We start from the raw sequence: 72,089 nt of genomic DNA on the forward strand, positions 1-72,089 counted from the left end.
GAAATACAATCATAATTAATGGACCCTCTACATGATCATTGGGCCGCCCATAAAACTCACTTAAACCCAGTTTAGTATTTTGACCAGAACTTACTCGTTATAACTCAGAATTGGGCTTATAATATATTGTTGGAAAGCTCTTTTCAAGCCCCATCCAACTACATAATTATTGACCCATATTATGGACCAAACTAAACCGGATCGGACGTTTTTTATAAATTGTATATGAAATGAATGATTCTCGAAATAAGAAATGGATTATTTTTATTAAAAAAATTTAGAAAACAGAAGAATTCACAAGACTCTTTAACATTTCACCTCGTTTGATATTCAATGAAGTAAAAGGTACTTTTCACTGGGTTTGGTTTTTGGGGAGACACAATCAGGTGTCTATAATGAGTCTCATGCTTAGGCAATGGAAGGGGATTAGTAAGCGGATTAGCGATGTTCTCATCCGTATGAACTTTGCACATCTTGACATCTCCTCTGCCAACGATCTCTCGAATGAGGTGATATTTCCTCTCAACATGTTTAGATTTGAAGTGTGACCTTGGCTCCTTTGATTGAGTAGTGGTGCCATTGTTGTCACAATACAACACAATTCCTTCTTGAGCACCTGGTACAATGTCCAGCTCTGTGAGGAATTATTTATCCAAATTGCTTCTTTAGCTGCATCAATGGCAGCCAAATACTCCAATTCTGTCGTAGAGTCTGTGACAATGCTTTGCTTCAAACTCTTCCAGCTCACTGCTCCTCCATTCAGGCAGAAAATGTACCCTAACTGGGATATGAAGTCATCTTTTTCTATTTGGAAACTCGCATCCGTATAGCCCTTGAAAACTAACTCATCCTTGCCGCCACATACTAGAAACATTCCTTTAGTCCTTCTCAAGTACTTAAGGATGTTCTTGGCAGCTGTCCAGTGTGCTTCACTTGGATTTGCCAGGAATCTGCTACACATGTTAAGAGCATATGAAACATCCGACCTTGTACATATTATGATATAATAGACCCTATTACAGAAGCATAAGGTATACTAGCCATATATCTCATCTCTTCTAGCTTTTGAGGGAACTAAGATTTACTGAGCGTAATGCCATGGGACATGGGGAGGAATCCTCTCTTGGAGTTATTCATCTCAAATCTGTCAAGAACCTTATCAATATAAGTCTCTTGACTTAGTCTGATAATCCTTCGAGATCTGTCTCGATGGATTTTTTTTCCAAAATGTACTCGGCTTAACCCAAGTCTTTCATGGAGAAACAACCCTTCACCCATTCCTTGACTGACTCTAGCATTGGTATGTCATTCCCTATGAGTAGTATGTCATATACATACAAGATTAAGAAAACTAAAATGCTCCCACTAAACTTCTTGTATACACAAGGTTCCTCTTCGCTTTTGAGAAAATCAAACTGTTTGATTGCCTCATCAAAACAAAGGTTCCAACTCCTTGATGCTTACTTCAATTCATAGATGGATTTTTGAAGTTTGCATACCCTTCCAAGATTTTCTACATCTTAAAAACCCTCAGGTTGTGTCATATACACTTCCTCCGTCAAGAACCCATTCAAGAAGGCAATTTTGACATCCATCTGCCAAATTTCATAATCGAAAAATGCAGCAATATCTAGAAGAATCGGAATGGACTTAAGCATAGCTAATAGGGAAAAGGTTTCATCATAGTTAATATCATGAATTTGTCTGTATCCTTTTGCAACTAGTCTTGCTTTATAGATGTAGGCATTTTCTTCTTTGTCTGTCTTAATCTTGTAAACCCACTTGCAACCAATAGGTTTTGTCCCATTAAGCAAGTCTACTAGGGCCCACACAGCATTTTCAGACATCGATTCCATTTGGGACTTCATGGCCTCAAGCCATTTCTCTAAGTTGGGGCTCACCAAAGCTTGCTTATAGGGGGTAGGTTCTTCATTTTCCAATAGGAAGATTTCAAAATCCTCAGTTAACACAACATCATTAAACTGTTTGTTTCTGATTCTGGCAGACCTACGTGGGGTAGGAGCAACAATAGAAATTTTCTCTTCAATTGTTTTGAAGATTTTCGCAATAATTAGATTCAAGTGAGATGATAATAGTCTCGCTAATTGAATTAGCTTGCTCTAGCACGTGATTTGTCAAATTAGCTGACTCATGCACCCTCGCCTCTGATGTGGTGTTATCCACATCCATTTATTGCTCGTCTTAAATTTCTTCGAGAACCATTTTACTCCCACTTGGCTTTTTAGAAAGAAATTCCTTTTCTAGAAGGACACCATCGCGAGCAACAAACACTTTGTTATCTGCGCGATTGTAGAAGTAATACCCTCTTGTCTCCTTGGGATAACGAATGAAGACACATTTGTGTAATTTAGGGCCTAGTTTGTCGCCTTTTAAACGTTTACATAGGCTTCACATCCCCAAATCTTGAGAAAAGACAACTTTAGAGCTCTTCCATTCCACATCTCATATGGAGTCTTTTCAACCGCTTTGGACGGGCTTCTATTTAGTACTTTTTTAGCTGCTTCCAATGCATATCCCTCGAATGATATGTGAAGATCAGTAAAGCTCATCATGGATCAAACTATGTCTAGCAAGGTTCGATTCCTCCTTTCTGACACGCCATTTAACTGTGGTGTTCTTGGAGGAGTTAATTGTGAAAGTATTCCACATTCCCTCAGATGATCATCAAATTCTTGGGTTAAATATTCACCACCATGATCAGATTGTAGTGCTTTAATTGTTTTCCCAAGTTGATTTTGTACTTCATTCGCGAATTCTTTGAACTTTTCAAAGGCTTTCGACTTATGCTTCATTAAGTAAATATAACCAAATGTACTTAAATCATCTGTGAAAGTAATGAAGTAACTAAACCCACCCTTAGATTTTGAACTCATTGGTCCACACACATCTATATGTATGAGTCCCAAAAGGTCACTAGCTCTTTCACCTATTCCCGTAAAGGGTGACTTGGTCATTTTACTGAGCAAGCATGACCAACAGTTTCCAAATGATTCATAATCAAATGATGAAAGGAGTTCATCCTTATGTAATTTCTTGATGCGCGTTTGGTTAATATGGCCAAGCCTACAATGCCATAGCTATGTTGGATTTGAACCATTTGTTCTTTGCCTTTTGTGATCTATGTTGTAGATATGGGTCATATAATCCAATACATATAAATCATCAACCAATTTAGCACTAGCATTGCATATAACATATTTTCCCTTGAAATAAAACAACACTTGTCTTTAATTTCAAAAGAAAAACCTTCAACATCTAAAACATACAGGAACTGAAATAATGTTTTTAGTAATCGCGGGAACATAATAACATTTATTAATTTAAGCACCAAAACGAGTCTAGATGGGAGCTTGAGTTCATAGCTTCCAATAGCAAGTGTAGCAACAGTTGCTCCATTTCCTACTCGAAGCATCATTTCCCCTTTTGCTAGCCTTCTACTCACTCTTAAGCTCAACATTTGATTGACAATGTGAGCACCACAACCGGTATCGAATACCCATGTGGAAGAGGAAATAAGGTTAATTTCTACAACAAAAACATTGGGTAACTCCTTACCTTCTGTTTTCTCTGGTGTGTTGTGGGTAAAACCTGGTAAGTAGCAAGACCACCTACGGCAATAGAAGCATTAACTTCCCTCCTTCTTCAAGTACTCCTCTGTATGGTTGATCAATAGATCGACAAGTGTCACTATCGAGCCGTCATCATTATGAATAAGCTTGACAAGATCAAATCCATCATGAAGTGAAAACAGAATAGTGTCATGCGTAGAGTCATCATCAAATGGCCTCCCTAAGATGTCCATCCGATTGAATAATTCAATCAGTTCCTTGATATGGGTCTTAACTGATTGACAGGAGTGAGTTTCTTAGCCATTATCTTATAATGAATATTGTAAGTCTAAAACCTTCACTGTCAATCCAGGAGTAATATATTTGAGGAATCGAGTTAACGACATCCTTGACATTTTGGTCATTGATGCCTCCACTTCTTAATGCTCCAATGCCACCTCTATAGATGGCACGTAGACATTCTCGTAGGTGAGTCAATTCATAATCCTTGAACCTTCTTTCCAACAAGTTGGAATAGATTTTAATATGAGATTCCTGATTTTATCTGCATCCGAAACATCTTTTGCATGCCTATCAAGAGTGCGACCCAGTATGAATCTGCTTTCAATGGGAATATATAATCGAGCTACGAGCTTTTGGCTCTTAAGAACATTTCTTAGCTCGTCTTTCCATTCCTTGAAGTTTTTGAGGTTGAGCCTTGTTTTTAGTTTGGTTGGCACATTAGTGTTGTCATTAAAACTATTCATCTACAAACAAAAATCAAAATGAGGCAAAGTTCAATAATTATGTTTAATAAATTTAAATTACCATAAGCGTATTAAATAGGTAACTTTAAAACATTTTATTCAATATTAATTGATCTCAATTGAATTAAATGATTCCAAGATCCTTTATTTGTGTAATAGTTGACCGGACAATGGCACCATCAAGTATTACATTTTCAAGGTGAGTAAACTCTTTACTGATTACAACTCTTGTAACTCTTGGTTGAATAATGAACCATCACATGTTAAATTATTACCCTTTTCTTCAAGATTCTAAACTCTTTAGGTAACCTTGTTGAGTATAACCAATTAAATTTGTAGAACGCGATCTATCCCAAATTACCTAAGATAACAAGTGACACTCTGCTGAGGCCAACCCATCACTCACGATCGAAGGATTGTTGGGTATCTAATTGGAAAAGTAACCTCAGTATTACCGGACCTAGATTTATTATGCTGTGATTATTTAGTGAACTCTAGCACATCATCACAAGCATCAATAAAATCTAACATGCATAAATAAAATGACATAGTATGACCCCTTAATCCTACAAAAACTAATAATATAAACAAAACTCCCACTTGAACCTTCATGGATCTCATCCATCTAGCTCCTTTGGGCCTTCACTCTATTGACTTCTTGGATTAACTGCAACTAGTAAAATATTCTATTCTATCTACTACTTAAATAAAATAAAATAAATTACAAAAATACTTAACAGTACATAGAACATATTTAGATTACAAAAATATGTCATGATGCGCAGATCGTATTTAGAATCTACGGGCCATACTAGTCTATATATAGCAATAAATAACATCATATATTATAAAATGCTATATAATAAATCATTCATCATGCTTTCCTAAACTTCAACATCGAATGTTCATAATTAAGGAAATATGGCATTTAAATATCTCATATTAAATTAAATTACTGCAATTAGATAATATCATATATTATTCATTACCAATCATAAAATATCATATATTCTATTTTAGGTGTGAGATAGAATCAAATCATATTTTAATTATGGAAGATAAGTCATATTCATTTTTCATGATTATCCTATCTAATTTAGGATATTCTATCCTAATTTCCTAGCCAATCACAATATTTTAAATCAATTATATCCTTAAATAATTATGGGATCATCTAATTATTTAATCAATTATTATCCACACGGAATCTTTTGCTTAAAATCCAAGCTTAACAAAATTAACAACTTTAATTTTTACCATTATCTTTTCAAAAATTAAATCTTATCTTCTAACATATGATTTTATGAAAATAAAATAATTAATTTTTTTTTAAAAGTTGCGGCAACCACCGTGGTGTGGCCAGCTGAAGCCAGTTATGGTGGTCGTACACCTTGTGGTGTACGTTGCCGCAAGAAGCGACACATAGCAGCAGTAGTGCCGCGCAACTGTTGCATGGTGCCGCAAGAAGAGGGAATAGTTTGGGCTTGGTTTGGAATCTAATTATACATATGATGTATAAATAGAGGCCTTGTCTAGGGTTTTGACACACAACACAATTAGCAGTCAATTGAGAATAGACTTGCTAGCAACCAAACCCTAAAGCCTCACGCAGTCTCTCTCCTTACTCCCTTCCTCCTGTCCGTACAATCGTATTGCCCCCCTAGTGAAGATGGCGCACGGTGGTGGTGTGGTGGTGTTTGTGGTCGGTTTCCTCCTCCCTTCTCCGTAGAAGGTGATTCGAAGTGTTCGTGCCCAACTACCTAGCAGTAGTGGAGGTTCAATCCTATCCCGTGGACTAAGTAGAGGAGCAACGCTTGGGGCTCTATTATCTCCCTAATTGACAGTCAATCGCTTGTGAAAATCACGCGTCAAAGGTATGTATTATGTGATTCCTTATGTGTTATGCTTGCAAATCCTGTTTAGGTGCAAACGAATATGATTCGTTAAATTCCGCATTATAGTACCTACATCCCAACAGTGGTTTCAGTTAGCCTCTTGCATTTACACATATTGATCATAATTCTTTGATGTCCACAAATTTTAATTCAATTAAAAGGGAGGATAATTTAATTATGGTTCAATCTTTATATTAAATGGAGATTTAATTTTTGGAATTTGATTAAATGTGATTTAATTCTGCTCAAAATAGCCTAGAGTGGACCAAATTTTTCCCTATTATGCTCGAAAATTTCGAAACCCCTAGCCCTAGATTCGAATTTTTCAAAACCCTAAACCCTAAAATATTGATTTTGTGTTTTGGTTTTTGAATAATTTCGATTGTTTTATGCTTCATGATTTTAATCTAGCTGATTTCGTATAAATTGTGATCTTTACATGGTCAATGATTTAATTTAAAAGTTAAATTGACTTGGGGATTATTTTTTATGAAGAACCCTAGATTTTAAAATTAGATTGTGAATTTAATTTTAATTTGATGAATTAGCATAAAAGTTATGTTTTAATTTATCATGAATCACATTAATTTTATTTAACAAAAGTTGTTGATTAAAATTGTAATAAAAAAAAAATTAATGGAAGATTTCGAGCGGCACCCGCGGCTGGGTGGCGCAGCCATGGTGGCTGCCGCCGGTGGTGGTCCAAGAGGGAGGATAGGGGCGGGGCAGCAGAGGACTGGGAGCAACAGAGCAGTAGCACTGTGCAAAGTGTTGCGCGGCACTGCTGCCGCTGCTGCTGCACCGCTGCTTCGGCAGCGTACACCGTCAAGTGTACGGCCACCATGGCCGGCTTAGGCTGGCACACCACGGTTATCCAATTTTTCCTACGGGACAGACCTGAAATACGACGTTAAAACGTCTATGCAGATGAAAAAATGCCAATTTAATCACATCAATATTTTCAAGAATCTTTCAAGTCTCATCCACTCATCTTAATTAAATACCGATCACTCAAATCGATAAATAACCAAGAATCCTCCCCAGTGGAGTCGCCAAATTGTAGACGTCGTTTGAAGTGCGCCTACGTTAAGCATGTTGTGAATATGCTTGGCACTCATAGGAAGTGGGAATTGACATAATACGATTAGGGACAAGGAAAGTAGGGAGCCGCCAACAAGTTTTTAAGGAACTTGTAAACCGTTCACGGATCATAAAAGGCAACCACGATTAAGGGACAACCAAAGGCAACAACGATTGACCCGTGAAGGTTACACCCCATTCATAATCCATGAGATTACTAACTCCATATGGTTCGGAACCACGAAAGGAGGATCGGGGATGATGGTACGAAGTGAGTCATGGAGTCACATTCGCCCATATTGGACTCTACTCGATTCTTATTGTGAAAAGTGATTCCTGCGATCTCAAAGGCATGCAAACAAAATATTCAATTTGCTCCAAACTATTATTATGCTAAATTGCTTGAATGTTAATGCAGCATATAATTCTAAAATATCGTGATCACTTGAATTAATAACAAGATTAAAAAGGAACCTAAAACGGTCGTCCAAATTATCTTATTAGGCGTGATTTTCAATTACATATTCCCTTTAAACATGCAATATGGTGATCAATAAATAATATTAGAATAAACATTAATATTGGAAGCAATTTAACAATAAATTATTAGTCAAATCAAATAATAACAAGCCCTAATCATGATACTAGAAATATAAAAATAAGTAATTAAATTAATTAATTACTCACATTATGCGCGTTCCTTAAAATTGCTACATCATGAATAAATTGTTAGTAACTTCAATAAAAATATTAATCAAATGGAAATTAAATTAAATTAAATAAATGTAGAGTTGATTTGATCCAAACCCTCAGTTAATTATACCTTTCATGCCTTGATTTAAGGACGGAACCTCGGGTTAAGTACGGACTCCTTGGAGTGCTTAGGGAAGGAATAATGTAATTAGAAATACAAGTTTAAGGTTTAGAATATGAGAGAAGGAAGTGAATGATTTTTGGTGTAGAAGAGAGGAATAGAGAATGATTTTGTGCCCCGAACTGTAGAAAGGAGAGGAGTATTTATAGAGAAAATGAGCTGAGGGAACATACGGAACTCTAAAAAGATAAAAACCCTAAAAAGGTTGTCGCGACACGGCAGCAGTATGCCGCGACACAGAAAAACATACCGTGACACGGCACACTTTAGTGTGACACGGTGAAATCTGGTGTGACGCAGGATGGAATTGACCTAAAAGATAAAACGCGTGAAGGTACAGACGCAGGAAAAACACAGAAGCATGTCGTGACGTGGCAGCATCCACCGTGGCACGGTAAATGCCACCGTGTCATGGTTAAAAATTTACCTAAAATCGCGTCCAAACACATATATGTGAGGAAAATGCGGAAAAAACACGGGAAAATGTCGTGACACGGCAAAGTCCACTGTAGCGCAACACGTGGCGCCGTGTCACGGTGTACTTTATTTATTCGAAATGCGTCAGGAAAGGAGAAAAAAACACGAAAAAGGCACCGTGACTCGGTGGAGAGTACCGTGTCACGGCAATAAGCACCGTGCCACGTCACCCTTTGCCGTGTCGCGGCATTTTAGCTGCTGCGCGATAATTCCAGTTTTTTACGCGTTTTTAAAACTACTATAACTTTTGATCCGTAACTCGAAATAAGGCATATAATATATCATTGGAAATCTTATCAAGTCTTATTTCCAACCATATTGGAATCAGGTCAAAATAATTTTTAGATTTTAAGATATGGCCATTTTAGTGAAAGGGTGTCGGTTTTGGGCCGAGTTTAGTATTTTGCTCATATCTTCTTCGTTTTAAATCGGAATTGGGCTTATGATATATTTTTGGAAAGATTATTTCAAGGCCTATCCAACCAAATAATAATTAGATCAAAATAATAGGGTCAAAAAAACAGTTTCTCTCGGTTTTGTTATGTGGACACGAAAAAAGGAAAACAAGTTATGGTTTAGGGAAATGAGCTATGAATTGAGTTGTTTTATGAAATGTATTGAATGAAAACATGGATTTAAGCACTCAAAAGATTAAATACTGAACCCGACCAATAATGGCGGTGAAAGGTTGTTCATCATCGGGTTTGGTTTTGGGGAGACATTTTTAGGTGTCTACACGCATCGATGCATGTAGGAACATAGTTGGCAATAGAAGGAGCATGAGTAGAGAAGGCTTGTTGTTGGGGTCTTGGGCCGAGAATACCCTGCTGGCATGGCCCAAATTGGCGAGACCAACCAGAAGTAGGGTATGGGCAAGGCGACACCGTCCATGGTTGTTGGGCCCAAGGTGGGTATTGCTATCATGGTGCCCATGGAGCCCAAGATTGCCACTACTAATTGTGGTTGGCTTAGTGTTGCTGGTGGTTGTATTGCCCACTGTCGCAGTTGTTACCATTGTTGTGTTGGCCTTTGCCACGGCCACCACCACCACCGTTTCGACCACCGCGACCATTACCTCTATTGCTACAGTGGTGAGAGTGGTTGGTATCATGAACATGGGAGGTATCCTCATGGTAAGAGGCAGAGTCGTTACTGGTAACCATGAGGGTTGCACCGGCGGTAGTGGCCTCACTTGCGGCCTGGGTTACGATGCAGGATTCGTCCAAAGTCAGCATTGACCTAGCTTTGTAAAAAGAGGGCAGAGGGTCCGTTTGTTGAAGAACGTCGTCAACTCCATCCAACGATTTTGGGAGGCCGCGAATAAGAGTAAGAACAAGCCTTTGATTGTTGACCAGAGCATCGACATTGCGAGTTGGTGAGCCAGCATTTTCACATGTTGACAATAGGCAGAGATGTTGGGAAAGTTTTTCATCTCAATGGTGGAAAATTGGCCTTCCAATTGAACGGCACGAGAATTCTTGTTGTCTTGGAAGATGTCCTGCAAGCGCTCCCAAGCTTGCTGGGCTGTAGAGTTAGATTCAAGAATAGTGGTGAGAAGATCATGAGAGATAATGCCGTAGATCCATTGAAGGACAATGGCATTGAGGCGAGAAAAAAGAATGGGGTATGTAGGTTTCTCTTTCTTAGCTGGAGGAATTATGTGATCAAGAAGTTCGTATGCTCGTGCATGGATTTTGAAAAGCTTTGCCCAAGAGGATTATAGGACCTTTTCCATTTCCAAGGTAATGGGGATAAGAATTTTGATATTGGTAATAGCAATTGCTGGGTGAAAAGCAGGAGTTTTAGGTGGGTCAGAGGCCATGGCAGTCGTTTTTGAGAAGAAGACAAGAAGGGAGATGAAAAGACAGAGAGAAGATAGAAGACCTAACCTAGGCTAATACCATGTAGCAGGAATGTAATTCATGACTATTCTCATTGGTTCTCATTGTATATATACAAGTAACCCACGTAATACACAAAGCGTAGGGAATGATTACACAATTATTATAGCAGCCTAATATAGACATAGTGTAATAAACACTCAAGCACACAATACAAGCATTATTAACTAAAAGGACTGCAAAATAAGCTAAAAATGAGAAAACAAAAACCAAGCAAAAAACCTAGTATACGAGCCACTTGTCAAAAAATAACGAGTAGAGTCTAAAGCATCAAAGTAAGTACGCATTTCCACACTTGTTAAGTTTTTTTTAGCTCGTGTGAGGAGGATTATAATAAAAAATTGGACTTGATGAATAATAGTTGCATTGCGGGTTTTTTAGATACTCCATCCATAAGGGGGTTATAATTTTCTTAAAAGGAAGGGAAATTGACTTCGTTAAAGTTAACAAGACATGAATGCCAGTAGCTATGTTACATTTCCTAATACTTAGTGGAATAGTTACGCCATGATTGTTTTTCAGAAAAATTGCTTCTAATAATTTCACCTTTGGCTGGTTCATTTTTACTTTTCCCACCTTTTTCTTATCATCAAATAATCCCGCTTTTGGGGGGTATTTTCTTCTAATGATCCCTTATGACCAGTAACTTGTTCTTTAGATGATTTTTTTTTTTAATTCATTGGCCACGCCCCCGCCCCCGCCCCCTTCCCTAACCACCAGTCCCCCCTTTTCCCTTCCCCAGCGAGTTGAAATGAAGCGTTTCAAGGTGGAAATAGGTTGGGGTGGGGTGTTTTAGGGGTAGATGGGGGTGGCTGAGGTGGGCTATGTCATGGGTGGGTGTGGATGGGGTTTTGTGTTTCGGGGTGGGGATGGTGAGGGTGGGCTATTTTGGGCCTAGGTACTTTAGGGTTAGGCATATTGATAGGTTGTCGTACACCTGTCAAAAATAAATTCCTAACAAAACCAACTAACAATGTAGTTGGTTAAGTATGGTTGAATCCACATACAGATGGCTATTCAATGTAACTTCTAATAAATTGGAGAAACTAAACTATGTCATGAAATAAGGATAGGAAAATAGTCTAAATTAAAACAGAGATAAAACAATTAATAAAAAAAAAACCTAGGGTTATGATTCACCATGTTTATAATTCTAGATCTATCAAATATCAATAACAATTCAATCAATTAATTATCTAGAACAATTGCTAAGCCTATGATCAGGTCTTAACGCTCTCAATTCAACATATGTAGTTCGGTCGCTAACATAATCTAGGTAAGCCACTAAAAGTAAGATATTTCAATTCATACTCTTATTAACAATAATTAATCAAACAATTGATCAGGTTGCAAGATTAACAATAAAACAATATCAATTTAATAACCAAAATATTAAAATTATCAATCAAAATTCATCATATAAACATGGATTCCCAAACCCTAGAAATAAACTACTCTAGCATGAAATAAATAATTAAAACTAAATCTAAGGAATAAAACATAATTAAAATCAAGAAATAGAAATAAAAATACCTCAATTAAATAAAATAATAAACCCAAGAATCATCCATGGAAGAATCCATGAAGATACCATGAGAAACTGGGTTAGAGAAAAAACTAAAAGGAACGTGAAATAATAAAAGGCATAAGGGAAAAAATAATATCCCTGGAGTATTTATAAAAACCTAAATTCTAATCCAAAAATAATTAAAGAAAATAAATAAGAAATAAATTACATAAGTTGTAATACTATTGGGCGATATATGATGACATGGCATAAAACCGTAAGTGAGGTTGAAGGACACGAGCTATATGTGCAGCTATGATGCTTTGTGGGCTGCTTTGGTTGCTCAAAAGAACCTGCGGGCGCAAGCACATCCTGCTGGCTAGCAGTAGCTGCGGCTTGCCTCAAGTGGGCGCGGGGCAGAGGCGCAGCCAGCCCTGCGGTTTTACACCTTGTCGCTAATTGCATTGCTTGGATTGAAACGGCCATGTCGTCGTCTATTCTAAGAGGCTTCTTGGGGTTTGTGACCTATCATTAGAATGCTAATAAAGTCTTATTTCCAACGCAATTTGGATCTCTTCAATCCGATTTGTAGAACTCAAGTTATGATAAAAAGAAAGGACAAAGGTCAGTTTTGCCACTTTGTAAAATATCGTTTTTATTTTTTTCTAACTCAAATTCAATTCCAAAAAGTGCATAACGACCCTTGTGGATGCTTTATATTTATTAATAATTCATATAAATCTCAACATAAGCTTCCACACATACATATCCTTCATTGAGAGACCTTTGTTCATCGACTTTTCATCCTTTCATTGTCCAATTCTTCCAAAACCACTCCCAAAGCGTCCAAATAGTTATGGAAACTACTTGAAACATTAAGAAAACACAAATGAAGCGTAATAGAGCACAAAATGGACAACTTATGCAATTGCGACCTAAAAAGAGATAAAAGACTCAAAAAGCAATAAACGTGCCTAAAAATCCTATATAAATGTGATTCATCAAATTCCCCCAAGCTAAACCGTTGATTGTCCCCAAGCAACACTAGACTCAAGATGGAGAAAAGACAAACAAGACTTCCAGGGAACCAGAATAAGACCAACTTGACTCTCGAGCAAACAATCAAACCAAAGTTATAAAGACAAAAAATCTAGCTTGGATACAAATGGAACCACTCAACATCGTAAACTACAATTGAAACCAAACTTAGCCACAAATGATTTCCCAGTCAAGCTAGTCGTTGTCGCACACCTTGTAGAATATAAATATTTGATACAACAAAGGGTAACTTGACAATAGCAAGAAATAACATTCACTCAATCACAAAACACACATGCCGATCATAAGGACTTTACAAGCTTGTAACATGGCTAAGGTAAAGGATAGGATAATATTTAGGAAAATGTGTGAGAAAAGCCAACTTGGGGAGCAAAACACGAACGTGTCCAAGTAATGATCTAATAAACTTTGTTCTCCAATTGACATCACCAACTTTCTCCAAAACATTATATAGAACCAAGTCGAAATCAACTATACATCGTCATGAATAAATTTTTTTTCTTTATTTTTTTTTTGCCACTTTTTCCTCAATTTCTCGGCATTTTCAATGAAATACATATAAACAAGTTTTTTTCTGTTTTTTTTTTCCTTTCTTTCTTTTTCTTTCTTCACCTTTTCAAGTAACACTTCTCAACTTTAAATACAACTTTTTTTTCAATATTTATTCCACCATGTTATGCATAAAATGAAGCTTAACGAAAATGACAAACAACAACACCACATCAATAAGCTCCCCAAGCTAGATAGAATTGGGAATAGTAAAAAATGGGGCTAAAGAGGCTTGTAATGTAGCTATATATCAATAAATAGGCAAGGCAACAACATGGGTGAGCAAAAAGAGAGCAAATGTATCTAAATCATCTGAAGGTTACCAAAAGAACATGGCCTTTATCATGTGCGGCATGTGTGAATCATAATCAAGTTACTAATAATCTCAAGCCAAAGTCATTAAAATAACAAATTGCATCAATTACACAAACACAAAGTAAGGTGACCTAACAAGAGAATTGGCTAGCTATACTTGATATAGGACAACCAATCTTTCCACAAACCATTCAATTGATTCATACAATGTCAAGTAGTTAGCAGTGTATAGGAAAAACCGACTGAATTTCATAATTATAACTAAGGTCAAAAGAAGCTTAAGAGAGTCAAATCAATCCGCACACGATTCGAAGTCCAAAATAGATAAACACAAGTATGCATTAGCAAAAACAACTGAAAAAACTAAGAAAGCAATACTTTTTTTTTTCATTGTACGTAGACGTACTCCCACTCCTAATGAATGGTACGAACCATACAACACCTACAAAGAAAAAAAAACTAAGCTAAAACTAACATACCTAATATGCACAAAAGTAATGATGACAATCATCCTTCCCCAAGCTAAACATCACATTGTCCTCAATGTGGTCAAAGAGGAAACTAAAACATAAATAAGGGAGAGGCACAACTCACAAAGGGGTGGGTAAGCGGAGGGAGCGTCAAAAGGTATCGACACCTCCACCACGATCGATAGTTGTAATTGGGTAGCCAACGTAGCCAAGGAACTTAGCTATATTTGTACATAGAAAAAGATTTCATCACTTGAACACACATTAGCTTTGCTAGTTAAATAAAAAAAATAAACTAAAAATAAGAAAATAAAAAAAAATGAAACGAAAGTCGGGTTGCCTCCCGATAAGCGCTGGTTTATAAGGTCCCGCACGACCGTACTCAAATCATCAATCGGAAGAATTCAATGCCTTAAGTAACTTATCATATGTTTCTGGAAACACATCATTAGGAACCATATATGGCTTGATAACAAGCACATCAATTTTCACAAACAGGGTGTTAGAAAAAATAAAAGAAAAATAATCGGAAGAAGAAAAGTTAAAATAATAAGAAAAAGGAGAATGTATACAACTTACCCCTGCTTTTACTTTAGGCAATGTAGACCTTTTTGAATAATCATCATGGTCTATGGGGCCAAATGTATCATAGCATGGAGACATTTTGAAAAAGTACAGAGGATTCGACATAGTGAATGAACGAACTAGATCAAGCCTTTGGGAAAGTGGGATATAAAAGGGAGATGGGCTAGGCTCAACACAAATGTTTTTACCTTCAACATCACCCTCATGAATAAGCTTGTCAACAAGATCTTCAACTACTAAAAGATCCAAAAACAATGGTTTCTAAACCAAGGACTTCACGATAATTGGTTGTTCTTCCTTCTCCACTACCTCTATATCGTTATTCCAAAATTTTTCATGGGAAATTATTCTCCTAGTGTCCTTCGAACAAGTGTATTATTCCGATAGAGGATTCGGAACTATTAGAAAGCTAATTATTCAGTAAGTTCAAGTGATCATAATGCCTAGGTGGAGGCCGCTTTCGATCAGTAATATTAATGTATATTTAATATTACAGCTTAATCTTGACTGAATCCTTCGGGTCACACCCAAGCAACTAACGATCCGACACGACGAATTAATCCGAAAGGAACTAATGAGTCACTCGAGTATTGTGAACAAAAACATTGGATTCCGAGCTTAGAGCGTCGGAATTGAATCTTAAAAGTCGAGCCATAATTTAGGAATTGGCGAGATGGGAAAATGCTTCAAGTAATAAGTAAAAACTCTAGTCGCGCGAAAGGCTAGGAAAGCGCGCAAAATAGAAGTATGCCACATGGCAGCAGCACACATTGGCAGCCACCAAGTGGCAGCGTGCCACGTTGGCAACCATCAAGTGGCAGCGTGCCAGGGTGGCAACGCGCCACGTTGGCAGTGCCATGTGGCAAGGGCCGCGGACCCGGGTGACGGGTCATGGACACGGGCCGAAAGGTGGCAGCCTAACCGAACCCATCATGGAGCTCAAGGTTGGGTGCCACATGGTTAGCTCACAATGGATGTGAGTTGCCTTGGGGAGCAAGTGAGGAAGTGGTCCTCACCTAACCATGTGACACTTGTTACTTAGTTATTCCCTGATTTATTTAACTAGGAATTGAATTCAACATTCTTTCCATATGGGATATTTTTGTGAAAAATCCCACATTGAAAGATGAGAGGAATTCACAAGGAAGCACTCCTTATAAATAGCCAAGGCATACCTTGGGATTTTTCACTTGAGTAAGAGTTCAATTAGGCATCTCCACTTGAGAGAAAACCTATAAGCTCATTAATTATTCGGGTAGTCTTTTTGGTCGGACTTGGCTAACCTCCAAGTAGTAGACCGGTCGGGTCGCGTTGTGGGTGGACTCCGTCGGAGGTCATCGCCCTTTGTGAGACTTGGCTTTCTCAAGTAAGAGCTCCATTTGGTCGAGCGAAGCACGCTACAAGGGTAATTTAGTCTTTCCTCTAATCTTGTTATTTATGCATTTTGTTATATTAATTGTGAATTTTTCCTTGGGCTCTGGTTTTATTTTCCACGGTGAGTCGGACTCATCGAAACCCAACAATACTTTCATTTGATGGGGAGTAAATATCAAGAGTCAAATTAACACTTTCCTCCACTAAAATACAATCCTCAAAACCAATGTCATTATCATCATGTATCACCTATTGGTTAGTATATTGTTGCACATCAAGTAATTCAATACATTTTGAAATACATTGGCAATCATGTATCCAGAGGCGGAGCTAGCTATGGTCTTGGTAGGGCACGTGCCCTACTAGGGAAAGAAAAAGAAAAGGTTACAATAGTTTTTTTAGCTAAACAAAATTTTAAGTGCTTAATTGTGTCTTACCTTACCTACAGCCTAGTTGTTAGAGCATTAGGTTTTATATCAAAAGGTCATGGGTTCAAGTCTCTTCCCCAACATTTACTCTTATTTTTTAATTTATTTTGGTTAATTTGTGATTAATTTTTTTTTTAACATGAAAGTTAGTTATATCACATTTAACAAGATACTTTTCCATTAAGGTGATGGAATTGATGATGTAATACCATTTCAAAACTTGAAGATTGGTCTAGTTTAATTGCACTCGTATATTTTTTTTAAATATTTTTATTAACATATGCACACTTATACTTCCTCCGATCCAATTTACTCGCAACAAAGGGGTATTATTTGTGAGACATAAAATATTCCTTTGTTGCGAGTAAATTGGACCAGAGGTAGTATAATTATTTACAGTTGCTATTTTTAATCATGCTATTTGACACAAAGTATGCACACTTATATCATTAGTTGTAGTTGCTATTTTTAATCATGCTATTTGACACAAAGAATGTGTTTAGTGATTCCAGACTGATACATAGGATGAACATATATTTTGTAAATGGGTCATTGCTAAAAGCCTTGACTAGGTCGGGGTAACATTTGATGGATTTTAGAATACTCCGTGATTTTGTTTGACAAATATGATTGTTAAATAAATTTAAAATTTGATATTAAGAACATCCTTTCACTATTAATGCCACGCGATAAGTAATTTATCTTGATTTTTTGAATTGAAAAGTTTTAGGAGACAAATTTTTTTTGATAAGAGGATATTTAGATGGTGCGGTGCCCTACCATTGAAATAATCCTTGCTTTGCCACTGCATGCATCAATTCATTAAGTTTTTCGTGATGATTTACAATAAACTCATTCATCATATTAAAAAGTTCCTTACACTCACGATGAAATGGGTTGAGTATAATTATCCACTTGGGGTTGGTAAGAGGAATTAAAATCAGACATATAAAACTCACTACGGTAATAAGAAATTTCACAGGAATTCATGCATATGTTTTGTGAGTTTTGATAATCATATTATGCATCAAACGTAGAAACATTAGCATTAAAATACCTAGAATTATAATCATATTGCCCCGGAAAATTAAAATCATTCATCCCATATAAATTATAATAATACCACTACATGATAACACAATAAGAGTAAACAAAAAGGAAGTATATACAAAATTAAAAAAATAATAATAAAAAGATTATATACAAGTTTAGTTAAACCAAAAATGAAAGTCAAATCAAATTAAGCCGTCTCCCCAGCAACAGCGCCAAAATTTGATAGGTTGTCGTACTGTAGACACCCAAATGTGTCTCCCCAAAACCAAACCCAATGATGAATACCTTTCACGTCACTTGATTATCGAACGAAGTGAAAGTGTGAAAAGTCTAGTGATGTGGTTGTTTTTATTAAAATATCTCTCTTTCTGTTTTTGAAAATATTTCTTTTTATATACTCTATTTATGAAAATAGCTAGTCCAGTTTAGTTTGATCCATGATAAGGGACCAATAATAGTGTAGTTGGATCGGGCTCAAAAAGAGCTTTTCAACGATATATTATAAGCCCAATTCAGATGAATAATGAGGAAGTTGTGGTCAAAATACTAAATCGGGCTCGAAATGAATTTTATATGCGGCCGGATGATCTAGAGGAGGGCGTATTAATTATTATTCCTAAAGTTATTAGGATTGATTTTAAACTTCTGGAATATCTAGAAGGTTCTTTTAAATTATAATGGAATTAGGATTGATAATTATTATTTTAAAGAGTTTTATTTGGAATAAAATAAGTGTTTTATGATAAACCTAATTTTAATTTGATAAACGCAGAATTTGCTGCTTAATCATATTAAGAAGAGGATTTCACGTGCAAAGCGCGTCTTATTTCTGACTCAGCGCAAGACGACAAAACTGTCGCCTGGCGCTAACAGCTGTCGCCTGGCGCTAGTGCCTGTCGTCTGGCGCTAACTCCTGTCGTTCGCGATAGGAGGTATTTTATTCCGAATGGGATTTGATTTGTTTTCGATCGGTTTTCAGACTGTTTTCTTATAAATAGGGTCCTAGATCTTCGTTTTTAAGGATTCACAACCATCTAATTCTATTTTTTCTCTCTCTCTAGAAGCTAGAAGCTTTCTCTCTCTATTTTTTCTAAACCTTCCCTCATACAAAATTCCACATTCATAAGTTCTAGACACACCTAACCAAGTTCGAAGTTGCCTTCGCCCTAGACGTGAAAGGTTGATAATTTATGAGGATTTGGTCCCAAATCTCTATTTCAATTATTTGATTTAATTGTTTGATCTATTATTTTTCTTGAAGTTACTAACGTGTGTATTTTGTTATTAGAAAGAGATACGAGGCACCCAAGTAAGTAATTTAATTGTTATTATTTTGATATAGAAATCATGCTTTGATTATTTTGATTCCTAGCATCATGTTTAGGGTAATAACTAAGATTTCTAATATCATGTATGTTTCTATGATGCTTCCTAGTTCTTCTATCATGTTAGTATCATGTTAGGGTTAAAGCTTTGATCTTTAATGCTTAGTGACATACTATGATTTGTTATTAATCTTGTTAGTATCATGCCTAGGATCTTGCTATTATTGTTGTGCTTTGATGAGATTGAGAATATTATGATGATGATGGTTGTGATTATTTTATGTTGCTTGATATTATTATTTTTATTGATTGATCACGCCCTCTCTTGCAGGATTAAAGGGAATTTGTACTTGTAATCACGCTTAATAAGATAATTAATAATCTTGTTTAGGCTAATATGATTATAATTCAAGTGATCGCCAGTAATATATTTGCTTGTGCATTAATATTCAACCAACATAGATTAAACAGGTTTAGGATTAATATATTGATTGTATGTTAGTCAGAAAGCGCACATAAATATGAAAAGAATAAAGTAGAGGCCTATTATTAGGGCAGGTTCAATCTCTTTTAGGTTGGATTTGTACCTTCATCCCCGAATATCCAGTCATGGTTCCAGACCACTATGGAGTTAGCGATCTCATGGATCGTGAAGGGGTGTAACCTTTACCCTGTGAACGGTTTACAAGTTCCTAAAACTTGTTGGCGACTCTTTTACTCTAGTTTCTTCCCTTTGGACGCCACCATACTTAAGTGTATGATCACAGTGGGGTTCAAGTGTGGGATGCTTGTAATATTCCCTACACGTACACATGTCATAAATAAATTCCTAACAAAATCAACTAAAAATGTAGTAGGGTAAGTAGGGTCGAATCCACAGAGAGATGACTATTCAATGTAACTTCTAATAAATTGGAGAAACTAAACTATGTCACGAAATTGGGATAGAAAAGTAGTCTAAATTAAAATAGGGATAAAATAATTAATAAAAAAAACCTAGGGTTATGGTTCACCATGTTTATAGTTCAAGATCTATCAAATATCAATAACAATAATTCAATCAATTAATTATCTAGAACAATTGCTAAGCCTACGATCGGGTCTTAACGCTCTCAATTCAACATATGTAGTTTGATCGCTAACATAATCAGAAGTGCTAATTGTAGGTATGCCTCTAAAAGTAAGATCTTCGATTCATACTCTTATTTAAAAATAATTAATCAAACAATTGATCAGGTTGCAAGATTAACAATAAAACAATATCAATTTAATAACCAAAATATTAAAATTATCAATGAAAATTCATCATATAAACATGGATTCCCAAACCCTAGAAATAAACTACTCTAGCATGAAATAAATAATTAAAACTAAATCTAAGGAATAAAACATAATTAAAAGCAAGAAATAGAAATAAAAATACCTCAATGAATTAAAATAATAAACCCAAGAATCATCCATGGAAGAATCCATGAAGATGCCATGAGAAACTAGGGTTAGAGAGAAAACTAAAAAGAACGTAAAATAATAAAAGGCATAAGGGAAAAAATAATATCCCTGGAGTATTTATAAAAACCTAAATTCTAATCCAAAAATAATTAAAGAAAATAAATAAGAAATAAATTACATAAGTTGTAATACTATTGAGCGATAGATAATGACAGGGTATGAAACCGTAAGCGAGGTCGAAGAACACGAGCTATATGTGCAGCGATGATGATTCGTGGGATGCTTTGGCTACTCGGAAGAACCTGCGGGTGCAGGCACAGCCTGTGGGCTTGCAGTAGCTGTGGCTTGCCTCAAGTGGGCGCGAGGCAGAGGCGCAGCCAACCCTGCGGTTTAACACCTCATCGCTGGTTGCATTGCTCGGATTGAAACGGCCATATCTTCTGTTCTAGGAGGCTTCTTGGGGTTTGTGACCTATCATTAGAAATCTCTTCAAGTCTAGCTTCCAAAGCAATTTGAGTCGCTTCTATCTGATTTGTAGAACTCAAGTTATGAAGGTCTATTTTGCTACTTTGTAAAATATTGTTTTACTTCATTTCTAACTCAAATTCAATTCCGAAAAGTGCATACCGACCCTTGTGGATACTATATTCATTACTCATTCAAACAAATCTCAACCTAAGCTTCCACAAACACATATTCTTCATTGAGCGACCTCGATTCATCGACTTTTCATCCTTTCATTGTTCGATTATTTCAAAACCACTCTGAAATCGTCCAAATAGTTATAGAAACTACTTGAAACATTAAGAAAACACAAATGAAGTGTAATAGAGAACAAAATGGATAACTTATGTAATTGCAACCTAAAAAGCGACAAAATACTCAAAAAAACAACTATAAAACCAGCATAAACGTGCCTATAAATCCTTTATAAATGTGATTCATCACATGGTTAGGGTCTGGTGTTTCGGGGGTGGGGGTGGCTAGTTGCAAGGGGGTAGGGTAGGGGCTTCCTAGCCATAAAATGTTGTGGAAGGAAGGAAAAGAAAAAAGTATAAGGAAAAAGGAAAGGAGAAAAAAAATAATTAATTTTTTTAAATCTCCTTTTAATAAAATAAATGAAAAAATATATTTTGGCGAATCACAAAGTGACACAAGGTATGTTAAACCATTATTTTGGTTACCAATAAGGCAGGGACCATTAGAAGAGAATGGCCCCAAGAGTGGGATTATTAGATAATATAATTAGAAGGTGAGATTTTTTAACAGTGAGCTGGACAAAGGTGAGATTATTAGAAACAATTTTTCCTTGTTTTCAAAGTTGACATAATAGAAACAAATGTTTTATAATGTGATCACATAAAGGGCGGAAGGTGGGTACATCAATTTTCTTATGATCAAGTTTTGCTCTAGTAAGAAAGGCATTATAAAAGAGTTGCCACAGAAAATTGGAAATTCTACATGGTGGCCTTTAGGAATGAAAATTCAATTTTTTTTTTTTTTTTTTTTTTTTTTTTTGGCAATAATATCAAGTTCTCTTTTTGATGTTTATGGTTAGCCTAGATTAATAATTTTATTACTAACTTACCCTTCTTGTTAAACTTGTTAGGTTATCGTTCTTGTTAAACTTGTTATAAGAGACAGGTAAGATACAAGGGAGAGAAGACCATAAACCTATAACAAGAGCCCAAAATGAGGTTTCATCTCAAAACCAACTGCTAATAGGAGGAGTAGTCCGCTTGGGCTATAAACTGAACTTCCTTTGCTTTCTTTTTCAATGTGGGACAATAATACTCACACTTGCACTTAACGATAGCCCTCTCAAGTGTATGTTAGCCTAATCATCCGTAATTTTTAAAAATGTTAATATAGATGATTAATAGAAGAAAATTATTTACGTTTCTTAAATGTAGATGTAGTATTTTAATCGGTAAGCACAAACTTTTTGAAAAGTCGGGTGTACAATAAATATTGTATATCTATTTTGAATTTGCCCAATAATGATTAGAGATTACCCATATATAAATAAAAGTAATAATATATGTTTTATTGTTAAAGTTACTATATTTAACAAGTAAAAGTCAAAAAGAAAATTATTTACGTTTCTTAAATGTAGATGCAGTATTTTAATCGATAAGCACAAACTTATTAAAAAGCCAGGTGTACAATAAATATTGTATATCCATTTTGAAATTGTCTTGTAATGATTAGAGATTACCTAAATATAAATAAAAGTAATAATATATGTTTTATTGATAAAGTTACTATATTTAAATTAAACTGAGTAAAAGTCAGATCTTAGAGAGTGAAAGATCAGAAGTATATATATTATCCTTATAAAACATATAAAAATCATATAAGGTTGAGATACCCGAATAAAGTCAAAAACTTATCCCAAATTGTGTAAACTGGTCAGTATATATAAAAGTTTTTGATCTATGTGTGATACGGGCCAAAAATACTCTCTCCGTTTTAAAATACTTGCTCCACTTTTTATTTCTAGCCGTTTTTAAATACTTACTATATTTCCTTATTTGGAAAGTTTTTACATTATTTAATTAATTTCTCTCACCTAGTGGACCCAATATAAATCACATTTTATAAATTTCATGTTTTCTCTCCTTTAATTCTCTCCACTCCTTTTGCTTTATACAATTTTTTATTGTTCCACTCACCCCACTACCTCCATATTTTATTACTTTATCTAATTTGCCTAAAACTCCACACATGGAGAAATAGAGAAAATATTTTAAAATAAAGGGAGTACTTACGATAGAAATCAAAGGTAAAATCATTATTGCATGCTATCCACATCTTCATTTTGAAAAATCTAACCCTTGCTGATTAAAAGTAACACGTATCATAATAATAATCACAAACAATAACATATGCAGTAGAATGGGTCATGACACAAAACTTATTTATATGCCTTTTTGTATTATCATAAAGTTGACCAATACTAATTAACGAACATCTTTTAGCCATGGAAGAAGCTAGGGTCCATAACGTACTGGCTGTTATTCTTATGGGACCTTAGATTATGATTATGATTATAATTAATATATCTTAGGAACATATTAAATAAAGAGTATTCGATAATTGAAAAGCACAAGATCATTTTATATATGGTAGACATTGATTAAACGGAATGTTAATAACAGTTATGTACCTTGAGTTAACTTGGCATACAGTGGTTGATAATTGGTAGCCTTTAGCTTTTCCTTAGAAGAACAAAAAAGTCTGCACTAATACAGTAAGCAAACAAGCATGAAGAAAGGATTAAGTTATAGACCAAAGCTTAGAAAGTTTGACTGCTTTATAATAATGAAACTAACTAACAAGCCAAGGAGGAGAAGTGCACGGAAGAGGTGCGTGTCGTGCACATGCTTGACAAAATTGTCATATGTATCTATATTAGGGATGTCAGTGGGGCGGGTCAAGTAGGAGACCCGCCCCATCCCCGCCCCAGTGGGGCGGGGATGGGTCTTGGTTTGGTGGGTGGTGGGGCGGGGATGGGGATGAAAACGATACCCGCCATGGGTGATGGGGCGGGGGTGGATTTTAAGTTGTACCCGCCCCACCCGCCCCACTTCGTACCCGCCCCATCCCCACCTCATACCCACATATACTTTTATATTATTTTATAAAAATAATTACGTGAAATAAATATTAATTATAATATTTTGTACTACACTTATGTTATAAACAAAAATGTGTGTAATATTAAGAATATTTTTTTTAATATTATAATCCGTATTAATTATGTAGGATTGTGTATTTGAGACACGGAAATTTGGTGGGTCTTGGGTGGGGATTAGGCGGGTATTTGGTGGGGATTAGGCGGGGATGGATATCCAAGTGGGGGGTGGGGCGGGGATGGTTTTGGAGTTGTACCCGCCGGGGCGGGGATGGGGATGAATATTAGACCCGCCGCGGGGATGGGGATGGGGATGGGGATGAAAATGATAGGTGGGGATGGGGATGGGAAGGCCAACATCCGCCCCGCCCCGCCCCATTGACATCCCTAATCTATATCTTGCACGTTTGTAAAGAGGACAAAGAAACTTGAGCAAGGATAAAAAAAATAATAATAATAATAATAAAATAATAAAAAAAAAGGTGTGTACACAAGCCACAAAGGGCCAACGATTATGCACACTAGAATTGGCGCGTGTCATAAATATGTCACCTATTAATGTCATTGGAGTGATTTTTTTTTTAAATTTTTTTTTAAAAAATATTATTACATGTAGGAAGTAGTAAAGATGAATGGCATTTTCAAAAAAAATAAAATAAAATAAAATAAAAATAGTAGTAATTCCTAACTCAAGTTTAGATGCAGCTGAAATGACGCGTGTTATTCATATGTTGCTTTGAGATACCTGGAAGTCTGTAAGTGGTTTTTAAGCATTATATGGCTAAAAAAAATGCATGGAATGTGAAGGGGGGAGGGGTGCATCAATTCTAAACTTGAGTGTAGATACACCCTGGTTGACACGTTGTTAGGGATTGGGGGGTAGGAGCATCAATCAATTGTAGTGATGCGTGTCATGCACGTTCAAAATGATTTCATGAAAATGTACTTCTTGTATCAAAATTTAAGAGAGAAAAAACAAGAAAAAAGGTAAGAAATAAAGCAAAAGTATGCTGGTGATGACAGAAGCATAGAGAGCACGAAGGAATATAAGGTGCAACAAGCTTAGCCCATCGTCCCCATGCACTTCATCCTCTGTGCTCTCTATCTTCTGTCAACATTCAACAGCAATTACTATTAATTCTTTCCTCTCCTTTTCTCTTACCATACCAGTACAAGATGCTTATGAAAATATAATAAGTAGTTATTATACTTTAAATTGAATTAAGGGCTACATGTATCCTACTTGTTTTCAGATTAATTAAACAATTTATATATGCTACTGAATGAGTAAGAATGTAACAATGCTCTACTTCTAAGCAAAAGAAAGGTGAAGAAATACTACAAAATGGAACATATGCTAATTCAATCAAATGAGTTGTTTGTACTTCATGCTCAGTTCATGTACTTATAGCTACACTTACCGACTAAAAGCCGCCCCACTACAAGGAAAACAACCAACCTTTTTATTTCAACTTAGGGCATGTTCATATTTACTGAATTGAGCTGAACTGAACTGATTAGAGCTGAACTGAACTGAACTGATTGGAACTGAACTGAACTGAACTGAATTGAGCTGAAATGAATATTTTATGTGAGAGGGAAATTAAGAGCTGAACTGAACTGAACTGATTGGAACTGAACTGAACTGAACTGATTGGAGCTGAACTGAACTGAAATTAAGTAAATGTGAACAGGCCCTTAGTTTTGATATGTAATATTCTAAATTGCCAATATCCCCACCATACCTATAATTATGTGCCCCTAGGGTTTTAATCTCAAAGGTCATTAGAGAAATTTAAAGTCTTGTACGAACTGGTCAAATTACTCTACTAGACTCGGGGCATTTTCTTTTTATATCACATAAGGTATTCTGAGATGTCTTTCATAAAGTTTGGTTTCTAGTGTAATCTAGCCTAGTCTGATTCGCTATATTAGTTTCACTAAACTCTAATCATATTTTTACATTCATTTATAAGAAGAGATAAAAAGTAAAAAAAAAATAAAAATAAAAATAAAAACCTAAGTAATTAAAATGAAATCTATTAGATTTCTCACATGGTTTAATTTCCAATGCAATTTTCAAAAGTTTTCTACTATGCAATAAAAGCTATATTAAAAATAAGTAAATGAAATTTAAAAGTTATAATTATTTAATACTTGGTATATCTTATTGTTTTTGGTCTAATCTGCTTTGATATGATTTTGACAAGATTAAGTATTAAATTTTTCAAATAAGTTGAAGAGAGAAATTAATTTAGAACCCACATTGGAACTAACTCAATTAATGTAAAAGATTAAATTGGAAAGAAGTGGCTTTATTGGATTTTAAATTGTTGTCTGTCAATGATATACAAAAGATTTTAGAGGTTTAAACCTGTAATAATTTATCATATACATACCCTTACTCTAAGCTTATAATCTCTTTACCTTATTTTTGTTAAACTGAAATTATTTTTACTGAATTTAAATTACATTTGTTGAAATTAAATCATTTATACTTAACTAAATAATATTTGTTGAACTTAATTTTATTTAAATATATTTAATCTTAAAAGTTACTGATTTTTAATTTACTGATTAAAAAATACTCCGTAATTGTTACCAAACGGAACTTGTTTTAATCGAATTCAAATTAATTTCATTGAATAAAATTATTTTATAGTGAAGAGAACAAGGCCTAAACCATATAGTCAATATCTCATCAATTGCTGATCCCGATTATTCTTTTTGTCCAATATAAAACTTCTGATTTCTCTTAGGCATAAAGGTTTAAGAGAATAACGATATTGATGATAATTTTTACATTTTGCAAAATACATGCAATTAAATAATCATAGCTGTATATTGTTTTTGAATTGATGAAAGATAAATAATCACATACAAGATTAAAGAGGATAAATACAGAAAAGAAAAAGGTAAAAAATAAGACATCATTATAACAAATGAACTAAAGCTATGAAAGAAATGTAGATTAATTTTAAAGTCCTTCTTTTGTAGGGATATACAAATAAAACCTTAAAGTCATTTGATTTTAGTTAGGGAAAGACCATAGGTTATGAAAAAGGAAGAAAAAAAAACAGTAGATCATAATAAAGAAACTAAAAACTAAAACTAAAGAACAAGAGATATTGAATTAACGAAAAATATCTATAAATAAAAATTAATGAAAATTATATATCAATCTTTATTTGAATTATTGATACGAAAATGTCTAGTAGTCTATGAAATGTGTATTAGATTTTTTATTTTTTTTTAAAAAAAAATTTACATGCGTTGAATTATTTATCAATTTACTCCTCAATACTCCATAGCTAAAATTTAAAGTACAGTCCCCGATACTTTTACCAATTAAGATGATTATCATCCGCATTACCATGTTAGTACGTAGTGGATTTCTCCATAATTTTAAGGTTCTATGTAAAATGTTAATAAATTTATAAATACTTTATATATACAATTATTTCGAACAATAGTTGATTCTTTCAAAATCTACGCTTTTGCTACTCGAAATCCTTTCCTTTTTTTTTTTTTTTTTTTTTTTTTTTTTTGAGGTTGTTACTCGAAATATAAACATTAAATTTATTGATTAATCCACTATAATTTCGTCTTGTTTTCTTCCACTTATCTTTTATATACTATATATATATATAACTATCTATACTATATACCAAAGTAATCACCGGAGAGGACACTTGGCATAATTTTGTGAAAAATTTTCCCTCCAAAATACTTTTTTTTTAAAAAAAAAAAATGTATTAAAAAAATTAAAATTCTTTTAATAAATTTATCTTTATATATTTGAAACACATAAGAATTTAAAGGATAGACATTAATGAATTTAATTTTTTTTTTTTTAAAAAAAAAAAAGTGTTACATAAGTCATTTTATTTCAATTTGACTATTATTAATAAATTTTACTTTATAAAACCGTGCATTGCACGGGGCCAAAACTAGTACTATACTAAAGTAATCACCAGTCTTATCCCTAAAGTACACGTGTCGCATTCAAAAATAAATTTTTCCTGCCAATAACCTTTTGTTTTTTTCTTTCTTTTTTCTTCTTAAAAAATAATAAGAAAGCTGATAATAAATAAAAAAAAATATTGTTCAAAAAAAAAAAAATATGCAACCTACAAAATAGAGTAATAATAACTTAAATAAATAAAATAATTTTTTAATCATTAATCTATAAAATGTATATTGTTATATTCCTTGAATCTTTAATCGTTAATATATAAAATGTATTCTTCATTTTCTACTTTGAAAAAAAAAAAAGAAAAAAAAAAAGATTTAACTCAATTTAAAATTTATAAGAGGTAAGCAAACTAAAATTAGCGATAAGTACTCTCCATTACCCTGTATCTAATGTATAATAATTTGATAACATAAATAGATATTTTGTATAAAATTATAATAATTTATAAAAATAATTTTTTTCTAGTGAATATCCGAGCATCACTCGGGCAAAGAACTAGTTTTATATAGTTGTGTAATTACTACTGCCACTATATTGATGTGTAATATAACTAATCAAAATATATATTAAGTACTTTGTACGTTTTCTTAAACTTTTCACTGTTTTCTGATTTTTTTTTTTTTTTTTTTTTAATAAAAATGTGACTCACTTGAACTTTCACATAACAATGCATATCTCATACTGTTAATATGTTCTAATGTAAATTATCACAATTGATATTATATATATATATATATATATATATATATATATATATATATATATATATATATATATATATATATATATATATATATATCATAAAAATGCATGTGTGAATAACACACCATATGTTGCGATTAAAGAAAAATGAAAAAAGTGTTTTTTTAGTCCTATTTTATTAATGCATATGATCCTATTATGGATTAGAATTATAATTATGTCATAAAATTTTGCTCACAATACAATTAGTTTAAATTATTCACAAACTTTTAAAAGAAAGTCAAGTGTACAATAATATTGTACATTCTATACAAAGTTGTTCTAAAATGATCATAAGTTATTACCAAAATTAAATAAAAGTTACCTTGGTTTAAATTAAAAAAAAAATATATTTTTTTTATCAATAAGGTTATCACAAATTCTTATATGTGACTGGTAACACCTTATATTCAGCCACAATGGGGTTACCAGTCAGTGTAAAAGGAGTTACTTTGTCAGTGTTACTAGGTTTACTTCGTCAGTGTTATAGGGTTATATTGATTGGTCAGTCTTATAAGGGTTACTAGATAAGTGGTAAGGGGTTACTTTATCAGTATTACAGGAATTACTTTGTTTTTTTACAACTAGTTATTTTGTTCTTTTATAACTGGTCACAGGGTGTGTCAAACCACACAAGACTAGTTGTAGGGTTGTAGCTTAGCAAGGTTTGAGGACAAAATGTGATATCAACTTGTACAGTCTAGAAAGTTGAAGGTAAAGCATCCCTCATCACACATTCACACGCATCTTATCGTAATAAAATTCCACGAAAGAAAGTGTAAAATTTGAATGAAGAACCTCCAAAAAGCTGGCATTAGTGAACCCAATATTCCAAATTTCCAAAATATCAACTACCACGTTTCAAAACCCTATGGTTCCAATTTCTTTTTTCAGGCTATTTATCATGAGTTTGTTACATCAATGACCCCATAAAATAATATTAGTATAATTTTTTATATATATATATGTTTGAACAAAAGAATTAGTAAAAAAAAATATGCTATCCAAGACATCTTGTTGACCGTTAATTTGTTGATAGAACATATCCTAACTTCATCTTGATTTTTTTTTTCCCCCACAACAAGCACATACACTAGTTTGAGGATTTATCAACACTAGATCATAGACTTCCGCATCGCGCTCCATTTGGCAAATCGAAATAGTTTTGCATGACACTTAAGATAAATGTGTAATTAATTTGTTGTATTTTGACATAATATTTATTGTATCTACAAATATAGTGTTATTGTTATATATGGATTAGTAATATCATTGTTGTTATGTAATAAGAAATTATAACGTGAATTATAATTATGGGTCGTTCTTTTTTATGTGAATGGATTGGTTTTTGTTGTTGTACAAAATTAACAAAAGATGATTTTATGGCTCGTCTATTAAGCTATTGATTTGTAAGTTGAATTGGGTCTAGCCTAGCTTATCTTAAAATTTATGCATGTTCAAATTGATAATATACATATTAAAATTGATACATTTGTACTTCATATCTACTATTTGTTTGTAAATTTTATACATCTTCAAATTGATAGATTTATATTTGCAATTTATGAATTGTTTTAGCCGGATCTGATCAATGTGCATTTAGATTTGGATTAAATTGTGTTTTTTGTATGGTCGATGCTCCAATTTTTCTCTTTCTCTTCCTCTCTCTATCTCATCCTCTTTTCTTCAGAACCCATATTTCTATCTCTCCCATTTTTTCTAACTTTTTTTTTCTCTTGGCCTTTATCCCTTCTTCTAGCCTGCCCCTTATCTCTTTTGAACTGGTATCTCTATCTTTCGCCCTGCCCTATCTCTTAGCCCTTCTTTGTCTCTCTCTTCAAACCCTTCGCCTTCCTAGTTCTCTTTCTCTCTCTCGATGATTCTCTCTATTTTGGCCCTTGTTTCTCTACGTCCCTTTCCCTTTCTTTCCTTCTCCCCTTCCTCTCCTCCTCTATCTTAAGTAACCCATGACCGACTAACCTTGGACTGAGTAATTCTTCAAGTAACCCCTGAATGAACCCTCAAGCAACCGCTGACCGAGTAACCCCTTACCGAACTCTTTAAATAATTCTAACCGAATTACTTAAGTAACCCCTGACCGAACTCCTTAAATAACCCCTTACCTAGTAACTCAAGTAACCCTTGATTGAGTAACTCACGTAACCCATGACCGAGTAACTCCTCGATTAATCCTTGACCGAGTAATTCGAGTAACCCCTGATCGAGTAATCCCTCAAGTAACCCTTAACCGAGTGAACCTCTCGAATAACCCCTATCTGAACCCCACAAGTAACCCCTGACCGAGTAACTCAAGTAACCCCTAACTGCATAACTCGGATAACCCCTAACAAAATAACTCGGGTAACCCCTGTCACACGATGTGGCTTGCTATACCAAAAAGTTGTTGTATGATAATATATGTTGTGACAAAATTGAGTTCAAATAAGTGAGAAAAGATAAAACAATAATCGAAAATTATAGGTCGCACTTACTCCCTTTCTCTCTCTCCCTCGAGCCTTCTCCTTCGTTCTTTATTATTATATCATATACTCTTTCTCTGTCATTTTCTCTCAGTCCTATTCTCTATTTATCACTCTCTTTATTTCTCTTCCAACCCCCTTGCATTTCTCCTGTCCCTATATTTTTTTTAGCCTCTCTCTATCTCATCCTCTTTCCTTCATAACCCATATTTCTATCTTCCCATTTTTTCTAACTTTTTTTTCTCCCGGCCTTTATCCTTTCTTCTAGCCTACCCCTTATCTCTTTTGAACTGGTATCTCTATCTTTTGGCCTGCCCTATCTCTTAGCCCCTCTTTGTCTCTCTCTTTAAACCCTTCGCTTTCCTAGTTCCCTTTCTCTCTCTCAATGATTATCTCTATTTTGGCCCTTGTTTCTCTACCTCCCTTTCCCTTTCTCTCCTTCTCCCCTTCCTCTCCTCCTCTATCTTAAGTAACCCATGACCGACTAACCTTGGACTGAGTAATTCTTCAAGTAACCCCTGAATGAACCCTCAAGTAACCGCTGACTGAGTAACCTCTAACCGGACTCTTTAAGTAACCCTGACCGAATTACTCAATTAACCCCTGACCGAACTCCTTAAATAACCCCTTACCTAGTAACTCGAGTAACTCCTGACCGAGTAACTCACGTAACCCATGATCGAGTAACTCCTCGAGTAATCCTTGACCGAGTAATTCGAGTAACCCCTGATCGAGTAATCAGATGATAAATCTATCATGTGGATCTTGCTTTATTTACAGACTATATCCATTAGTATAGATATACGAAGTACAACTTTGGTATGTGCAATATAAAATCAAATTTAATAGTATGCTTTGTATATAGACTATGCCAAAATGTAAAACAGTTGCCTTCATGTCTTAAGTACTCTCCAAATAGGGTTGACGATTTACAATTGTAAGTAAATTAAAGTAGATACAAATATAATTTAGCTTATAATTAAGTAAACCAATTGTGATCTCGTCAAAAAAAAAAAAAAAAAAAAGCATATATAATCGTTCAAACATGTATGTTTCCAATTAGTGGATAATATATGTTTTTCTTACGTTGCTAGATATTTAATGAAAATGAAGAAACCTACCAACTTGTTAAAACATAATTTAAGAATCATACTAAAGGTTGGAGGCTGAATAACAAAAGGAATATTTCAACACATGTCTTTATAGTTAGAGCATTTTGTAATTGTCAGAATCCTCACCGATCTCCTACTCCCCAGATCACGCTAAAACCCATAGGGGTATTGCTCGTCGTCATCAATGTCAGGATACTGTAAATTTAAACATTATGCAATTATGAATTGTTCACCAAAGAAACCTACTCACCAATAAATAATTGGCTCACCTCTAAAAATCATATGCAGAACCTCACCTTTAAATTAAATCTATTGTTTACTCCTAAATAGTTTGAGCAATTTAGGAGTAAACAATAATGTGGATTTGGCAAAACGTGATGCGCGCGGTCCGATTGATATAACGTGTTGGAAGCGATACTTATAATTTTGATTTGTGCAACAATAATGCTGATGTTTGAAATAATATAAGGCACGTAAAACCTATTACATTTGAACGCAGTAAGTGTACTATCTTCAAAACCCCTAAATAACCATATACAATTATCTCTACAAATTTACTCACCTCTAAATAAATAACCATATATAATTATCTCGCATAAATAGTTCATCACCCCTAAAAATCACATGCAATTATGTGCCTCACCCTTAAATAATTTGTTCACCTCTAAATAACATATACAATTACCTCACTTCTAAATAAATTAGCCACCCCTAAATAAGTTGCTCTACCATAAATAATTTGCTCACCCTAAAAATCATATACAATTATGCACCTTACCCTTAAATAAATTTGCTCACCTACCCCAAAATAATTTTCTCACCCCTAAAAAAATATACGAGTATACAATTACTTCACTTCTAAATAAATTTCTCATCTAATATTGCACTCCCTTAAATAATTTTCTCACCCTTAAAAATCACATACAACTAAGTTCCTCATCCTAAAATAATTAAATCATCCCTAAAAAATATATTTCCTCCTTTTTTATAGTTGACACCTTTTGACTTTTACACTATTCACATACTACACTTTGACTCGCTTTTGTGATTTATGTATACGATAAAATATAATCATGTGAGATTTGTTTGAATCATACGTATGTATATTTTATTAATATCCACTTTTTATAATTTTAATTACAATGTTGATAATTGAAGTTATTAAGCAGTAAAAACATGTGTTGCAAACGTAATAATAGAAAGATGTTAACTAAAAAAAACAGAGGAAGTATACCATTAGCTCACCCATAAATAAATTGCTTTGTCCTAAATAATTCGCTCTCCCCTTAAATAATTTACTCACCCTTAAAAATCCAATACAAATGATCTCTCCTCAATAACTTGCTTACCCCTAAATAGTTCACTTGCCCTTACAGAATTTTCTGACCAATAAATAATTTGCACACTCCTAATAACAGATGAAGTATACAATATTACACTCTACACGTGACCTTGTGAGTGGAATTTTACGAATGTTGTTGTAGAAGTATACAACCCACCTCTTAATAGTTTGCTCATTACTCACCCCACCCCTACAAAATTTGCTCACCTCTAAATATTATGTACAAATTACCTCACCACACAATAATTTGCTCACCCCTAAATCTTTTTTTTTTCTTTTTTTTTTTTGAAAGACCACCCCTAAATATTTTATACACATCTAAAGAATTTGTTCGCTCATATATATATTTTGCTCACCCCTGTATATTTTACAAATTTATTGACTATTAAATTTTATCCATGTACATTTTGATAAAGAACATTGGTCTATGCGGTAGTTAACAACTAAAAATATTACCACATAAATGGTTATAATTACAAAACCAAACAACAAAGGGCTACATCACCCTTGTTTAATAAGCTGCTTACCCAAGTATTACTAATTATAGCCGACAACATTAAAGCATTATCTCTACTTCAATGGAGTTAAAAAACCTTGGAAGCCCACATTCTCAAACACGACATAACCGAATATCAGCTTCTCAACATTGACCTCTTCTTTTCTCCATTTTGACATCTCGTGACCGCCTAATTATATAAAATCAAACAAACCCATTAGATCATAAAAGGAAACATACCTTATTAGATCCTATAATGAAATAGGCCCATTCGACGCATCAAATCATATAAATCAAATAGACCCATCAGATCATATTAAAACCAACCACGTATAAAATTCAATATAATCCCCCATATTTTCCAAACTTATCATACAAATTAAATTAAGTATAAGATCTAAATCAAACAAATCGAAAACGCAATCAATCACATTATCAATTCCTAATAAAATCCCATATAATAAAGGCAAGTAAAAGGCAATACCAAAATAGCCCAGAACAAATTTACAATGGATTACACATGTACTTTAAAAATATAATTCGACTTTGCAAAATTAAAATCAAATTACACTTTAAAGCATCTAATGACAATGATTGTTAATACTTTAAAACTAAACTAATTGCAAACACCCTCCTGTGAATGTTAAGGTCCCTTTCATACCTTACTCTTATAGTATTGAAAATCTAACAATGTTAAGTAGTGTTCAAGTCTTTAAATTCATTCTGAATTATGAAACATGAATTGGTGGTATAATCTCAACCCTATCAATGTACATATTTAAGGCATCCTAATCAATAATGCAATATTACAATAATAAATGCTCCATTTCTTGAACTCTCAAATTGCGGCAAACACTACAAACATCAAAAACATACAACATACAGCAACAATAAATAACCATAATTAGCCGCCGGAAAAATACAGAGCAGCAACCAGACGATTCGGATGCAGCCTAGTAACAGCCACCATAGAATCAAGCAGTAGCAACGAGGCCAACAATAAAAAAAATTAAAAAAAAAAAAATGAAGAACCCACAAAACACACTCATATAACTCTAACCCAGATCAAAATTCAAGCAAATATCATCAAAATTCTAAAACGGACATTTAACACCTCTTTTAATACCAATTATCAGTAACCAAAAGAGCAAAAAATATAACACTTAATTTGGTCACGTAACCACCATAACAGCAATCAACCATAGCAAAGTCATCTAAAATTTATTCATGCACCAAACAACCATTAAATAATTTCAAAAAATTAATCATGAGCATTAATAATTTAATAATACTTGGCCATTTAAATTACAAATTCATGAATAATATTGAATTAAAAGAAACGAATAATTTAGACATTAATTTTAAATACTAAGTTTAGAAGCATACCTGTCCAGAGGGTCTGGAGACTAAAGCTGAGTCACAGATCAAATTGGATTAGAATCTTTTGAGTTAGAGCAGCAACAATTGGACTCATCTTCAAAAAATCCCAAGCCCTGTAACATCATAATCGTGATTCAAAGAGGGAAAAAAAAATTCATTCTCCAAACCCCTAAAATTTTGATTATATGAATGACTTTAGTCTCAAATAGAAAATTGTGAAACACAAAATCATATTATATTCGCCCTGTCAAAAGAAAGAAACCCTAAAATTGAGTTCACGAAACTTAAAACTGATGGAATTGAAAGGCAAAGAAAGCCTCAATTCAAGCAATAACGATAATGGAATATAGAGGAGAAGAAAAACAAAAATAAAATTTGAGGATTTACCATTGAATAGCTTCAAACAATCGAGCATAAGCTTTATCCTCCTCTTGTACTTGTTCGAATCTGATTATTACTACATAATCCTTCACCCCAATCCCCACTCTCTCTCTCTCTCTCTCTCTCTCTCTCTCTCTCCCCTTTTCGAAGCCACCACCATTGTTGCTATAGCCGCCTACCTACTCAGCAGCTGTGTATAGAGACAAAAAGCCGAAATGCTCCTCATAAGATGCAAACCAAAAACAAAACTCATCAGAAACCCAGAACCAATTAAATTTGAGAAACTTAAAACAAAATTAAACAAATCAATCAGGTAATCTACATGTTTATATAATAGTAGTTCTAAACTACTTCATGACTCACAAATTTTCCCTCTTCAAGCAGTTGGTTTCCATAAGGAATCACTCCGGGATTGTAAGAAAAGTTAGACATCCAGAGTCGTCCCATGAGCAGCAGCAAAAAGCCATCTGACCACGACCGTCAGAAACCAGTTAAAATAGAGAAATTCAAACCAAAATTAAAAATGTATAATCAAGAAATCAAAAGGGGTTCAAAAAGTGGAAGAACCCTCAAGATTCCTTTAATACAAAAACCCAAACTCATGTTTCAGTATTTAAATTTACATATATATAAACAAAATTCAATAATCGGAACCATTACAGTTCATCATTGACAGAAACAGAAGAAAAAACAACTTACCTCAGCTCTAATGGAGGAAAGATAACTCTGAATACGCTTCAAACCAGCCTGTAATGAATCACAAAGATCATCTGAACCAGAATTACCTGAACCTGAATCACAATGAATCAGAAAATCAATCCAGCAAAAGGTGTCATTCAGCACTTTGAATTACCTGAACCAGAATAAAAGGTAAAGCTACACCACCAGTAGGAGCATTCCCATCTCCATAGAGCTATTGATTATGCTGTATGAGGTTCTGATATCTTACGAACTTCAAGGCAGCAAAAGAATTAGCAAAATAATCACAGAAAACAGGAAGAGACGATATAAATTACAAACTCTGGCATTCTAAAAGTTCCTAGGAGATAAATCAAGAAAACAAAATTCACCCAAAATTCGTTAATTTGATTCTTGAACCATTAATATGTTTAAAAACCATCAATTATGGTTCTTTATAACATACTGAATTGAAAACCAAAATAATAGTTGGAGAAATGAAGGAGAGAGAAAGACCATTTGAACATGAGAAGAATTGAGCTAACGCGATCTTCGACATGATCAACAAGCTTACCAAAAGCTTGACATTGCTATTGCATATCCTTTTTTATCCACCATTGTATCAACATCCTCATATCCACCCTCTTCAAAGAAACGAAAAGTTATAGTGGATGAACAAAATGCCAAAACATAATATGAGGGCACCAAACTTCCAAAGAAAGATTTACTTGACAATTAACAATTATATAAAACATTTTTCATGGCATAACTAAATCTAAAGCATTAATTTGTGCAGAGCATGTGGGCCTCATTGATTGCAACACTCTTGTACATATCATATATTCCCCTACTCTACACCGATTTTTTTTTTTTTTTTTTTTTTGCTTATATTAAAGAAGAGATTTTGACAGGACATGATCAAATCACCTGTGAGGTCCACCACGAGGAGTAGGTACTTCTTATCGCCACTCCTCTAATGCTTTCCCATCCTTCACTGTCATACTCTAGTGGTCTAATTCAGGTGTGTACTGATTATACCCACTGCCTCCCATGACATGCAGTCTTCCTATCCAAAGTTAAGTAGCCGATGCATTCCTGAATAGAATAGTTATAAATTCTTAAAATTGCAGGATAAAAACTACTCTGCACAAACACCGAGAACAGAGGCATCACAAAAAATTACCTAGGGGACTGGCAAAGAAAGAAGGGCTTTCCACTGTCTCGTTTCAGTATCAAGCACAAATTTGTAGGTAGTAGTAGTTTTAGGTTATGTTAGAGCTTGAGTATAAATTGTATGGTAGGTAGTAGTAGCCGATTATCCAGAAAATTGTTGAGAGAACTCTTGTGAGATTTGTAGCCTAAAGCTACAGTGAGATTAATAGCCTAAAGCTATTGTTATCCTTGTAACCTTTAAATTTCCATTATTAATCAAAGTACTCAAGCTTGCCTTAAATTAGTGTTAATTAATCTTATTATGCGTGAGAAAACCGGTTCTTGACATGTTCTCACCTGGCCATCCATGGCAGACAATGCACTGTTTGAGGCTTCAGCATCTGCAAAGTTGACAAACCCAAATCCCCTAGACCTTCCGGTGTTTCTCTCAGTGATGACCCTTGCTGTAAATTACAAAAAAACGAATGAATTAAAGACTGCAGACTTAAAGACCAATAAGTAAAACTTGCAATACAGTTGTTTCTGAAAAACAGCTTCAATGAGAAATGGCTAATACTCACCATCTACTACTTCATATAAGATTGTTAGTCATTTGCTACCTGGGAACGAGGCATTAGGTTTGTCATTATGCAAGCCTCCATAGTTTGCCGAATAACCATCGATATTTCAATTGACCGTCTGACAAATAGTACATTTTATATAAGCAATTCTAAAACTAATAGCAATCGACAAAGGAATTAACAACATTAATAGAGTAACTTGAAAACATGAAACTGAACTACCTACAAATCTGTTTGAAGCTGTTCACAAACCCATAATTATCAAACGAAAAACTCCCAAATCATCAAACCCTAAAACATAAAAGCCAATAATTTCAAGATCAAATTCTCGATCCAATCAACATAACCAGCTCCAAATCCAATAGAAATTAAATTAACAAAATTTAGAATCAATTTGAAACAATCAAAACCAAAATTATCTGAAAAACAAGCAAACCATAAAATCCTATCATCAGTTCATAATGTAAAAAGGCTGTCCATAAATACTTCCTGAAGAACAAAACACCATTTTTAAGCACCAGACTACTTCCTCGTCCTGCCCTCAACCCCCCTTGCGTCTACTTCAATAACCACATAATCATTAGTCATCTTCAAAGTTGTACTACCTGGTACTGCACGTCATACATCAGTAGCGAAACATTATGGTTAACATAAGACAAGACCAACTGTAGCTCTTCAAAATGAATGAAATTCACACTCATAATCAGAATCTAATTGGTTGCATTGTGACATCCCTGAACTTAACACACTTTCTAAATAGCTCTTAACACACTTGGTATCCTAGCTGTTAACTTGAAACACGAGATTCATATTTCTAAAAGGGATTCCAGCATAAGTATCAGCATGACAAATCAAATTATTCATCAGATTTTATTAATTCAGCGACAAAGATTCAAACCGAACCGATCAAAAAACAATACAACTCGGGTTTTCAAGTGTCACATTTGACTTATAATGGAGCGGTAACTCGCATCATTACAGACCTTCAGCATAAAAGGGGAAATTCACGCCAATTACCAAATTCAAAGCTATCCAATTTCAACTAAAAACAAACAACAAAAACCCTAAATAAGGGGAAATTCACGGAAAATTTAGGCAAATAATTGAAGCATGAAACAATAGTATAATTTCAAGCAAAGACCTGAAGAACAAAAAAACCCAATTGAAGAACTCGAAACCCTAAATAAGCGAAAACCCCAAATTGACTATACATAATTCAACATTACAACCCAAATAACTGAGTATAAACCAATAAATCAAAAGAAAATGCGAAAATCAAAAGCCACATTTCACCAAAAACTCCCAAATCATCAAACCCTAAAACATAAAACCCAATAATTTCAAGATCAAATTCCTGATCCAATCAACATAACCAGCTCCAAATCCAATAAAAATAAAATCAACAAAATTTAGAATCAATTTGAAACAATCCAAACCAAAATAACCTGAAAAAGGAGGGAGATCAATGACCATGTTTCTGGGCATGCTCAAGATGACGGCGTTCCTCGGGAAGAGCAACAAGGTAAGAGAAGGCCATACCACCAAAGCAAACATGTTAAAGAGGCATGATTGAATCAGTCTCAATGTATTTGGCATGGTAACTGTCGATTCCTTTGGCGAATGATTCCTTAAGGTAGGAGAAAGATAGCATAGGCTTCACCTTGTCGGGAACTTCCTTCACTGTAACACCTCGAAGCTCGTTGATGAATCTACGCAACGCCATTGTTGTTCAGTGAGAGAGAAAGAGAGAGAAAGAGAGGGATCGAATTTAGATGGTAACCCTAGGTCAAAGATTGAATTTTGATTGTAATCCTGGAGAAAGTGAATAATGGTGCAAAGTAAAAGGTGAAAAAGAGGGAAAGGAGCAAAACAGAACACCAGCTAGCATTTTGGCAGAGAAAAGAGTGGGAGCCAACAGATCACCAGCAGCAAAAGAAGGGCAACATTTTAATTGTACTTTTTTAGGGGCAAAAGAGTCACCACATTATTACTAAGGGAAGTTCAACTTTGCCAACTTCTCACTTTTAGGGCATGCCTGGAATTCCATAAATTAATAGGGGGTAATATCTAATGGGGTAGATTCTGCTTGAGTTTTGATTTAGAGAGTAATATTTCATTTTCTAAGGTTTGGCAAGTATCCTGGGGTAAAGACAACCACTTCATGGAAATCGATGGACGACGGAAACCATCATGTCGTTGATAAATTTGAGACCACCACAAGCATCGCCTCAGTTGAAAGATCAAAAGCCCTAACCTTTTGTTCGACTATCTCTTCAACCAATGGCTCAATTCATGACACTTGTTCGTAATTCGCCAGAATTGATGAGCTATGGTGGCGGTTAGCAGCTTCCATCGGGCGGCAACAATGGCCGTCAAAAGCTTCAATTGGGCGGAGTGATATGGAGGTGAAGGAGATAGCATGAGCAGGGGAGAAGGAAGGTACAATATAACAGTGGAGAGTATTTTTTTTTTACAGGGGAGATTGTTACCCTAGGGGGGAGGTGGGTACTTATTAACCCCCTTTTTAAGGAAATAGATTACCCCCCTAATTAATTACCCTTGATCCATACTAAAAACAATTCCAGAAATTTTACTCGTGTATTTTTTCCCCACTCATTACACCCATTCCAGGCAGCCCCTTAATAGTTATAGATATAGATATAGGCCTTGTTTGGCAATTGGCTGTTGGCTGTTGGCTGTTGGCTGCTGGTTGTTACTCTTGGCTTGTTTGACCAGCTGTATGTATTGGCTTTTTATGTTGGCTGTTTGACTGTTGGCTGTTAAAAAATATGTTTGGTAAAATTGGTTATTGGTTGTTGGCTGTTTAGGGCTAAAATTACCTTTAAGGGCATTGATATGTTTTATTATCTTTCTAATAACAATAATGATTTTTTTTTTTTAAACTTTTACTACCAAGTAGTATCACCGCTACTCCCTATTTTTTTTTTTTTTTATAAATAATAAATTCTTTTTTTTTTTATTATTTTTTATTTTTTTTGTTTGTTTTGTAAATAGGATTATTATTTACTACTACTACTAACACTTTTCACTGTTACTTCGTATTTTTATTTTCATAATAATTTTTTTTTTATTTTGTTGATTATTATGAAAAACCAAAATTGTGATACGAAAGATGTAAATAACAACTACATATAACAAGATAATTAAGTATAGAATAGCAAGTTTTAAAACTCAAACTCTTAAAATTATACTCACAAGGACAGGGCATATGAAAAATGTAAATTGCAAATTCATTCCTAAAAGATGTAAATTGCAAATTCAATGTTCTAATACATATTAGCAACTACTGTACAAATTAATTTTGTATAATTAAATTTTGGGTGAAAAGGGTGATAGTAGTAAATCTAAGCAGCAAACACTAATAAAGACGTTATTTTGCTTCCTCTTCATTATGCTCATGCATTAAGCTAGTTGGGATCTCACTTTTTTGATGAGATTTTTTTTTTTATTATTTTTTTTTAATAAAAAACAAATCAGAACCCATACATTTGCAAATTGAGATCTCAACAATTTTGTTTTAACTAACCAATAAGGCTTCTTATTAAATTCTTCCCTAATTAAAAGATAATTAAAGAGCTTCATGGTAAATTCTACCTCAAATTTCACCAAATTAAATGAGCATTTTTTACAGATCTAAAAAACTTAATAACCACAAAAATAAAAATAAAAATAAAAAAGTAACCAAGTAATGTAGTCATGCAGATGCCGGAGCTTGATTATGAATTTATACTCCGCCGCTCCGGACGCTCTAGTGAAAGTGATACCTTCACCCAAACTTCTCCCAAATTCTCTCTGTAGTATAGTAGCAGTATAGTGGGTAATTTGGTTTTTGGAGAGAGAAAGGTAATTGAGATGAGAATGATAATAGGTGTCATGAGGGATAAAAATGTAATTGTTATCATTTAAGCCAAAAGCCAACCCAAAAAAGCTACTCTCACTAGCTTTTGGCTTTTGGCGGAAAAGCTGGCTTTTTAGCCAACCAAAAAGCCAATTAACCAAACATAAATTTTGGCTGTTTGACCACTTCCAAAAGCCAAAAGCCAAAATCCAAAATCTATACAAAAAGCCATCAAAAAGCTACTTACCAAACAACCCCATAGATTATAGATAGATATAAGTATAGATATAGATTTATGCGTTTCTCATTTAGGAAAGCACCTCTCAATGGAAATCAAACATTGCACTGGATATATTGTCAATTTATCTTAATTATATAAGGTAGTTGGAAGGGGGGAGTGAAATATTGGTGTCCATCTTTTAAACTCCCCTCATTACCCTTATAAGCTGTGAAAAAAAAAAAATCTGTATCTATATCTATCTTCTATATTTATGCGTTTTTCATTTAGGAAAGCACTCCTCAATAGAAATCAAACATTGCATTGGATATACTATCAATTTATCTTTATTATATAAGCCAAGGTAGGTGGGAGGGGTAGTGAAATATTGGTGTCCAACTTTTAAACTCCCCTCATTACCCTTATAAACTGTGAAAAAAAGAAATTTTATAATCTGTATCTATATCTATCTTCTATACTTATTTTAGTATTTAAAAACACAAACCACAATTTTTCATATGACACATGGCTTCACAAGTCACTCATTACCCCATATGCCACATGTCACCTCCCCTAATATTTATATTTAAGTCTTAAGACATTCTACAACTTGCAAATTCAAGTAAGAAATTGAAGTGTTTTCATTTCCACCATGATAAAATAAGGTTCAATTAATTAGTACACATTACATAAACATATGAATTATAATAAAAAATTATTTTTTCATCTCCTAGACTTTAAATATAATTTAAACAAATATGTCATTTCATATCGCACAATCTTCATGTCTATATATCTAACTAAATTCCTTCATCTTCATTCACAGTTCTACCCTCACTCTTTTTTCCTTTTAAGTTTTAGAAATGAAACAATTAATTACTTCGTATAAAAGCATACCTTCATATGAAAATAATTAACCAAAGTAACAACTTATGCATTGAACGGGCCAAAAAGCTAGTTAACGTTAATTCCTAGACTTTTACTACCTCCTTACTCCATATAATCATCCATGATTAAAAAGACTCTAAAAACGAAACTATAATTAATAAAAACGGATTATCTATAAATATAACTAAAGTAGCAACCGCTGACATCATATGGTCCACATAGCAGCTTTATAAGAAAAATTTTCCCACCTAAATAAAATATGATGTCATTATATTTAAAAATTTAATTTCACCTCCTCTCAATTTATCTACACTCTTTAATTTATTTAATTTTCTTTTTCACCAACTATTTGTATCCAATGCATACTCTATGTTTCTTATATGAGGTAATTAAGTAATATGAGTACATACAATATATACTCCATGTTTCAAAGAAATTTCTAATATCGTGCATCGTACGAGACTAATCTAGTAAATCATTAAAAACAACTCCACTAAATACAAGCCCAATATATTTCACCCTCAAACCCTTAGATAATCAAAAGTTAAACATAAAAATAACTAATTGAGCCTTTTAAACATAGTAGCATACACTAAAATACATTGCAGACACCGTAAATCTATTACCTTAGCCCTAAAGTACAGATCTAGCACTATTAGACTACTAGCATTATATACAAACTATTCCACTACGTCCAACTTCTATTTCCGCATCCTTGATCAATTGATCAACACCATTATTAGTGACATAGCAACCACTCATTCATCCTCTATAATGCCTAATTTGAAGCATGCCTGCCAAGGCATTCCTAAATACCACAGATAATTTGGCTCCCACTGTTAAGATTAGAGAAGTGTTCATTTGCAAATTGATCTAGAACCATTTGTTTCCAAGAAACAAACATCATTATAAAAATTAACATTGTAAACCTGTCTTACATCACACTTCTTAATATATTTCAACTTCAACGGAATATACCTAACTCGAATTTTACTACCATAGCTTTTACTTGCCCACCAATTGTGTATTTGTAAGTTATTATGAAAGCAATTTTGTTGAAATTGTTACTAAATAGTGTACCTACGGTATGTAATTAATTGTTTTGAATTGAAATTTAAGTTAACATTGTTTTGGAAATTGGCCAAAAAGCTAATTCACGTTAATTTCTAAAATTTTACTACCTCCTTACTCCATATAATCATCCATGATTAAAAAAGACTCTAAAAAGAAACTACAATTAATAAAAACGGATTATACATCATTAAAACAACTCCGCTAAAAACAAGCCTAATATATTTCACCCTCAAACCCTTAGATAATCAAAAGTTAAACATAGAAATAACTGACTGATAAAAGTGTTTTAAACATAATAACACACACCAAAATACATTATTGCAAAACTCCATAAATCTATTACCTTAGCCCTAAAGTACATATCTAGCACTATTGGACTACCAACATTATATACAAACTATTCCACTACGTCAAACTTCTATTTCCACATCCTTGATCAATTGATCAACACCATTATTAGTGACATAGCAACCACTCATTCATCCTCTATAATGCCTAATTTTAAGCATGCCTGCCAAGACATTCCTAAATATCACGGATAATTTGGCTCCCACTGTTAAGATTAAAGAAGTGCTCATTTGCAAATTGATCTTGAACAATTTGTTTCCAAAAAACAAACATCATTATAAAAATTAACACTGTAAACCTGTCTTACATCACACTTCTTAATATATTTCAACTTCAACTTTTACAAAATATACCTAACCCGAAGTTTACTACCATAGCTTTTACTTGCCCACCATTTGTGTTTTTGTAAGTTATTGTGAATGCAATTTGTTGAAATTGTTACTAAATTGTGTACCTGCAGTATGTAATTAATTGTTTTGAATTGAAATTTGAGTTAACATTGTTTTGCAGGATTAGAACATTATCTATAATATATTGGTGTTGTTGTGAAACTGTGCAATGTGTATTAGTTAAATTGACCTGGAATTTCTCAGTGTTATTTAAGTATAATAGGTATTGGTTAAGTTTGGTTGTAGTACACGCAACGGAAAATAAAATTTAAGGGCAAATGATGCAAGATAGAAAACATGTTTTCCGGGCAATGTTCAAGGTAATTTCCAAATCACACACTAATCCTCTCTGGCGTATGTTGTCATGGCTGGCTATCTTTCGTTTATGATGTTTTGAAATCAACCTGTAGGATGATAGTTTGACTATTGTGGGCAAGTAAAAGCTAAAGGAGAAGTTTTGAAGGAGTTTTTTTTGTATACGAGGTCTAAGGTAATGTACAATGTGTGTTGTTTTTTAAAATTAAAAACTTAACCTTGTTGTTTTATCCTAGTATTAATTCCATGTAACTTATTGTATCCATATTTAACTGCCACCAAACACGAATTGTCAAATGAAGAGTTTTTCTAGGATCTGTCAAACCTTTGACTCACGTAGGAGACGTTGGGTAGCTAAAATGAGATTTAGAGGGCTATTGTATTTGTCTTGTGACATGCATCTTCCAAGGTAGCTAGGGTACTGGCTAGTGACCCGAATGGATCCGATCAGTAAGATGTTAATTTAATGACCCCTGATGGAAGGTGTTTAAGATTATCTAAAAATCAGGTTTATTGGGTTCTTGGCATCCCTAATGGGCCAAAGGTACTTCCATCTTGCAAAACATTAAAAAGGGTACAACAGGAAAAGGTTAAAAAAAAATACTCGCAAAGTATGGTACAACACAGAAAAACCATTCTCATAATGGACAATCAAGGGTCTACGATATCGTAGAAATTCCGGTGTACCCTGAGTTGTTGGAGAGGCTTGAGTGTTTCTGGGAAGAGAACGAGGAGGAAGAATTCAAGACACACATCTTATTTATTGCATTGGAAATGTTGTTATGTCCTGCTTTGTCCCGTAGATTGGCTTCTAACTTGGTACATGCTTTAACATGTGCTATGGAAGCCGCTGAATATGATTGGTGCACTTTAGTGCTATCCAAGCTGCTTTCTAGTGTTCGGTCCTTTGCTCATAGATTTTGTTCTTATGGGCATGCTGGTGGATGTGGAGGCTGCATTTTATTTTGCCGTGGTACGTTCAGTGCTATATGTATGTTGTTGTTGGCCCTTGGTTTTGTATGTGAACAATAAAATGATGTTATGTTTAACAGATTTTTTACTTGGACCGGCTTGATATGGAGGCTGTACAATGGGTATTTCCCTAGGTTGAAGGTGTGGACCATGAAAGAGATAATGGTTTCTAGCAAGGAGGACAGATTACCCAATGGAGTTGATTATGGATGTAAACGAGTATATAATGTTCTTTTTTTAACCACTTTCATTTATGCTACTTTGTGTTTAATATGGTCTAAATTTATGTACTCATGGAAAAAATTTGGTGTGTTGATAGACCTTGGATGTCGCTTATGGTGAGATTCATCCAAGGCAGGCTAGAGATACGGATAGACCGGATGTTGTAACTAAGCTTGTGATTGAATATGACATTGATTTCACAGCTACTCCTAGACGACCTAGAGGGGCGTCATCATCAAAGTTCCCTCGGTAGGAAGTTGAAAACACAGACTGAATGGAAAGTCACTACTACAAAAATAGGCTATGGAACCACTCATATGGCACCAGTTAAGTCACTTGTCTGGTTTCTTAGATTAAGAAATCTGTTTTCTAAGAAATCTGGTTTCTTAGATATTTAATAAGGCACCACCCATTAGAGAAATCTAGTGCCTTAGGAACTTTTAAAATTAATGTATTTTCATTGGGGTCAAAGGCACTATTGTTATGTAAAATATGGTCTCTTCTTATTTATAAATTTTTTTTATTAGTTTTAATTATTTTAAAGAATTTTAATTCATGAAACCCTATTTTTTTATAACCCACAATCCTAACTTTTTTCTCTCCCCAATCGTCTTCCTCTTATTCATCTACTCTCTTTTCAAATAACCACTTCAGTTTAAAAGAAAAACCCTCTATTCTATTTTCACTTGAAGAAGAGATACAACAATGGTGAGGTACGACATAGCTATTACAATCATCTCTTTTAAGTTGAATATGGGATTGTAGCCATTCCTAAGAGTAACGTTGTCGTGGTGTTAACGGTACCAACACCGTTGTTCTTGGGGTTGAAAAGAAATTTACTTATCGCAATACTTCAATATTCCAGGTTTTCTTTAGCTCTCTTCTAATATGTTACATTTGATTGTTTTTTGTTTTAAGGTTTGAGATTTGTGCCAAAGGGGGTGATTTATGGTTTAGAGAATTTATGGAGGAAAGTTGGGTTTAAATTTCTGTTAAGATTTGATTTATATTATTTGATTTGATCTTTGGTAATGTTTTTCCATCCATTCAATAACTTTAATTGTTTGTTTGCGATTTTTCATATTTTTCACTTTTTTTTTTTATACTTCAATTTTATTGTTGTATTCTAATTATTTGATGCCATTCCTTGTCAACAGGTTTAATTTGCAAGAACTCAAGAAGCATAAGTGGGTTTAGAGCTGATCATGAACGGGAAAACCCTCTAGGCCCGACCTGCTCGGCCCACTTATAAACGGGCTTGGACAGTAGTTTATTAAAAAAATATTTGGGCGGGCTGAGCCCGGCCCACTTGCATTAATTGGCAGGATATGGCAAGCGTAAAATTATTCCAGGCCAGCTCGCCCGACCCGATAAGATTTCTCTATGCAAATATAATTTAGAACATTCTGGATGCTAAAAAATGAAAATGATAAAAAATAATACTCATAAAAAACAAACCCTAAGCTCCTAAACTCGTTCATAGCCGTCTAAGACACAAACCCACTACACTTCTCATTCCCATTCTCACTCTTTTATTTCTCTCTCTTCCTCTTATCTTCTTCCTCATGGGTGAAATTTGAGATCTTCAATCTTCTTCAATAATCACGAGTTGTACAAACGTCACTTGAGGTATGTCTTACCCTTGTTATATTTTGGGTTTTTTTTTCCAGTTCAATTCTTATTTCATGTAATCTTGTTTAGGTTTAAATTTATAGTTTGGTTTGAAATATGTATTTATATTGTTCCGATTTGCACTAGCTATATTAGTATTCTCTATCACTTTGGGCTGATTTCAAATTTCAATACTAGAAAGTTTGGTCTTTTTACTTGGTTTGAATGAATTGATTCTCACACTCTATCACATGGGTCTTCCAAATGCAGAGTATTATCATCTATCAATTCATATTATTATCAAATTATAATCTCTGTTTATAATCTGACCTCCTTATGTTAGTGACATTTAAAGGTTATTTATATATTTTTACATGTCATATTTTATAGGACCTATGGCGACAAGTAGTCCAAATTCTCTTGTTAACTTAGACCCGGAGGATGAGGATGAAATTCCGTGTAATACGAGTGGAGTGCCGGTCAACTCTTGAGGTAAGAAGTTGAAGTAATCTGTATGGCAGCATATGGAGAGGCAAGTTTTGAAAGATAAGAGCATCAGAGCCACTTGCAATTATTGTTGTTCAATTTTTCCCGCTAATAATAGTAGTGGTACGTCTCATCTTCAAAGACACGTAAATAAATTCCCTAAGCGAATTAATCATGATATTAGAAACTTTTGCATTTCTGGTACTCCATCTAGCGGTGGTACAAGTAATGTGCCTTTAAAAGATCCTAATGTCAATCTTAAGGAAGTGCGTATAGCTGTTTGCATATATATTGTTGCTGGTGCACATCCGTTTTCTACTTGTGAGGAACCTGGAGTTAAGTATTTGGCATCTACCATGTGTCCTAGATTTAATATTATTAGTAGGCATATATTAAGGAGAGATGTTTTGAAATATTACAATGATGAAAAATTAATTCTCATGGATGATTTGCACAAAACTCCTAGTCGAATATGCTTTACTACTGATAATTGGAGAAGTGAACATACTGATGATGAATATATGTGTATAACTGCCCACTGGATTGACACCAATTGGAAATTACAAAAAAGAATAATTAAATTTAGGGCATTAACTCCTTCTTTTGACGGAGTTTCTCTTGCTGACGAGGTTGCATTGTGCTTAGGGGGATAGAAAATAGATAATAAAATCTTCAGTTTCACAATAGACAATGCATCTTATAATGATTCTATGATTGCTTCAAGGAATGGCAACGAGTCGGATCTGGACCGGGTTCGGATGGACCCAGATCCAGATCCGTTTTTGTATCTCAAATCCAGATCCGACCTGGATCCGGCGGATCTGGAAATTGGGGACTCGGATCTAGATCCGACGGGTCCGGATCTGGGTCTAATATATTTTGCCTAATTTTTTGTAATTAATGTAATGTTTGGGTAAAAAAAATGCATGTTAAACTTAGGGATTATTAAGTGCAACCTAAATTAAAGTTATTCAACTAATCAAATAACACAAAGTAACCAACTTATATACTTATACTTTGATATAAAAATTATAAACAACGAAAAATGTACGATGTTACAAATGAGCAAGTGAAAAAATAACAATGATGTATCTGATGTGAGCATCCAAAATTCATCTCTTAAAAGGGCTAATTCTTTATCACTACTAACATCATCAACATTTTTAATAAAGAAATAAACAATTTTAGTTTTTTTAATAGGAAAATTTTAAAATGGTTAAACAGATCTGGATCCGGGTCCAGGGGCCAAACCTGGATCTAGATCCGTTTTTTTTCAACAGGACCCGGATCCAACGAGTCTAAAATTTGAAGACCCAGATCCGGGTCGGGTCCAGATCTACTACCATCCCTAATTGCTTCTCTTAAAGGTCATCTTCAAAGGAAAAATTGTTTGTTCTATGGTGGTGAATTTTTTCATTTGCGGTGTGCTTGTTATATCATTAACCTTGTTGTGCAAGCAGGACTAAAGTGCATAGATGAAGTTGTCATTAAAATAAAAAATATAGTAAAGCACTTTAAGCACTCCATCCCAAAGCAAAAAAATATAATGTTGCTGAAACAAGTTGTGGCATGAAAACACACAAAAGGTTGCAAGGAGATAATTGTATCAGATGGAATTCTACTTTTCTTATACTTGATCGTTTAATCTATTTTAGAGATGTCATTGAGCATATGGTTACTCGAGATAAGGATATTAGAGTTTTTGCTCTAACATTGTGGGATAGAGTTTGTGAGTTGCATGAATTTTTAAAAGTATTTTAAGATGTGACAAATAGTTTTTGAACTTCAAATAATCCCACTTCAAACCTTTACTTTGATGGTGTATGGAGGGTTCATAGAAAATTGATAGAAGTTGCAAGTGGATCCCTAGGTAGTTTGACTTCAATGGCCAAGTGTATGCAATAAAAATTTGATAAATATTGGTCGAGTTATAGTCTTATTCTCTCATGTGCTACTGTTTTGGATCCTTGATTCAAGTTAGAAAGGGTAGAATATTGCTACGAAAAGTTGTATGGGGAACTTTATGCTAGAAATATGGTTCAACGTGTTAATTCTATTTTGTTTGACTTGTTTGATGAGTACAAAGATATGCATGTTGGGAGTTCTCCAAACCAGGCCTCTAGTAGTGGAACTAGGGGTAATATTTCTAGTGTTGATGGAAGTGGAGTTTCGATGGATGAATTATTGGACTACAAATTATTTTTAAGTAAGAAAAGGAAGGCAGATAACATGAAGAGTGAAATAGAGCTATATTTAGAGGAGAAGAATCCTGAAGTGACAGAGAAATATGATGTTCTGGCATATTGGAGTAAGAGTATGGTTCGATATCCAACCTTTCCAATTATGGCTCGTGATATTTAGACTATCCCCATCTCAACTGTACTTTATGAATATGCTCTTAGTATGGGAAAAAAATTGATAAATCCTTGGAGAGCCTCTGTAGGAGAGAAGACCATTGATGTACTTGCATGTTATGAAGATTGGTTTCGTTCAAAGGGCCTTAAATTAGGTACAATATTTAGTTTTTAATATAATTGCTCCATTCTTTTTATTATACTATAAGATACCTATAATATTATTCTAATCTTTAATTTTTTATTTTTTTTTATTTATTAAGGTTCTTCAACTTTCTCTGGTTATGAGGAATTAGCTTATGACGACAAGGAAGAGGAAACTGAATTTGGAGTGAATGACCAAGATTGTGTTAACATTGAGTGATATCATAAGTAAGTATCCTTACTTTAATAAATTTCATTAATCATTTCACACTAAATGTTGTTTATAAGTTTTTTTTTTTGTTTGCAGAGTGTGTATTTCAGAACACTGACATATCATTGGAAGGGGCAAGAGATAGAATATTAGAATTTGAAGAAATATTGCTTATTGATATCAAATGGTGAATTTGGTGGTCACTTATAGTCATTGTATTTTGGACTTGGACTTTATGGTTCTAAAGTTTTAAACTGATGTATTAGAGTACTACGTATTTATATTTCTAAATTGAAGTATGTTGTAAGGTTTAAACTTATTATGGCCTAGTGCACATGAGTAACAAAGTAGTTATGAGTGTTCTTTTTTTTTTTTTTTTCATTCAATTCTAGCATTTCATTCACAGGTTTGCACTTTGCAGTGTGCATTACAAAGTTGTGTTTTTTTTTTTCTATTGCAAAGTAGCAGATTATACATACTTAAAATTTGTATATGAAAAACAAAGAGAGTAAACAAGCTCGTTAGCCCGTGGGCAGCCCGCTTCTTTTAAAAGGGCTGGTAAGGGCAGTGTTGTAAGGTTAGTATTCAGGGCCGGGCTTTCATTAATCTAGCCCGTTGGACATATTTTATAACTTAGGCTCGGCTCGTGTTCGGCCCAAGCCCGCAAATGATCAGCTCTAAGTGGGTTAAAACTAGGACTCTTATATATTTTAACTCCCAATATACTTGTAGTATTAAGATGTGAGACTTTAGATAAGCTAATGGTTCAGATTCATATTGTAATTGTTTACTTTTTTTTAGGAAATTGTAATTCTTTATTTTTTAATTAATTAGTAGATTACTAGATTCATATTTAACATCGTTATTGATTTTGTAATTTTCATATACAAGCAATCAAGTATAATTATTTTTATCAATGGATTGGACAATTTTAAAGCTAAAACGTTTGATTATCTAGCAGTTATGAAAGGATAATGGTTCATCCAATCATTTGTGGCAATAATCGTCATTCCATTTTTTTTTAGAAAAAGGAGTAATGCACAGAAACCGGTTATTCTAATACACTGGTTTCTTAGTACGTATCAAAGAAACTAGAGATCTTAATAATTCTGGTTTCTTAGCTTTGGTAATCAAGAGTTTTTAAGTAGAGCTAAGAAACCAGACATATGTAGTAATCGGTTTCTTAGAGAAGTTAAAGGATCCGAAAAAAATCTTCGGTTTCTTTGGCTAAGAGACCTACTACCTAGGCACTGTACCTTTTACGGTCTCTCAAACCAGTTTTTCCAGGTCTCTTAGGCCATATTTTGTAGTAGTGAGTGCAAGTGTTGTTACAGTAGTTTTTGAAGAACTAAATGAAACACAAGGCAAAATAGCAGTTTGGTTTGATGCTTTACCGTATGTTGGTAATGTAGATGACTGGAGAAGATAATTAACAATCGCTCTGTTCTATATGCATGGTTTATTCTTGATAAAAGTACACGTCTCATTTTATTGTTATTTGCGTGTCATCAGGTTTCTATCTACTGGAGCCCTGCCCCTACTACGAAAAATGATTTCAGTGGTTAAATTTCCACTAGAAAATGTCCTTTGGCTAAAGGTTTTTTGATATTGTTGTTTGTAGTGGTTAAATCGTGTTAGTGGTTGTGTCTGAGGTGAGTATTTCGTGGTTGGTTCCATTCTATGGAAGTGGTCATATATAAAAATATATTTTATGGCTTCTAGGTTCTTCTCCCGGACTGTAGAAGAACCTTAAGTTCTGATCCTGCTTTATACTGGATTTGTATTGCTTTAGAGACAAACTTGGGGTATGAGATGATGTTGTTATCTGCTAATTCCATAACATCAGAAAAGAGTCTCGTCAACAGACCAGTAAGTGGCTTTATATATATATTGATCCCTGGTTCAGTAGGATGAGTTAATCACAGGTTATCCTTTTTTTGTGTGCAGATGTTGAACTTAGACCAAGTTTATCATGATATATTCGTCACCTACATGAAGGGTCTCACTGCATGCAAGCTGTCAAGGAACCTATTGATGGTAAACAGGACTCGTGTATGTGTAAAACAGTTTACAGTTGCAGCCCCCTAACTTATTTGTTCCCTAATTTAGTACGCTAAATTGTTTGCGTGAACTATGTAATACGAGACAATATATTGTATTATTATTTCTGTACTGAAGTTGTTAGTTGACGCTGAATAATAACTTTAAATAACCACATCAATTTTACTTTAGTTACGGACAATTAGTTCATACGACAAGTATACAACATTATATGCCTTAATGACCCATACATATGGCCCAACAGATTATGCTTCCTTGACATTTTTCATTAATTGTGTTTAATAACAATTAGTGTACAAATTTATACCCAGTAAAGGCCCATACAACTGGCCCAAGAGAACTATGCAACCTTTGGCATACTTTAGTAACAATGAGTTGTTATCAAAAGGTTGGTAAACAAGACCAATGGTCCAATACATTTTATTTTCCATAAACTAGAATAAATTGTAGGGCTATAACGCCCATACATTTCGATTACAAAATTGACCATAAATCATATCGCAAAATATAAAGGCCTCTTAGCATAATTCAACTAAACTTTTTGCATGGCAACCCATCAATTAGTACACTATTACATTCAACATTAACAAAACCCTACACAAAAGCCCCATTGAATATATAATGATGAATTGGTCAAACATGACCTTTCCTCATTTCACAGATCACCACGTCTTTGAATTGCTCAAGCTATCAATTAACTCCAAAGTGCTTTCCTTCCTAAAAACAACAATTGCATGGCCACTGTGTACATTAGTCTTGGAATATCCATACACAGCATACGGGTGCAGGCCATGGCAAATCACACGGGCCATGTGTACAGAAACTCTCATCTCAGTTAAGATTATCATGCTGGCATATTTAATTCCACAGTATTTTTGAACTCTTGTACAAATGTATCTTTTTCCATGCTTTTGCAATCCAACACCAACCATTCTTGCGCCCATAGATTGATCCTGTTGTTACAACATTAGTGCTTCCTACAGTCGTACTAATATTTATATATTTTTTCCGTCTAATAGGTTGCTAGGGGGAGTCCTAGTGGGGGCAGGCGGCACTCCTAGTCCTAGATTCAGCCGTCTTAGGTGACTGACAACTATCCTAGGCCATGCCGTGTGTGTTTGTGAGAAACAAGGAATAACAAACACAGACGGAAATTAAAGAATAGGGAAAAGAGAGAGCAGTCGGTTACCTTGTATGTAAGGTACTGTTGAAACTGTTTGGGTCGGCTTTGGTACAGGCAGAACAAACACAAGCGACAGCAAGCAAATTCTCTCAGAAAGTCAAAGATTCGCTCTTAAAAGATTTTCGTGAATATGCGAAAATGAAGGCTGAGAACCATATTTATAGGAGGGGTAAAACTTGGGTTCAAAACCCCAAAAATTACTCTAGAAAGTGAATAGTAAAAATACTGTTCACCCGTGAATGTGTGACACTTGTCATAGGCCCTACGTGGTACACCACATACCCCTTATGAGGGGCAAATGATTTCGGGATTTTTACCCCCGCCATGTGGCCCAATGAGAGTATGACACTTGACATCTTTTCAGGACTCCAAATGGACCTCTCTGAGCATGAAACGTGGCGTGCAGATATTCACTAGGGGAATGATAGCTTTCCGGGCCCAATTCCCAAGAAAGTCGTAATACAGCGCAGCCCAATCAGTCAAGGTCTGAATGACCTAAACAAGGGCACGTCAATGACCCTATAAATAGGGAGATTCCCCCTTTTTTGGGGGTACGTTCATCAATTACAACAATTAATTCTCTCACATTAGAGAAAACATATGATATCGGAATATGAGAAGATCTCAATTTACCTTTTCCGTATTTTTTACATTTTCTGAACACGTTCTAACTTGACCGTCGGAGGCGGAGCTCCCACCACCCAGAGTCTCCGTTGTTTTGTAGGTACAGGCGCCTGAAATCCAGTCTTGATGACGTAACTCTCCCAAGGGACATAGAAAACCCCAAATACAGTTTATGCATTGTCGGAATTGACTGTATTTGTTTTCGAATTTTTGTACAAGATAAACAAGGACGAATCGTATTCGAATTATCTGTTTATTTAGTTAACGTATACCATGTTCATTAATATAAATGTACAATGTATAAATTTGAATTTCATCAAGTTTGTAGTATTCATATAGACAATAAATAGACAAGTAGAATAATAATTTAGTACTAACTCAACTACTCAAGTAAATCACTCTATTTTTAACTCCAATAATAGTAATTCAAGTAATAATAATTTTTCTCAAATAATATTATAACTCATTAATCATATAATCGGATGATAATTGTTAATATGAAAGGAATAATTTCGATACTTTGATTTTACATGGTTTCTTTTGATTTAATATAGTTTTAGGTTGATTCCAGTTTCCTGTAAAAAGAAAAAAGGTTAATTCCAGTTTAATATATAATACTCTTCAAAAGTTTTACAAGATCGTTTTCGGAAATTCGATTGGGGTCATTTCGGTTCTGTTAAACAACAGTTGAAACTAGTTTTCGGTTTATTCCAGTTCGATTAACAGTAAAACCAAACAATTTTCGGTTTAATTCAGTTTGGTTAACCAAAAAATCCAAACAGTTCTTAGTTAACTCTAGTTCAGTTTTGGGCAAGTTATGGTCTGAACCAAATGATTTTCAATAGTCAACCTTTTTAGTTAAGTTAATTTCAATTTATGAATCGGTTCAGTTTTAGTTTACTTAAGTGGTAATTAATTTTTTTCCGATTGGATTTTCGATTCTGAACCATTCAGGGTTTGGTTAGCTTTAGTTCAAACAATTCACTTCAATTTAGTTTAGGGCTGGTTAACAGTTTAACCATTGACACAATTATACAACAATACCGACTTGAATTATGTGCCCAACATAAGGCCTAATTAGAATATATTGGGCCGTGATAAAATGTAGCAATTGGGCTAGGCCCAAAAAGTTATACTCAAAATCATCTTCCTTAGTTTTTCTGTCTCTAATTTCTGCCACTAAAGAAGCGAAGAAGACAAGCATGGCTAATGAAGTCATGAGGTTTCAGGTATTCAACTATTCTCAGCTTCATTTTTTTTATTACTTGTAGTTTTTATTTATATGATGTATTAACTAAATTAATACGATTTATCTAATTTTTAAATATTTTTTGTTACTGTTTTGATGAATTTTTTTTATAATTATAAACATGAATTGATGTTATGAACATCCATTATCTTTATTTACCTCGATTTTGTCATGAAATTATGCTTCTTGTTGTTGTTAATTTGATGAATTTTTATAATGGGGTTATTTTATATATTATTATTTTTTTTATGAGTATTTATTTTTTGAAGGATAATAGGGTTATTGTTTTGGGTAAAGATGTAATTATTGTCAAGATAAAAATGATGAGATATAAGCTATTTAAAGAAAAGAATTAAAAAAATGCTATCAAGTATTTAGTAAATTAGTCTAATTGCATATTTGTAATAAAAAAAGACTTCTTATAATCTTGTTAATTGTTGAATTTTTAGTAGTTGTTGGATTTCGGGAAAACTCCTCAAACTGGAGTGTGTACCATTGATCATAATATATAGAGTTACAATTCTAGTCCTAATCTCGTTAGGAATCTAGTAAGATAAGTATACAAAATATATCAAAAATATATACAAAATATCCTAGCTCTGCGACAAATATTATCGTAAACTATAATATCTATCACACCCCCGCAGTCGTAGCGGGAGGAGGACGTACGCTAAGACTGGACCTAAATTCCAGAAATAATTCTCGCGGTAGGCCTTTAGTGAAAATGTCCGCAAACTGATATCTAGTAGGAACATGGAGAACCCGAACTTGCCCCAAAGCAACCTTTTCTCGAACAAAATGAATATCCATCTCCACATGTTTGGTGCGTTGGTGTTGTACCGGGTTGCCAGAAAGGTAGATAGCACTGACATTATCACAATAAACAATAGTAGCCTGCCGTAGAGGACAATGTAACTCAAGTAAAAGATTACGGAGCCAACACGCCTCAGAGACAACATTTGCGACGCCTCGATATTCTGCTTCTGCACTCGATTTAGACAAAGTATGTTGACGCTTAGATGACCAAGAGACGAGGTTATCCCCAAGGAAACAACAATAGCCCGATGTGGAACGTCGGGTATCGGGACAACCTCCCCAGTCAGCGTCAGTGTAAGTAATCAATCGATGAGAAGTAGTCGGATATAAATGTAAGCCGTGATCAATGGTACCCTGAACATAACGCAGAATGCGTTTCAATGCCTCATAATGAGGTTCCCGAGGATCATGCATAAATAGACACACCTGTTGTACCGCATAAGAAATATCTGGCCTGGTGAAAGTGAGATACTGAAGAGCACCTGCTAAACTGCGATACAAAGTAGGATCCCGAAAAGGTGGTCCTGCATCTGCACTAAGTTTGGACTTAGTGTCAACTGGAGTAGCTGCAGGCTTACAAGAGGCCATACCTGCACGCTCTAAAATCTCATGTGCATACTTTTCCTGTGAAAGTAGCAAATAAGAGGGTTTGCGGGTCACCGCAATCCCTAAAAAATAGCTCAAAGGACCCAAATCAGTCATAGGAAACTCAGTTTGCAACTGAGATATAATTCCTGTACGCAACCTGTTAGATGAGGTAGCTAAAATAATATCATCAACATATAAGAGCAAATATGCCATATCATTACCCTGCCGGAAAGTAAAAAGAGAATTGTCACTCTTGGCAATGACAAAACCCAATTTGATGAGAAAATTCGCAAAACGTTGGTACCAAGCTCTAGGAGCTTGTTTCAAACCATAGAGAGCCTTGCGTAGCCGACAAACATGAGAGGGAGCCTTCCGATCAACAAAACCCGGAGGTTGATGCATATAAACAGTTTCCTGCAAATCGCCATGTAAAAAAGCATTTTTGACATCTAATTGATGTATCGACCACTTTTTAGCCAAAGCTAAACTGAGAACAGTGCGAATAGTGGCCGGTTTAACTACCGGACTGAAAGTCTCATCACAATCCACCCCAACTTCCTGCGACCTGCCATCACATACAAGACGAGCTTTGTGCCTTTCAAGGTCACCATTAGACTTGTATTTATGTTTAAAAAGCCACATACAATTAACAATATTCACCCCCGCAGGCCTAGGCACCAACTCCCATGTCCCTGTTTTAATTAAAGCACTATACTCATCATTCATCGCCGCATTCCAATTTTGGTCATTTAAAGCTTGTTTATATGATTTTGGAAGTGGTGATTTTTTATGAGGGGGACCCAAGGTATTGACAGACAAGTTCAAAGAATACTTTGGGTTAGGCTTGAAAATACCCCGTTTACTACGAGTAATGGGTGGGGAAGGAGGTGGAGGTCGAGTTGGTTGTATGGGTTGCAAGCCACGCAACGGAGGGGGAGTATAAGTTGGAGTAGTGGACTGTGCATTAGAGGAAGGCCCAGAAGAAGAAGGGAAGGAGTGTGGGCCTGAAGAAGGGGATAGGGGCCCAGCAGCTCTAGAAGGTGAAATGGGCAGAGTGGGCCATGGGTGGGCCGTGGGTGTTGAGCCCATATCGCAGCCTTGCTGCGAAGTCCCCTTAATATTCACGTGAAAAGGGGGAGTAGTGGGTGTTATGGGCTGATTTAGGATAGTTGGGCCCATATGCACTTGAGGTTGGGTATGCACTCCATGATTTGGGCTATTTGGCATGTGATGTTGCCAAAGTGGAGAGAGTAATGGGCTAGGATCATCACTATCAAGAAAATTGTAATCAGTAGTTCGAAAATTAGCAAGATTATGAAAAGGAAAAGTTGACTCATCGAACCTTACATGTCGAGAAATAATGATCTTATTTGTGGAAAGGTCAAGACACTTGTAACCCCTATGGTTTGCGGGATATCCCAAAAAGACACATGGGGTGGATCTTGGAGCTAACTTGTGAGGGGCCGTAGCCGAAAGATTAGGAAAACATAGACAACCAAATACCCGAATATGATCATAAGAGGGTGTTACTCAAAACAAAGCTTGAGCAGGAGTACTATGAGAAAGGGCTTTTGTGGGTAAGATGTTAAGAAGGTAAGTTGCCGTTTCAAGGGAATGAACCCAATAGGAAGGAGGGAGTGAGGCATGAATGAGAAGAGTGCGAGAAACATCGTTTAAAGTACGAATCATGCGTTCGGCCTTCCCATTTTGAGATGAGGTGTGTGGACGCGGTTTGAGCCATGAATGACGAAGACGAGCCTTGATCGTTCGAACGTCTCGTTTCCTCAAGAAGGAGACGAGAACGAGCAGTTTCGAACGAGGGTAGGGGGTCGGTCTGCTGTATGATGGCAGCCACCGTGTCATAGTCTGTGTTCACTAGTCCAGACACAAGTCTAATGACCAATTTCTGCTCCGTGACCGGTTGATCGACTGCGGCTAATTGATCTTTGAGGATTTTCAATTGTTGACAGTACGAATTGATATCCGAAAAGTTTGAAAGATGAAGGCTATTGAATTGGTTCTCAAGATACACGGCTCTTGTGTGTTTGTTGTCTTGAAATAAAGCCTTCAATTTGTCCCAAATTGCCTGAGCTGAGTCGCCTCTGCAGAGAACAGTTGTAAGTAGGTCCGTGGAGATAGTGCCGTAAATCCATTGTTTAACAATGGAGTCAAGACGGAGCCACAAAGTAGTTGAAATATCGGTTGGACGGGGAGTCTTTGGATCAATATGATCAAGGACGTTAAAAGCATGACAATGAACCTCGAATAACTCGACCCAATTCGAGTATTGAACCTTTTCCCGATCAAGAATCAAAGGAATAGCGTTCTTGATGTTGTTGACGGAGAGGGCCGGATGGTATTCCGTCGATGGTGGAGGAGGAGGTGGTGGGGTGGATTCATCGTCTTTAGCCATGGCGGTAGAAAGTCCGTAAAGATGTGCAGTTAATCCTAAGCAATTGCCAGCTAGAAGACAAAACAATTGATTTGCTGCACAATGGTTGACGAATAAACAAAATAGGAAAAGTAGTTGGTTAATCAATTAACCAGTAAATAGGAAAAAAATTAAATTGCGGAAACGAAGGTCCCAAATTAAAAAAATTAAAAAAAAAACCAAGGGAAGTTGGAAAAAAAAAATTAATTTGGGATCGAAAACCTAAGCTGTGATACCATGTTGGATTTCGGGAAAACTCCTCAAACTGGAGTGTGTACCATTGATCATAATATATAGAGTTACAATTCTAGTCCTAATCTCGTTAGGAATCTAGTAAGATAAGTATACAAAATATATCAAAAATATATACAAAATATCCTAGCTCTGCGACAAATATTATCGTAAACTATAATATCTATCAGTAGTAATCTAATTATAATAATGAATCTAGAAATACAATTGTCTGTAATATTTTTTTCAGTCACTAACTCATGTAAGGCTTTAATCACATCGTCCTTAGACTATGAATCTGTTGTTTAGGTTCTCGACGAATATCGAATAGCTCTGCTTATGGTTAGACTATGGACTTGTTGTTCAGGATCTCTACAAATGTCTAATAGCTCATGAATTGTGTTTGTCTACCGTCATTGTTGAAATGTACATGTATGCCTTTTTAATAGATTATAAGAACTCATAAAAAGATTATATATTTAAATGAATTCTTATGAATCACAATATAAAATGATGTAACTTTTGATGCTTGATTAAATGTATTCTGAACTCTGAAGGATGTTTGTGTGATTGATGTTGTACCAGATATATGGATGTACAAATCCATATATGGAATTTGAGGCTTTACAGTTGTTTTCAATTTCCATTAAATTATTATGTTGAAGTAGAATTAGTTAGATGGAGGTTTTGCACAAAGGTTAATCAACCTTGGTACCAATTTTTTTTTTCTATGACATATCAAAGCTAACAACAGCAAGTCAACTTACTGATAGAGAACTTGATTTACCAAAATACATAACTTGAAAATAAACTAAAAAATAAACAAATAGAAGGCACTGGACATAACAAGCAATTAAGCTATCCTAAGTCCTAATTGATTCTCACAAATCTTAGCATTGTGATAAATAGAAGATTTATAACTTGAAATAAGATATAAATATGCTTTCAATCCTAATTGTAAATTCACAAAATCATTATTTATATTTTTTCAGTTGTAAACTGTTCAGTCCTAATAGATTCTCACCAATCTTAGTACTTCTCTTTGCACTGTGATGAACAAGTATATATGGAATTTAGTATACGCAGGTTCAGGGGAGAGGGACAGCGCAGGAAGGGGATACAATGTAGGGATGGGGGGGGGGCAACGTAGGGAGAATTACAGTTCATGGGGATGGTGCAGGAAGGGGCAGTGTAGGGATAATTTTTATTGCAGGGGGCGGGGTGCAAGGAGGGGAAAATGCAGGAAGGGTATGTAGGCGGTGTAATGTAGGAAGGGGGCAGTGCAGGTAGTGTAGTAAGAGGGGTGGTGTAGGGAGGGGGGAGCGGCTAGGGGCTGTGCAGGTAGTGTAGTAAGTGGACAGTGCATGGACACAGTCAGTGCAGTGAGGGAAGACATTAATAAGAATTGAAAGTTATAATTTATGAGCTTAACGTAAATTGTTCTATATTTTGTGTCAATTTGACTTTTTCGTTTTGAAAACATATATTTTTTTTGGTGCTCTTTTTGAAAACATACTAAATTGATCATTTATCTATTTATTTATTGTAGGTAACAAGGAGCGGAGCATAGACATATTGTCACATGGTATATATAGAGTATATACTGTTCTTTAGCAAAATGATTTGAGTGTTCTTTTTTTTTTTTTAGTAAGAGTGAGCTAGTGATGAGACAATGAGATAATTGATTTCTAGTATGTTAGTATGTATGGATATCGAATTCAAGTATGTTTGAATGTACAGGATTCCAAGACATTAATATGATTTTTTTAATGTTATATATCTATTTCAACAATGACAAATATGACATATTTGAGAAAAACTCCATCTCTAATATTCAGTTATGCGTATACCATAAATGCTGCACTAAATTAAAGCTTATGCCTATTGAAGTTAGTAGCCATGATAATCATTAGTGTCAAGAGATATTATTTGTCACGGTAGCAATGTGGCAATGGATTTATTTGCCACGGTATTATTTGTGGCAAACAAATAAATTAGCTACGGTATATTACGGCGACAAAGTTTATTAGCCACGGTAATATTTGTGGCAAAGAAGATTACTGGTCACGGTAATATTTGTGGCAAAGAAGATTACTGGTCACGGTAATGTTTGTGACAACCAAGTTTATTAGCCACGGTAGAATTTGTGGCGAAGAACTTGTTAGCCACATTAGTATTCGTGGCAAGTGAATTTGTTTGCCACGTACATACCCGTGGCATAAAAATTGAAATTTGTCATGACATCCATTTTCCCGTGGAAAATTTCTTAGCCACGGCCTCTTGTGTCACGGGAGTAAATTTCAAAATTCCCGTAGCTACACTACATTGCCATGAGAATTTTAAAATTGTGCCACAATTTTACCTCGTGGCACAAAGGTCAATTTGTTGTAGTGCGTTCAGACGTTCTGGTTTGAATGTTACACTGGTAACGATTCATAAAACTGTTGGTGACATCTTGCCAAGTTGCAGTATGCTTTGTATCTAGAGAATAAAACCATTTTTGGCAAGCGTGCTCTAAGGAGAGAGGGAACACCATAGGGAAGAGTGTTACGTCCAATCCCTTGAGGGCCATGGTTGCAAAGAACGCTTTCAAATGGAATATTGGATTGTTAGTGGGCTTGAACTTTGGAATATCAGCAGTGGAGAACTTTTCAGGGAGTTTGTCCTTCATATTCAAAGGAGTGGGAGGCTATTCCATATAGGTGAAATCCTCAGAAATCTTTCTTACCTGCTCTTTTAATTTGTCAAGGGTAGCAACAGTGACCTTGTTTTGTTCCATGGTAGTGACCCTAGTGGTAAGGGTTTGCATCATGGCAGACAATGCCTCGATGGATTTGTTGATGTTCTCGATATCTTCCTTAGTGGCCATTGGAACAAACTAAAAGTAGTTTAAAGGTAATAAGTGGTGTGGAGATGGCAAATTTGCCTCTTAAGTCTAAGAGGTTGATGCGGTAATGACTCGAACCGTACCAATCTACCCCTGCTCCTTGACCAAGTACTATGAGATAAAATAAACTCACTTAATGGTTTGACGCGCTGATCGAAATTAGGAAAGGAAGAGGGAAAGATAGACATTTGAAAACAGGTAAGACAAACTCCACTCATTTTTGTGACGGAAAAAAATAGCTGCATGAATTGAACCTAGTATACGATCATAAACGACATGGTGCACGACTCGAGTCGAAAAATAAAGAAAGTGTGTGGACTATACTTGACGCGTCAGTGAATAAGTGATTTTATAAGACTCGTGGTGAGATCGCATGGCTAGACATGTAAACAAAAACCAACATGACTAACGCAAGGACTCAATTAGCACGGAAGACTAAAAAATGAGCTGACTAGACTAAACCCTAACTGCCGTGACACGGTGCTAACTTCCGTGACACGATGCTAGTTGCCGTGACACAGTGCTGACTGTCGTGACACAGTGTTGATTGTCGTGACTCGGTGCTGACTGATGTGACGCGGCGTTATTGCCGTGGCGCAATAATCAGCTCCAGGTTCTGTTTTGTGCATTTTTCTAGTTTTTGTCAGTTTTAGCGTTTGTGCTAATTACTAAGTGAGAACGGTCCATTGGCATTCTTTAGTCATAAAATAAACCACCATAGACAAATAAAGATCGTTAAGGTTAGGATCCAAATGATCAAATATATACACATAGGGCACGTAGGCACAATGATGCAAAGAAGAGTTCACAACCTAAGGTCAAGTTCTATGTTCTACTATGGTCAAGTTTATTTGGAGTTAAAAGGGTACCATGGTTAAGAGTTTGGACGCGTTAGCAAGGCAGTCTCCCTTAAGGGTGTATGACAACGGGTGGCTCCACAAGTTCGTGATTAAATCGAACTCGACTCCATGCTTTAGGTGAATTCAATAACTCGAATGAACCCTTATTTCCATGAGCGTTTTTTGGGTCGATAGAGCTTAAATTCCCCGAGGGTAAGACGTACGTAGAACACACATGTTTTTTCAGAAAAATTGAAGAAAGCTAATAACGAGAAAAAGAACAGAACCACTGGAAGAATTTTATAGGCACCGCGACACGGTGGAAAATGCCGCGACACGGTGGAAAATGCCGCGACACAGTACAGTTCACCGCGTGACGGTGTCCTGTACCGTGTCATGGCGCCTCTACCGTTACACGGTGCTTGTAAAATTCAAGCAGTGCCTTGTTTTCTTCGATCGTGATCAGGTTATCAAATTTTTCCTACGGGCAAACCTAAATACGACGTTAAAACGTCTATGTAAATGCAAAATATTCCAATTAAATCACAGGAATACAATTAAAGAATCTTTCAAATCTCATCCACTCATCTTAATTAAATACCGATCACCCAAATCGATAAATATGATAGGAATGGTGTCCTTCGAACAAGTGTATTATTCCGATATAGGGTTCGAAATTATTAGAAAGATAATTATTCAGTGAGGTCAAGTGATCGGAATGCCTAGTTGGAGGCCGCTTCCGATCAGTAATATTAAAGTAGCTTAATCTTGACTGAACCCTTTGGGTCACACCCAAGCAACTAACGATCCATCATGGCGAATTAATCCGAAAGGAATTAATGAGTCGCTCGAGTATTATGAACATAGACGTCGAAAATCGAGCAAGGAGCATCGAGACCGAGCGTCGCAAGTCGAGTCGAATTAATAAACGACGAGACGGTAAAAATCAATTAATCAAAAAATTACCAAAATACCCTAGCATCGGAATGCCCCAAGCAAACCGAATGCTAGGGGCATGGCATGCTGGCAAGCTAGCAGTGCTAGTAGCACCAGCCGCACATAGGCGCACCAGCAGCCCGTACCATGTGCGTGGCTTGCTGCACGCATGGGCGATCTGGTGCACTGGCCAATAGGCTGTGGCGCGCAAGATCCCACATAGCAGCACCCAGTAGCCCGCATCAAGGCGTGGCTTGCTGGTAGGCCTTGCGGCTAGCAGCCCGCATACACACACGCGCAATGGCAGGCCCAGCCGAGTACTAGGCCGCCAGCTGGGCGCGCCTTAGTGCCCAAGGCTGGGCGCCACATGGCGCCGTGTGATAGGGTCTGGGTGGGGGGAGTGTATGAGGCGGTTTTGGGGAAGCTTGGGGATCAAGGCTTTGGTCCCCCCCTTGTGCTCCTCATCTATCCTCTCCCTCCTTGTTGCCACTTGTTGATTAATTATTGCTTTGCTATTTTTCTTTTGTTTTTGAATTAAAAATAAAACGGAAAAATGATTTTTTACCAACTCTCCCACATTCATGGGAGAGTGAATGTTTTTGGGAATTTTTTATAAATACCCATGTATTGGGATTTGAGAATTCCACTTGAGTTGGAACTCAAAAAGGCATCTCCAAAATAGTGAGAAAACCTTTAAGTTCACATAAAACTCGAGTAGTTGTTTTTGGTCCAAACTCAGCTCAACTCCGAGTTAGAGACCGTTCGGGTCCTTGTTGCGGGTGGACTATCGTTAGAGGTCCACGTGCTTGCGAGACTTGGCTTTCAAAGTAAGAGGTTGTTGGAGCGAGCGAAGCACGCATCAAGGGTAATATTGTCTTTTCACTTTATCTTCTTATTTATGTCTTTTAGTTATATTAATTGTGAGCGAGTCTTGGGGTCTGGTTTTGTTCCGCTGAAAGTCGGACTTTCCGAAACCCAACAAAATAACTAAGAATCCTCCCTAATGGAGTCGCCAAATTATAGGCGTCGTTCGAAGTGCACCTACGTTAAGCATGTGTGAATATGCTTGGCACTCTTAGAAATTAGGAATTGCATATACGATTAGGAACAAGTTTTTAAGGAACTTGTAAACCGTTCACGGATCATAAAAGGAAACCACGATAAAGGGACTACAAAAGGCAACAACAATTGACCCGTGAAGGTCACACCCCATTCATAATCCATGAGATTACTAACTCCATATGGTTCGGAACCACAAAAGGACGATCGAGGATGATGGTATGAAGTGAGTCATGGAGTCATATTCGCCCGTATTGGCCTCTACTCGATTCTTATTGTGAAAAGTGATTCTTGCGATCTCAAAAATATACAAACAAAGATTTAATTCGCTCCAAACTATTATTATGCTAAATTGGTTGAATATTAATGCAACATATTGTAGGCGTCGTTTGAAGTGCGCCTATGTTAAGCATGTGTGAATATTCTTGGCACTCATAGGAAGTGGGAATTGACATAATACGATTAGGGATAAAGCAAAGTAGGGAGCCGCCAATAAGTTTTTAAGGAACTTGTAAACCGTTCACGGATCATAAAAGGCAACCACGAATAAAGGGACAACAAAAGGCAACAATGATTGACCCTTGAAGGTTACACCCCATTCATAATCCATGAGATTACTAACTCCATATGGTTCGGAACCACGAAAGGAGGATCGGGGATGATGGTACGAAGTGAGTCATGGAGTCACATTCGCCCGTATTGGTCTCTACTCGATTCCTATTATGAAAAGCAATTCCTGTGATCTCAAAGGCATGAAAACAAAGATTCAATTTGCTCCAAACTATTATTATGCTAAATTGGTTGAATATTAATGCAACATATAATTCTAAAATATCGTAATCACTTGATTAAACAACAAGATTAAAAAGGAACCTAAACCGGTCGTCCAAATTATCTTATTAGGCGTAATTTTCGATTATATATTCCCTTTAAACATGAAACATGGTCAGTCAAATCAAATACAAATAAACCTAATCATGATACTAGAAATATTAATAAAAATAAGTAATTAAATTAATTACTCCCATTTCGCGAGCTCCTTTAAATTGCTACATCATGAATAAATTGTTAGTAAATTCAATAAAAATATAAATCCAACTGAAATTAAATTAAATTAAAAAGTAGAGTTGATTTGGTCCAAACTCTCACATAATTGTACTTTTCACGCCTTGGTTTAAGGACGGAACCTCGGGTCAAGTATGGACTCCTTGGAGTGCTTAAGGGATGTATTATGGAAGAATAAGGGAGGCTAGTATTTAGGCTAAAGCAAGAAAGAAAGAGGGAAGAGAATGATTTTGGTGTAGAGAGAGAGATAATGATTTTTGGTGTAGAAGAGAGGAAGGAAGAATGATTTTGTGTAGAAGAGAGGAAGAGAGAATTATTTGGTGCCCCGAATTACAGAAAGGAGAGGGTATTTATAGAGGAAATGAGTAGAGATCACACGGAACCCTAGAAAAGATAAAAACCCTAATTTGGGGCGCTGTGACACGGTCAGTGTCTGTCGTGACACGGTCGATGTCTGCCGTGACACGGTATGTTGCACCGTGGCGCGGTGTAGAATCTGCCCTAAAATGATAAAATGCATGCAGTTGTGTACGCGGAGAAAACACGGAAATTTCCCGTGTCACGGTATGTGTACCGTGACACGGCACGACACCGCGACACGGTATACAACTTTCTAGAAATGCGAGGAAAAATGTGAAAAAGACACGAAAAAAGCACCGTGACACGGTATAGAATATCGTGTCATGGTACAAGGCACCGTGACACGTCAGCAATTGCCGCGACGTGGCAATTTAGTTGTTGCACGGCAATTCCAGGTTTTTACGCATTTTTAAAATTATTATAACTTTTGATCCGTAACTTGGATTAAGGGATATAATATATCATTGAAAAAATTATCAAGTCTACTTTCCAACCCAATTGGAAACAAGTCAAAATCATTTGTAGATTTTAAAATATAGCCGTTTTAGTGAAAGGGTGTTGGTTTTGGGTCGAGTTTAGTATTTTGCTCATATCTTCTTCGTTTTAAATCGTAATTGGGCTTATGACATATCGTTGGAAATCTTATTTCAAAACCTATTCAACTAATTAATAATTGGATGAAAATTATAGGGCCACAAAATCAGTTTCTCTCGGTTTTGTGATGTGGACACGAAAAGTGGAAAGTAAGTTATGATTTAGGGAAAGGAGTTAGGAATTGGATTGGTTTATGAAATGTATTGGGAATGAATATAGATTTAAGAACTCCAAAGGTTAAATACTCAACTCGACCAATAATGGCGGTGAAAGGTTGTTCATCATCGGGTTGGTTTTGGGGAGACATTTTTAGATGTCTATAGAAGCCCCCACTTTGACTGAGTTTGTAGAAATGTCAGGTTTGAAAACGATAGTCAAAGTAGTTGATAGGGACGGAGAATGATTTAAGAAGTTCTGCGATCCTAAATCACTCTTTATAAGCCAATACCTGTAGAAAACGTTAGTTTCACAAATAAAAGAGTAGAGATAGAATGCTTATCTGACACCAGTGTATCGGTGGCAAATATGTTTGATAGTATTTGACATTAGTGTATTAGTGGACAATGAATTTGATAGCTTCTGACACCAGTGTATCTTACACGGTGGTAAATGAGTTCGGTAGCTTCTAACACTAGTGTATCGGTGGCAAATGCGTTCGGTAGGTTTCTATGCTTGAAGAATTCCACCGGATGAAGATTGTTGTTATATTATCGCTGACTTCTCGCCTTGAGAGGTGGCAACAACTGACAATTTTCCATGCTTGAGGAAAAACTTGTCTGATGATGAAATTGCAAGTCTCTGTGTATCGAGAACCTTGCGCCGTGAATCGTCTTCGCTTGGGAGATAATCACTAAAAAAAATGATGATGGTTCGATTGTCCCCGAACGTGGGCTGTAGTTGGTTCGCTTGTCCCCAAACGTGGGCTGTAGATGGTTTACTTGTCCCCGAACGTGGGCTGTAGATTGTTCGCTTGTCCCCGAACGTGGGTTGTATGGTTCGCTTATCCCCGAACGTGGGCTGTAAATGGTTCGCTTGTCCCTGAACGTGGGCTGTAAACGGTTCACTTATCCCCAAACGTGGGCTATAAATGAGACCTGCAAATGAAATTTGCCAAAGGACTCGTATATACTGTGATTGACTTGACCAAGCTTGACATGACATGACATGTGTATGACTTGTGAATTTGTGTGTATAGTTTGAGTGTGTGTGCAGACACAAGCAACCGAAAATGTAAAAGCAAAAATTTTCCGTCATTTTTGTCATGAGACGAGTGGAGGGTACCGACTTTCTCCCGAAAAAGAAAGACGTGAAAAAATGTAGTTTTGTTTTCCCTCGATGAAAAATTTTGAAAAAGTTTTAGAACTTCCCCAAAAGAAAAGACATAAAAAAGGGAAGAAGTTTTGAACTTCTTCATTGAGCAAGACAAAATGAATCGTATAGATTGAATTGCTTGTCTTAAAAATAATGTATGCATGATGAATGTTCGTAGGGCAGGAGGCTAAGGACAATTACATCATGTGACATGATCAATGAATGCACTTATGTCATGAAGCTAAGCACAGTAGAATCGTCGATGGATGTTGCTTAGGTCTGGGAGCTAAGCATCATATAGTGTATGAAAACATAATCTTGATGAATGTTGCTTAGGTCTGGAAGCTAAGCACTTATATAGGTGAAGTGATTGCTGAGTATTGCATAATGAATGTGGTCTTGAAAAATTATGAAGTGCGCGCATTGATGAAACAAGATTTCATGATAAGGGGTTCCTAAGGGAAGGATGATATGGTAATGTATGTGTGATGTGTGTGAGAGTGATACTAAGGTGAGGCTGCAAAGGCTATAGTGATGGAAAGAGATGTGAGAAGAGTCAAGATGGTGACTTTTTAGGCTAGGTAAGCTAAGTGACGTGGGTTCAAGCCCCCAAGTCTAGCTCTATATGGGTGGGGATAAGCATTGGAAATGACTCGATCATGTGTGGATATGAATGTTGACATGAATGTTAGTATAAATGTGGCCGCACCTCATTGTGAGATTGCCTACGTATCCGTTAGGAATCAGGCCGAACGTAGCTCTAATCGAACTTTGCACAAGTGAATGTACACCTCAAAGAGGTCTTTCAAGGGTTATAATGTGGTTAAGATGATGGTTTAAGGAGGAAAGGGGTAAAAGGCTTGGATCATGCGGTCCATCACTCACTTAGCATTCATATTTCTCAGGCACGGTACCAAGAACTCGATGAGAGACGCAATTTGAGACGTGTTCGTATCAAAGACATTGGAACACTTGCCCTTAGACATTGTTTTATTGTTACTTTGTTGCTTTTGTTTTGATTTTTTTAACTTTCTTTCTGAATGTTACACAAATTGCACACCTTCCCATCCTAGGGTTAGGTGAATATGGGTTGAAGAAATGAAGGCCAAACGTTAGACGAGGCTTAAAATGGTTTGTGTCTAAAAATGAAGTGTATGTTTGAATGGTTAGTGGAAAAAGGGGTTGCATAGGTGCCTCAAATCATTGGTGTACCTTGTGTTCGGTTCGGAAATTGATTTTTATTTTGTTAATAAGAAAGACGTGATCGAGATATAAAGGCATAACGCTCATTTTATTGATGGGAATAAACACAATGATCAAATAACTTAAATGGAAATATATGCTACACTTGAATGGGGAAAGGGAAATGAAAAAAAAAACATCATGAAATCTTGCACGAAGGGCTCTCTGTGCGCCCGTCTTCATTGCTGTTTATCATCTCTTACCGCCCGGAGGGACAGGAAGTTTGTTGGCATCAACAAGATCTTGAATAACGTCCTTCAAATTCTATCATTGCTCTTGCAATGGGCATTGGGATTCCACTTGGCGCTCCTTTCTTCAGGTTTTGGCTCTGGAAAGGGCCCAATAGGTGTGATCAAGCCTTGACCGTAAACTTCATTGAGATCGACTTGGCTTATATTGTTGGTAGTATTTTCGTGCTTAGAAGACGAAGAAGAATGAAGGTCGTTCTTCTTGTTTTTCCAAGTGTTATTATTGTTACTACCAACAGTCTTTATTAGCTCGTCCTCGATATTGATGCCAATGTCGTATACAGCTTCGAAAATGTTCAGTGGAAGAAATTTGAGATGTTCCCTATACTTGTGAGTCAGATTTTGGATGAAGAGACGAACCATCTCTCTTTCTTTGGGAGGATCTACAAAGAGTACAACCGTTTCCCTCTACCTTTTAAGATAAGCGGTGAAGCCTTCATTCTCTTTCTGTTTGAGAATGGAGAGTTCACGTTCAGAAGTTTTGGTTTGAATGTTACACTTATAACGATTTATGAAACTGTCATTGACATCTTGCCAAGTTGCAATATGCTTAGCATCTAGGGAATAAAACCATTGTTGGCAAGCACGTTCTATGGAGAGAGGGAACACCGTAGGGAAGAGTGTTACGTCCAATCCCTTGAG

General features: G+C 35.3%; 1 protein-coding gene and 2 long non-coding RNA genes across 21 annotated transcripts; 1 reads left to right on the plus strand and 2 right to left on the minus strand.

Moving 5' to 3' along the window:
* Window positions 1–34,328: 34,328 nt before the first annotated feature.
* LOC145567494 (uncharacterized) lies at window positions 34,329–40,537 on the minus strand. Of its 19 annotated transcripts, none has more exons than XR_014095645.1 (11): window positions 40,079–40,537; window positions 38,856–38,924; window positions 38,634–38,751; window positions 38,410–38,516; window positions 37,828–37,995; window positions 37,475–37,544; window positions 36,922–37,174; window positions 36,586–36,689; window positions 36,229–36,412; window positions 35,848–35,954; window positions 34,329–34,651 (listed from the first exon to the last, which is right to left on the minus strand). It is a non-coding gene; the product is annotated as an uncharacterized LOC145567494 (long non-coding RNA). The 19 variants fall into 19 exon arrangements; XR_014095640.1 differs by having other exon boundaries at window positions 37,417–37,544; XR_014095652.1 differs by having other exon boundaries at window positions 36,922–37,013; window positions 37,076–37,174; window positions 37,475–37,995.
* Window positions 40,538–48,359: 7,822 nt separating this feature from the next.
* Window positions 48,360–52,122, plus strand: LOC145568736 (uncharacterized). Its single transcript, XR_014095913.1, has 4 exons — window positions 48,360–48,546; window positions 48,919–51,523; window positions 51,632–51,740; window positions 51,820–52,122. It is a non-coding gene; the product is annotated as an uncharacterized LOC145568736 (long non-coding RNA).
* A 7,728-nt stretch (window positions 52,123–59,850) lies between these two features.
* Window positions 59,851–60,657, minus strand: LOC145566449 (uncharacterized). Its single transcript, XM_081625866.1, has one exon. It carries the CDS (start codon window positions 60,655–60,657, stop codon window positions 59,851–59,853), a length of 807 nt encoding a protein of 268 aa, XP_081481992.1.
* Window positions 60,658–72,089: the final 11,432 nt, after the last annotated feature.

The sequence above is a fragment of the Chenopodium album genome, chromosome 11, assembly GCF_948465745.1.
Source record: "Chenopodium album chromosome 11, dcCheAlbu1.1, whole genome shotgun sequence".
In the NCBI taxonomy this organism is placed as follows: Eukaryota; Viridiplantae; Streptophyta; class Magnoliopsida; order Caryophyllales; family Amaranthaceae; genus Chenopodium; species Chenopodium album.

Excerpts from the sequence above, each read along its gene's own strand:
- LOC145566449 (XM_081625866.1), bottom strand. The coding sequence starts at position 60,657 with ATGGCTAAAGACGATGAATCCACCCCACCACCTCCTCCTCCACCATCG.